This window comes from Coffea arabica, chromosome 5c (genome assembly GCF_036785885.1).
Source record: "Coffea arabica cultivar ET-39 chromosome 5c, Coffea Arabica ET-39 HiFi, whole genome shotgun sequence".
Classification (NCBI taxonomy): domain Eukaryota; kingdom Viridiplantae; phylum Streptophyta; class Magnoliopsida; order Gentianales; family Rubiaceae; genus Coffea; species Coffea arabica.
In genome coordinates this window covers 11,390,924-11,463,012 of record NC_092319.1, presented here as the reverse complement: position 1 = coordinate 11,463,012, position 72,089 = coordinate 11,390,924, and the positions used below count along the sequence as shown (strand labels likewise).

Genomic DNA, 72,089 nt, shown 5'->3' with positions numbered 1-72,089 from the left:
TATGCCTTGGTCACAAAATTTCTAAAATTTGATGATGCAGACAAAGATACAAGAAATGTATCAAGTGAAGAAATATAACCATATCTGATTCAGATCTTTCTTCTATTTCCAGATTGACTGATGAACAAAGATTTGCTTTTAATAGTATATTAGAAGTATAATATGTATGTAGGCCACGGAAGATTTCTTGGAGGCAGTCCGCTATAGTACCATGGTTTTCTAACAAAAGGCGAAAGGCTTCGAGAATAGATGGCAGTTGAACATGCAAGGGATTCGACGCCTGCCTGGCTTTCTGTGCTAATCCGCATTGTTTTCAAGCTTTAGGACAAATTTATAACGGAATGAGACTTAGTTCAGTCCTAGTGCTCAATCTAGTAATAGTACGGGCAGGGCAGGTAAGGGCCAATTAAGAAAGACTTTGTAGCAATTTTTGTTAAAAGGAAAGGGATTTTTTTTGTTGATGGACCTGGAAGAATAGGGAAAATATTTTTATATAGAGCACTTCTAGCTTAGGTTTGATCAAAGGACTATATTGCACTAGCTACTGCATCTTGTGGAGTTGCTGCTTCCATATTACTAGGAGGAAGATGGCGCACTCATATTTCCAATCGACCTTAATCCATCCAACATGTGTAAAGTTAGCAAGCAAAGTTCATTAGCAAAGGAAGCAAAACTCATAATTTGGGACGAAACTCCCATGACAAAGAAAGTAGCAATATACGGGTCGACAAATTATTGAGAGATCTTATGGATTGTGATCAATTGTTTGGGGACAAGGTGATGGTATTTGGTGGCGATTTCAGGCAAGATTTTCTAGTTGTAGCAAAAGGATCAAGCTTAGATTGTATAGAGGCAAGTTTAATAAAATCGTATTTTTGGCTACTACTAAAAAATTTTCAGCTTAAGCAGGGCTGTATTTTATCCAAACTTCAGCCATTACTTCCTATGCATTGGAGATGGAACAAAAAAACAATCAGTGGTCATAATGTTCAAATTCCAGGCTCACTGCTCATTAAGTACACTGATGAAGAATAATCCTTACTTAGAGTCTTTTGCTCCAGTCAAAAGAGCTATATTGACTACAAAAAATGAATTTGTCGATGAAATAAATGATGCACCAATGGAAAGATTTTTAGGAAGTTCATTTGAGTATATCAGCAGAGACAAATGTTTGGATTGCTCTCAACAAGGTGCAATGGAAGATTTTTTGAATAGTTTCACTCCAAATGGCTTACCTCCCCATCGATTACTCTTGAAGCCAAATTCTCCTATCATTTTATTAAGGAATATCAATCCTTCGGAATGCCTCTGCAATGGAACCTGACTCATTTGCAAAACATTATCAAACTGTAAGGATCGAAGATAACCTAAGAGGGGGGGTGAATTAGGCTTTCAAAAAAAAAAACTTGCTAATATATATTCTACCTTTTTGAACAGACAGCCTTTCTTTTCTCAAATACCTCCCAATGAACAAGATAATACAAGAGCACAGGTATTCGTGAGATGGAGAGAAGAATAGTTTATATAGAAAAGCAGTAAATAAGAGTTAAGAACCAAACCAAGCTTCAAACACAACTGAGGTTTGAACACCACTATTATATACCAAGTTACTTCAAGTTGAATAGACTTGCAACCAATCTTATGTGTACACGGAAGGGATCACTTCCTTCTTGCCCCAGATCACACTTGGTCAAGCAAGGAAGTTTTACAAACACTCGCAAACCCTCACTATGCTACACTATTGAAGAAGCTATGTCACACTTGAAAAAACTTCACGAAGATTGCACATGCAAGGAATACAAATGTTCCTTTTGAGTATTCTAGCACTCGAATCACTCACTATCTGATGTAGGCTTCATGTACAAAGTTCCTTTGAGGTGGTTGACTTTGTTCCTTTTATAGGAGACCAGAGAATTCCTCAATTAATGCTGTCAACGGGTAGAAAGCAGCTGAAGAGTCAACTAGCCGTTGGTGCTGTCGAACGTCCGATGTTTGGTTTTTATGCGTCCGAGGGTAGGATGAATACTTGAAAATTTCTTCTTCACTTCCTCCGGACGGCCGATGCGTCCAGAATGTTGCGTCCGAAGAGCAGCAACACTTGTCGGACGTCCGATACACAGGTGTTGAGCGTCCGAATCCTGATCAGTTAATCGAGTAACTCCTGGCTTGTCTTCTTCGGACGTCCGAGTCTGAGTTCTTTACTCGTCCGAAGAAACTCAAAGAATGTCGGACGTCCGATCCTCTCCTTTTGTGCGTCCGACATCATCCTCAGCAGACTTCATTCTTTTTGTTCTTCTTTTTCTGCTTTAAATCCACAGACCTGTTTGGTTCATTTCTGAAAAGGATCTCTACAAAAGGTATTAGAAACATCCAATTATTTTGTAATCATCAAAAGATATGAATTGAGATAAACAATCTCCCCCTTTTTGATGATGACAAAACAATTGGATAGAGCACAGAATTTAACTGCTCCCCCTAACGAAGTGCATGAGTAGTATATCAGAAGAGGCGCAATCCACATCATCAGTGCTGATCCAGCTCAACTCCCCCTGAGATTGTCTCCCCCTAACTAGTTACTTTATACTATCAGTGTTAAACCAAATCCAATTCCAATTCTCCCCCTTTTTGTCATCACAAAATTGAGTATCAGTTTTGGAACTAGCAGTACGTCCCATCAGAAACATTATCAGTGTATTCATTTACAATGTACAGCACAGTTTGAACTCAATCATGTAGCAGATGTTAAACAGAAACATTCATTCATTGAGCAGATTTCAAAAACTAATCATAACATCCATTCAAATCATTCATAACAAGCACTTAGTTAAAACATTCATAGATAGTAGAAAATATCCAGGTGTTCAGCACTTAGTACAAAAGTGCAATGCAAAAGATGAACTATAGTCCTAGGTTTAGGTGCAGTGACCTAGTAATGCCTAGATAGTGATTTTAGATGATCCAGGCCTCCTCCTGGTCAGACGATACTGTTCAGGGTCCTCCTCTTTCTCAGTTTCTTCATCATCATCTTCAACTTCTTCCTCAGTTATTGGAGCCTTGCCTTTATCCTTGGGCTGAGAATTGGAAACTGGAGTAGTCTCATCACCAGTGGTTGGCCTTGTGGGCTCAGATCTTGGTTCTTTCTGATGAGCAGTCTCATTTGTTTCAGGTATAGGGGGCACAAGAAGATTCCTTTTTTCAAGGAAAGAGGATTGTTGGGCAGAGGTCATGATCATCATGAGACCATCTTCAAGAAGCATAACATGCTGTTTGAGATCTTCAAGCAGGGAGATGACCTCAGAATTGGAAGAGAAGGACTTACTGGCAGACTTTTTAGGATGAATGGTGAAAGGAGACATATACCCTGACTGATCATGGGGAGTTCGAGGAGTGACAGGGGTTTCATGCAAATTTTTTCTTCTAGACTCGGCCACAGTCTCCTTGTAGCATCAATGACCCTCAAAAAATTTTAGATTCTTTCTTTCAAAATAAGTTTTGGAGAAAACTGAAGAAGCACTGTGTTTTGGAGATTTGCTAGAAAAGGGTATGACAAAATGAGCAAAAATGGGGGTCAGAAATCTGCCATAGGAAAGCTTCCTACGACTATCAGTGCTGATTTTGAGCAGAAATTTACACATTACAAATCCAAAGTCAATGCGGATTTTTTCAACAAAGCAGTAGAAAAGATAGAGTTCCATTTTATTTGCATTTGTTCTGTGGCCATCAGTTGGCACCAACAGATTCGAGATGATAGTAAAGATGATCAGATTCTGAGGACTGAGATCATCCAATCTTGCCTCAGCAGGGGTGTTGAATTTGATTTGAAAATAAATCATGAGTTTAGCATTGTAAAAGTGATGATAGGCAGAAGGAAATTCCTCATATGAAAAGAAATTTGCAATTTTTTCCTTAAAACCAGGTTCAATATTAATTTTCAGAATAGAATTCACAATGTCAGGAGTTAATATGATGTCTACAGAGTTGACCCTAGAGATGAGTTCAGTGTGTGATGTACCCTTTCTAAGATTAGCAAAAAATTGATACAGCATGTCAGGATAGAAAACATTAGGAATGGTCAAGAGATTAGTCCATTTCTGGAATTCAAAGAGTTTGATGACAGGTTCAAGATCAAGCTTACGAAATTCAAAAGGAATGATGAGCCTTTGGGTGATGAAACCTTTTTGAGAGACTAACTCAAATCTGTCTCTGGTTTCATCATCGATGAACTTGGGTAGAGGAATGGGTTCAAGTGCAGGCTGAGATACTGGATTTTTCCCAGAACGTGTCCCTTTAGAGGTTTGAGTGACAGATGCACCAGCATTTTGAGTCTCAGTCCTTGTCCTTGGAGACTTCCGGATGGAGGGTTCAGGTGTTGGCTGACTCTCAGTGATGTTTTCTTCATTCTGCTGATCAACAGAGGGATCAGCAGATTGTTTTTTCTTGGATTGGGGAGTTCTCTTCCCCTTTGCAGTCCTTTTTCTTTTACTGGAAGACCTTGTGACAGTTTCATCACCTTGGGTGGCCTGCTCTGGTTCCTCATTTCCACCAGCAATGTTCCCTTCAGAGATGTGCCTTTCCATTTGTTCATCAGATGATTCAGGAGATGGAATAACTAATTTTCTTTGGGCAGTCTCCTTCACTATGCCCCTACGAGTCACTTTCTTTCTTTTTGATGCCACAGGAGGTGGATCAACAATTTCAATGTCTTCATCCCTCAGTTTAAAAGACCGTCCAGCACTAGTAGATCCTCCCCTCATCCTAACCATGATGCAATGTGGATGTGATTTTTAATGCAGAGTGTTGTGTATAGAAGGAAAGAACAGTGAGAGTTAACAAGAGTGCACTATGATGCCGCAGGGAGAGGGTTATATGAGGTTAGGGTTTCGTATGTAAATTGGGAATTTTGGGGCAGTTGGGTGTTAGGAGTACCTTTTATGAGTGGTTAATGAGCAATAGAGGTGTAATTGAGTTGGTTGAGTCAATTTCTCGGAACTTGGTTTGAGGAGAGAGGAATTTGAATTTCAAATTTTAGAGAAACTGAAAGGTCGCGTCCGAGACTGATGAAGGAAAATGAATTGAGAAGATTCAGTAACTGCCTTATAGGACACATTTTTTAGTGTCGGACGTCCGAACGAAGTGATGCGTCCGACACAACCGTCCGAGCCAGGGATTTTCTGGACCTTGGATGAAGAACACTGTCGGACGTCCGATAAGGATTGACTAGAAATAAGACTTAGAACATTTTTTCTGTAACACCCAATTTAGTCCTCAAAGACACAAATTGATCTAGCGAAAGAGCTTTTGTGAGTATATCAGCGATCTGTTTTTTAGAACAACTAAACTCAACACGGATTATCCCCTTTGAGACAAGATCGCAAATGAAATGATGCTTAATATCAATGTGCTTAGTCCTAGAGTGTTGAATGGGATTTTTTGTTAGATTAATTGCACTGGTGTTGTCACAGTACATGGGTACACATTCATATACTAAACCGAAATCATTTAATGTGTTTTTCATCCATAACAATTGAGCACAACAAGCACCAGCAGCAACATATTCAGCTTCAGTAGTGGACAGTGAGATGGCATTTTATTTTTTACTAAACCAAGAGACCAAGCAATTTCCAAGAAAGTTGCATATACCAGTAGTACTTTTTCTATCTATTTTACAACCACCAAAATCAGCATCAGAGAATCCACACAAAGGAAGTTCATAACATTTTGGATACCACAAGCCAAAATTTAAGGTTCCTTTAAGATATCTCAAGATTCTTTTTACTGCATTCAAGTGTGATTCCTTTGGACAGAATTGAAATCGAGCACATAAACACACAGCAAACATGATGTCAGGCCTACTAGCAGTTAAATAAAGTAAACTTCCAATCATACTTCTGTACTTCTTCTCCTCAACTTTTATACCTTCCTCATCTTTGTCTAGTTTGGTAGAGGTGCACATAGGTGTCCCAACATGTTTTGAATCCTCCATTCCGAATTTTTTCAGCAACTCCTTGGTGTATTTTGTTTGATTTATAAACGTTCCATCTTGGTTTTGAACCACTTGGAGTCCAAGGAAGAAATTCAGTTGTCCCATCATGCTCATTTCAAATTCTTTTTGCATAATGGTGAAAAAATCCTTGCACAATTTTTCGTTAGTAGCACCAAATATGATATCATCCACATATATTTGCACAATCAAAAGATCTTGTGAGCTTTGTTTTGTAAAAAGTGTAGTGTCTACAACGCCTCTTTTAAAACCATTTTCAATCAAAAATCCACTCAGACGTTCATACCATGCTCTAGGAGCTTGCTTTAATCAATATAAAGTTTTTGAGAGTTTAAACACGTGATCTGATAGGATTCATTTTCAAAACCAGGAGGTTGGTTAACATAGACCTCTTGGTCTATAAATCCATTTAAGAAGGCACTCTTAACATCCATTTGAAATAATTTAAAATTCTTGAAACATGCAAATGCTAAAAACATTCTTATGGATTTCAGCCGGGCTACTGGTGCAAAAGACTCATCAAAGTCTATTCTCTCTTCTTGAGTGTATCCCTTAGCCACCAGTCTAGTCTTATTTCTAACAATCTCCCCTTTATCATTCAATTTGTTTCTAAAAATCCATTTTGTGCCAATGATAGGATGGCCTTGTGGTCTGACAACCAGAGTCCAAACTTTGTTTCTTTCAAATTGGATTAACTCTTCTTCCATAGCTAAAATCCAGTGCTCATCATTTAAAGCATCAACAACATTTTTAGGTTCAATATGTGATACAAAAGCAAGATTATCTATCAAATGTTTAGATGAGCGAGTTCTGACCTTTTCATAAGGATCACCAATTATAAGCTCCCTGGGATGATTATGAGCAAATTTCCAGGCTCTTGGAAGATCATTAGGAGTAGTGGTAACTCCATTATTCACTTCTTCAACTGGACTGACCTGAGCATCATTATCCTTTGAATCAGTTTCTGGTGAGGCAGAGTCATGGTCATTAATTGCTAGCTTCTTTAGTCCTTCTTGAACACCTGTGTCATCATCTTCACCACAACTCATAGAAATGTCACCATTAGATTCATCAAAGGTAATGTGTATAGCCTCCTCTATGATCAATGTTCTACGATTATAAACTCTGAAACCTCTGTTGTTTTCACAATAACCCAAGAAAATTCCTTCATCAGATTTCTTGTCAAACTTTCCAAGATGTTCCTTGATATTCAAAATGAAACATTTACAACCAAATACTTTGAAGTAGCTGACTACGGGCTTTTTATCATACATGAGCTCATAGGAAGTTTTGTTCAAAATTGGTCTTAGAAGAACTCTATTCATGGTATAACAGGCTGTGTTTATGGTTTCAGCCCAAAAATATTTTGGTAAATTGCATTCACTAAGCATGGTTCTAGCAGCCTCTTGGAGAGTTCTATTTTTTCTTTCTACAACTCCATTTTGTTGAGGAACTCTAGCAATAGAAAATTCATGGGTAATACCATTATGATCACAGAATTCTAGAAAACCACAGAACTTAAATTCTGTCCCATTATCACTTCTAATTCTAACAATTTTCAAGCTAAGCAGATTTTGTACTTTAGCAAATAATGAGGTAAAATTCTTAAAGGCATCATCTTTATGAGCAAGGAATATTACCCAAGTATATCGAGAGTAGTCATCAACAATCACAAAACAATATCTCTTACCACCAAGGCTTGCAGTCTGTGTAGGACCAAACAGATCAAGGTGCAGAAGTTCAAGTGGTTTTGAAGTAGAAACACATTTCTTAGGTTTAAAAGAAACCTTGACTTGTTTTCCAAATTGGCAAGCATCACAGATTCTGTCTTTTTCAAATTTAATTTTTGGAAGACCTCTCACAAGTTCCTTTTTAGAAATTTCTTTCAGCAAATCCATATTGAAGTGACACAACCTTCTATGCCACAACCATGGGTCCTCATTTGCTACTTTGAGACATTTGAGATGTGAGGAATCAATTTTTTCAAGAAACACTACATAGACATCATTAACCCTTTTTCCTTTGAAAACAATGTTGAACTTTGAGTCAAATATGAGACATTCAAACTTTTTGAACAATACAAACAAATTCCTATCACACAATTGGCTAACACTTAACAGATTGTAGCTCAAATTGTCAACAAGAAGAACATTGTGGATAAAAGTTTGATCATTCTTACCAACATCGCCAATACCAACAGTCTTGGCTTTGTTATCATCTCCAAATGTTACCTTTCCACTTGGTTTCTGCTTGAGTTTGATGAATTGTGATCCATCACCAGTCATATGTCTTGAACATCCACTATCAATGAACCATTTTGATTCTTTAGCAATGTAATCCTGGTTCACCTACACACAAACCCACAAGATAATACTTGGTACCCTTTACATGTTGGGTCCTTGAGAGTTAGTCTTATGTTTGACTATCCATATGCATCTCATGCCGTTCCTCATGTTTTTCTTAACATGACAGTTGCTATACATGTGACCAGATTGACAACAAAAGCTGCATATTGTCATTGGATCAATCAAATGAACAGGTTTAATGAATCTGACTTGCCTTCGTCTGTGGATAGCAAACTCATTTGTAATTTGGTTCAGTCTTATTTGATGAGTATTAACATAAGATACATTGTCATTCTTTTGAAGCTGATTCTGTTTCACATGATGTAACACTTTACATAAATCATCCATCATTTTTCTTAAGCTGCATTGCTCACTTTTGAGTAGGTCACAGTAATTTTTCTTCTTGTAAAGTTCAGCAAGCACATCAGTTTCAGTCCTTTTCAGGTTATCATTTTCATGCTTTAGACATTTGTTTTGTCGAAAAAGACTTGCATTGTCTTGTATTAGAAAGCTGATTTTTTGCTTCAATTCTTTGTTTTTAACATAGGATTCTTTCAAGCTGTTATGCATTTTTTCTAGAAAAGAATCAACATCATCATCAGATTCACTATCACTATTGGATTGAGAATTGCATTTTGTTACCTTTTCATCTCCAATAGCCATGAAAGCCACTTGAGCAGATTCCTCTTCTTTTTCAATTTCGCCTTCTGAGTTGCAATCATTCCAGGTAATCTGGAAATTGTTGAACTTTGATTTTCGTTCAATCTTGCTTTCCTTCTTTTTCTTCATTGGACACTCATTTGCATAGTGTCCAGGTTGGCCACATTCAAAACATTTATCGTTCTGCTTCTTGTTGAATTCTAGTTTTCCTCTATTCCTGAAGTCATTAGTCTGATTCTGGAAGGAATTGCTGGATCCGCCTTTTCTAAATCTTCTCTTATTGAGAAATCTTTTGAAGCCTCTTGTGATGAGTGCAATATGACTATCATCACCTTCCAAGTCATTTTCATCCAGTGAGGCTGTTTCATCTTCATCTTGTGAAGCTTTCAGAGCAATACTCTTCCTTCCTTTTGTGTCTTCTTCTTCCTGCAACTTAGATTTAAGTTTCAGTTCGTAAGAGGTTAGAGAGTTAATCAGAGATTCAATGGATAAGGAATTTAAATCCTTGGCTTCCTCTATAGCAGTCACTTTGCTTTCCCAATCCTTTGATAGAGCATTCAGAATTTTTCTGTTCTTTCACCTAGAGAGTACTCCTTTTCAAGCACCTCTAAATCCTTGATCAGATCATTGAATCTACAATACATTTTGTCGATGTTCTCATGAGGCTCCATCTTAAAAGATTCATACTTGGTGACCAGAATGGACTTTTTCTGTTCTCTTACGTTGTCACTACCCTCATGAATTTCTCTTAACTTATCCCACATTTCTTTGACAAATTTACACCCTTTTACTCTAATTGACTCATTTGAGTCTAAGGCACTGTAGAGAACATTCATGGTTTTGGCATTCAATGTGAGATTGGTTCTATCTTGAGCATTCATCTCAACTCTCGTTTTTGGCCGCAACAAGCCTGTTTCTGCATCAAGAAAGTTAGCATCATGCGATCCTTCATTCACAATAAACCACAGCTCAATATCAATGGATTGCAAGAAGATAATCATTCTTTCTTTCCAGCTAACATAATTGGAACCAGTAAACATGGGAGGTCTAGTAACAGATTGCCCCTCAACAAACATAGCATGACTGGTTGTCATCTTACTCCAAGCCGCTTGAGCTTAATCTCTAGGAGACCAAGCTCTGATACCAATTGTAAGGATCGAAGACAACCTAAGAGGGGCAGTGAATTAGGCTTTCAAAAAAAAAAACTTGCTAATATATATTCTACCTTTTTGAACAGACAGCCTTTCTTTTCTCAAATACCTCCCAATGAACAAGATAATACAAGAGCACAGGTATTCGTGAGATGGAGAGAAGAATAGTTTATATAGAAAAGCAGTAAATAAGAGTTAAGAACCAAACCAAACTTCAAACACAACTGAGGTTTGAACACCACTATTATATACCAAGTTACTTCAAGTTGAATAGACTTGCAACCAATCTTATGTGTACACGGAAGGGATCACTTCCTTCTTACCCCAGATCACACTTGGTCAAGCAAGGAAGTTTTACAAACACTCGCAAACCCTCACTATGCTACACTATTGAAGAAGCTATGTCACACTTGAAAAAACTTCACGAAAATTGCACATGCAAGGAATACAAATGTTCCTTTTGAGTATTCTATCACTCGAATCACTCACTATCTGATGTAGGCTTCATGTACAAAGTTCCTTTGAGGTGGTTGACTTTGTTCCTTTTATAGGAGACCAGAGAATTCCTCAATTAATGCTGTCAACGGGTAGAAGGCAGCTGAAGAGTCAACTAGCCGTTGGTGCTGTCGGACGTCCGATGTTTGATTTTTATGCGTCCGAGGGTAGGATGAATACTTAGAAATTTCTTCTTCACTTCCTTCGGACGGCCGATGCGTCCAGAATGTTGCGTCCGAAGAGCAGCAACACTTGTCGGACGTCCGATACACAGGTGTTGAGCGTCCGAATCCTGATCAGTTAATCGAGTAACTCCTGGCTTGTCTTCTTCGGATGTCCGAGTCTGAGTTCTTTACTCGTCCGAAGAAACTCAAAGAATGTCAGACGTCCGATCCTCTCCTTTTGTGCGTCCGACATCATCCTCAGCAGACTTCATTCTTTTTGTTCTTCTTTTTCTGCTTTAAATCCACAGACCTGTTTGGTTCATTTCTGAAAAGGATCTCTACAAAAGGTATTAGAAACATCCAATTGTTTTGTAATCATCAAAAGATATGAATTGAGATAAACACAAACAACATAATCCATGCTATTATAAGCTCAGGCAAACATGTGAGCAAGGAAGTCTTTCTACATAGAATCAGTTTTCGAATTGGAATGATTCCAATAGTCCTATTCCCTTTGAACGAATACAATTCCCTATGCCCTTATACTTTGGTATGACTATCAATAAAGCTCAAGGGTAAACACTTGACTTTGTTGGTATTTATTTGTGCGAACTTGTATTCTCTCACGAACAACTATATGCAACTCTATCAAGAGTTAAAAGGAGCAATTCTATGAAAATACTGATTAAACTTCCTTTGTTTACAACTGATTTAGATCATCTAACTGCAAATATTGTGATGCAAAATGAAAAATTAGCAGCACCCTTCATGTACCAATAGACGTTCAAAACAGATTTTGAAGCTTTAAGGTGCTCTAATTCAAGTCCTTGATTCAAGTGAAGCAACTTAGAAAGCAAGCTCGGATCCATGAAGTTTCCAAGTTGTTGAATTAGTATTGTTAAGCAAGGGTTTTATTGTCATTACCCTTGCTGGTTTGAGTCGTTTCTTGTAGCTAAGAATTTAGTCAGATTTGATCAATAAGAAGGTCGAATTCTAGTACTTAGTTTAGTTGGTTGAATAGCTTATTTAGTTGAATTAAGGTCAGTCAGATTTGATCTGTTAGGAGCCGACTTTTAGTAGGGTTTAAGTCATTTAGTTGAATCGAAGTTTAATTAGGTTTTGGAGTCTCTGTAAGGCTATAAATAGCCCAAGTTTTAGTCATTTTTGACTTATTAGATTTTACAACAAAATTGTGAGTTTTAATGAGGTGGATTTAGTACATGTTTACAATCTCTTTTAAAGCATTTTCAATTGGAATTGGTGTCTTAATCTTTTTGTTGAATCTTGAGCATAAATAGGTCAATTGTCAGTCGTTTAGTTACTACTTCAAAAGGGAAGTATCCCTACTAACCTTTTAAACTTCGATTATATGCCTTATTTGCTCCTACGTGCTCCGATGTGTTTATCTATTTTTATGTGTTTTGTTTTGCATATATATAAATATAATAGATAGGTTTATTATCTAATATTTCCTCTTTTAAATTGTAATTAGGGTCCCAATGTTATAATTAGATTTTGTGTGCTTTTGTGTTTTACCTATTTTCTTTAAGATTTTGCATCTAGATATTATACCTATTTGCTATATGCTCTATGTGATCCTATGTGTTTATTTACTTTAACATATATTTTATAAACTTTATTACAAATGATAAATGCATGACGTCACCCCACTAATTCAATGCTAGTTACGGTTTCTCTCTTCGTTTCCCTGCTAGCTCAATGCTAGTAAGAATTTATAGAAATGGGTTAATCCAATGTTAGACCCTTAGGTCATCCATGTGTTAGATACATCCTTTATATGTCATCTATTACATTTTTATGCACTATTCTATTTTAGGTTATTTTTGGCATTTGCATGATATTTTCTCTTATCTTATTCTCATATCCTTATATGCATGAACCATATCATTTAAACTTGCATTTCATTTAGGAATTTAAAAAAATAATAGGTTAGTTCATTTGCTTGCCTAGGTTAGAAAAGTCATCATTCGAATATGGAAAATGAGTAAGTATGATTTTATTAGCCATAATCCACTACTTACCCTTATAAGAAGGAAAATTATGTCACGAGTTTTAGTTTTTCATATATGTTATGTTGCATCTTCTTTTTTAGCCACTTTATATATATATGTATATATATAAAGATTTAATTTCCCTTTCTTTTTTTTCTTAATTTTTATTTTTAGTTACCCTTTCTTTGACTCTCATTTTCTCATACTCGTAACCCCTTCAAAAAATTATCTAAAGTCTCGCAATTAATATGACTGGTACCAACTAAATCTTGAAGGGACATTTTGTCCCTCTTAATTAGAGGTGTCAAATAAAACCATTTAACTAATTTTACCCATATCCGCCCATTAATAATTGAATATGGGTACATTAAATTTTTATATATGGGTATAAATGAGTTACCCAATTATACCCATTTAATAAATGGGTATAATTGGGTAACCCATCTAACCCATTTAACCCATTTAACTTACATTCCCAAACCTTTTGTATTTCCCCGGGTGAAAAAGAGCTGGCTGGAGTTTTTTCAGGTGGAAAAGACTCAAATTCTTGAAAATTGCAATCTACATCTGTAAAAGTATCCCAATTATTTTCTTGAGTAGTGATGGGTCTGGTGAAGAATTTCAGGGAGAAAAAGAGGGGGTCTCTGGAGGATGAGCAGAGAACTGGAATGGATATAGCATTTATTTAGCAATTATTTACGCGATTTACTTTCTATAAAATGGTGCAAGTTTTGAAATATTTGATAATGGCTAACCTTTTGTATTTCCCAAACTATTTTTTATGTTAAGTATTTTTGTTTTATTTATTATATTTATTTGTTGGTTTTATCTTATCGCTTTATTTCCTTGTAATTTATTAATTTGATCATTTTTTAGCATCATCAATTTATGACAAATTTTAGCTTCCTTTCTTACCCTTTCAAATGAAATTTTAAATTTATAAATGAAAAAATACTAGGGGTTCAAAGTTTTGGATTAAATTTTTTTGTTAACTTTCATATTATTTAGTCCAAATTTTTAGATTCTCATTGTTCAATTATTAAATAATATGTAATTTTGCGACATGGCATGCGGATGGAAAAAAAATTGATAATTAGACTTATTTGGCATAATAAGTAAATATTTAAAATTAATGATGGGTGTAAAATGGTATAAATTGATAATTTAGTTTACAAAATGAATTTATATGAGCTTGTAAAAAATTAGAATAAATGGGTTATAAATGGATAATTGGGTTACCCAACTCATTTTTTGACTTACCCATTTATACCCATCTAATTAAATGGATATAAATGGGTTGACTCACTTATACCCATTACCCATTTTACCCAACCCAAACCCGCCCAAATCACCCATCTTGCCACCTCTACTCTTGATATCCCTTTTAGGTTTAAATTTGTATCCACATAAAAACATTCAAATATGATAAGTTTGAGAGTTATATTAAAAAAAATTGACTAAATCTCACAGCTTATATAAGATAGGTTGAAAGGGTGCATTTGTTTTGTTGAAATTACTAATTTGGGATGATATAAAGCATGGATGTAACTAGTTTGAAGTTTTTTTTTTATGTTTTTAGGCCAAATGGCAATAAATATATTTTTCCAAATAGTGACTGTTTGACTTATAAATTCGTACATTCATGTTATCTTTTTGCTAAATTACAATATGGTTGTATTGAGGGACTCCAGAGGGTTGTTTGCTATAATTTTTTGTGAATTTTGATGTTGATTTAGGTAATTTTTGAAAAATAAAGGTTTGACTATAAATAAAAAATTTGGACAATTTTTGTTCATTCTTTGTAAAAAAAAAAATAAGGTCTGAAATAGATTCTATGTGAAAATCGGAGATTGGGATGGTATTTTTGTGCATTTTGACAAAAGGAGAGGTTGCTTGCGGCCGACAGCTGTCGAGCAATGGCACTTCCACTAGCATTGCCATGGTCCTCAGCAAGGAGTTGCAGGTGTGGCCGTAGGTTAGGAAGAAGAGGCGAGGAGGAAGTAGGAGAAAAAAAAAAGAGAAAAGGGAAAAAAAAAGAAAGGAGAAGGAAAAAAGAGGAGTGAGTTTGTATTTATTTTTTGGGGTTAAACCCAATGTTTTTATTATATTTAAGTTTATGTAGGTTTCAATTGGGCTTGCTTTTTTTTTTTTTTTAATGAAGTGGTTTGCATATTTTATTTAGGCTGAAATAGTGTTGCCCAAACACTAAGATAGCCCAAAAAATTTTTTTTTATCTTCTTGTAATCAAAAAATAGATTTAGGCAATTTGGCCTCTAAACTTTTGTGTAATTTTACTATAACCCAAAAAATTTAGAATATTTGCATTTAGATCCTTATTTGAATTGCATTTTGGCACCTAAACTTTATCTTTATTTAGTTTTGACCTCTAATCTTTTCAAAAATTATGTTTTGACCTCAAAACACGTTCTAATTTTTGCATTTAGTGGTTAAGAGTCGCAATTATTTTTGTTTTCTTCCTTTATTTGTTAATTATGTTTCACTTAAATGCATTTAATTTGTAAATTTTAGGTGTTTTAAAGTTATTCACATTTTTTGCCGTATTGAGATGGATTTAGTACATGTTTACATTCTTTTTTATTGTATTTTCAATTTAAATTGGTGCCTTGTGTTAATCTTAGTCCCTAACTTTTGATATTTACAAAATAAATGGATATTACTAATATCTCCTCAAAGATCTGTTCAGAAATGAAGCAAATGAGGTTCAAAGATTAAGTTCAAGTAAAAGAGGCAAAAAGTGATGAAAGCTGTCAGATGCTCATGAAAACTGGATCGGACGTCTGATAATCGTTGTGCAACTTCAGATGCATAAAGAACCCCACCACCGGACGTTCGAAGAAATTAAGTCATCCTTCTAAGCTCACTGACTTCGATCGGATGCACAACACTAGAGCACCGGACATCCGACAAACATTGCAACACTTCGGACTCAAAGCATTGGAGACACCGGAGTCTGAAAGGATTGAAGAATTCTCAGCTTCACTATCCACTGTCGGACGCAAACATTGAAGGGACGCAAACATTGAAGGTACCGGACGTCCGAAAGGATTGAAGTAAATTTCTTGAGCTCACTGCCTGCTGTCGGACGCAAGAAACAGGTCTACCGGATGTCCGATACTATCAACGGCTAGTTGACTCTTTAGTTGCCTTCTATCCGTTGGAAGCATTAATAGAAGAGCTTTTTGGTCTCATATAAATAGAGCATGGTCAACCATTTCCCTCTAACTTTTGCACATTAAGACTACAAAAGATCTAGAGTGATTTTAGTAAGAAAATACTTTTCAAAGAATATTTGCACTCTTGTTTGTGTGAATTTCGTGTTAGCTCTTCTTGTGCGTGAAAAATACTTCAATAGTGTAGTTTTGTGAGGGTTATCCAAGTGATAGTAAAACTTCCCAACTTGATCAAGTGTAGATTGGGGTAAGGAGGAAGTGATCATTCCTTTGTACACATAGATTGGTTGTATTTAATCAACTTGAAGAGACTTGTTCTATAAAGTGATACTTAAACTCAAGAGGAGCTTGGAAATACTTGGTTTGCCATTCTTTCTCTTTTACTTACTGTCTTGCAAACATAAATTGATTATCTCTTCTACTTCTCAGCAATCTTGCTTTCTTAATCAATTGTTCATTGTGTGGTCATCTAGAAAAGAAGGTAAATTTCATATCAAGTTAAAAAGTGTCTCATAACTTGATTAGTTTGGTATCAGAGTTTGGTATCAGAGTTTGGTCTCCTAGAGATTAAGCTCAATCGACTTTACAGTAAAAATGATAACCAACAATACCATATTTTTGAAGGTTAATCTGTCACTAGACCCCCAATGTTTAATGGATCCAATTATGTGAGTTGGAAAGAGAGAATGATTATTTCTTGCAATCTATTGATATTAAACTATGGTTTGTTATAAATGAAGGTCCATATGATACCTCTATAATAGATGATGTCACTCATAAACCAAGATCAAAAACCAAAAATGAGTTGACCAGTGATGATAGAACCCACTTTATTTTGAATGCCAAGACTATGAATGTGTTGTATAGTGCTTTAGATTCAAGTGAATCCATTAGAGTCAAAAGATACAAGTCTGCTAAAGAGATTTGGGATAAATTTAGAGAAATCCATGAAGGGAGTGAGAATGTGAGAGAACAAAAGAAGTCTATCCTAATTACCAAGTGTGAATCGTTCAAGATGGAATCTCATGAAAATATTGACAAGATGTATTGTAGATTCAATGACCTCATTAAGGATCTAAAAGTTCTGAAAAAGGAATATTCTCTAAGTGAGAAAAACAGAATAATCTTAAATGTTTTGACCAAGAATTGGAAAAGTAAAGTGACTGTCATTGAAGAGGCTAAAGATCTAAATTCTATACCTATTGAATCTCTTATTAATTCTCTAACTTCTTATGAGTTGAAACTTAAATCCAAGGTACAAGAGAAAGAGGATGCAAAGGTGAAAAGGAGCATTGCTTTAAAAGCATCTCAAGATGAAGATGACTCAACCTCCTTGGATGGCGATGATGCTGAAGTTGATGACAATGATCTTGCTCTTATCACAAGAAGTTTCAAAAGAATCCTCAACAAGTGAAGATTCAGAAAAGGAGGACCCAACAATTCATCTTCAAATCAGTTCAACAATGCAAGAAATAAAGGAAAGCAAGAGGCTAATAAAAAGTAAGATGACAAGTGCTTTGAGTGCAGCCAATTGACACATTACATGAATGAGTGCCAAATGAAGAAGAAGAGAGAAGGAAATGTTGAACGAAAACCTAGATTCAACAACTTTCAAATCACTTGGAATGATTGTAACTCGGACGGTGATGTTGAAGAGGAAGAAGAATCTGCTCAAATGGCTTTCATGGCCATTGGTGATGATGAGGTAACTACTTGCAACTCTCAACTTAATAGTGATAATGAATCTGATGAAGATGTTAATTCCTTCATTGAGAGACTGCATGATAGTTTGAAAGAATCCTGTGCTAGAAACAAGCAACTAAAACAAAAGATCAATTTTCTTATTCAAGACAATACAAATCTTTTTCGACAAAACAAGAATCTGAAAGATGAAAATGATCACTTGAAAAAGAATGAAACTGTGAGGACCCGAATTTTTCTCACTTATAATTCTATTTTTATGACTTATTTAAATATTTACTCACCTGTTTTATCTAAATATTTTATTTCAATCTTTTTAGACCCAATTATATGGAACTATGCCTTACACGTATTTTTAAAATGACTTGTTATAAAAATTAATTTTTGGTAAGCCCGTTTAGTGGGAATAGTGAATACGCGTTTGAAGATAATAATCGATTCGAGGGGACAATAAGCTTGAAAAATTGGAGACTTGTACATTAGTTTTGAAATAGGTATTTTTATGTTTAAGTGCCCAAGTATTAGATAGTTAAACTATCGTTATAAGGATTTCTTGAAAATTTCATTTTATCGCGCATAAATCGAAAGTACGCATTTTTGCGCGTGCTATTTAATTGAGGGACTTTAGACCTTTATTTTTAGACTATTAAGAGTGAATAATAATAGTATGAATACAAGTACATTAGAGGTTTAGTGCATTAGTGAAACAAACTCGAGAGAAATCGAGCACAAAACACGCGCGCGGGCGAGAGAGAGAGTTGACTTTTGCTCAATTTCGGACCACACATTAAAGCTTCTCTTGGAAGCTTCATTTTGATCAAAACTCTCTCTCTCTTCACTCCATTCCAGCCAGCCAAAGGAGAAGAAAAACAACCCCAAAGCTTTTCCAATTTCTTCTTCATTTCTTCATCAAATCTCCACCAAATCACACCAAAATTTAACCACACTTTGCTAAGTACTTGGTGATCAAGCTAAGCTAGGAAAAGAGCTTCATTTACACAGTTTTCTTGAGCTTCATTTACACAGTTTTCTTGAGCTCTATTGGACCAAAAATTCTGTCTTGAAACATCTAGCAAAGTAAGTGACGATCAAACCTTTAAATCTTGATTTATGGAAGTAATATAGCACTTATAAGTTCATATCTTCTTGTTGATAGCTTTATTGACTTGGAAAGTTATTGTGTGGGCTCTATGAACTCCCACTATGGCTTGATGGACTGATTTGTGGTGTTGTGATGTTATTAATGTTAGTTTAGTACTTAAATTAGTAGAAATGAGTGATATTATGGATGAAAGCTCAAAGGGAGTGAAGATGGAAAACTTTTCGTTTCTGCCCCTATGAATGTACGTGACCCTTAGAGCAAAATTTGGTGGTTCTATTGGCTTTTTTATGATGTATACATGTTGTGTAGGTGGTGTAGAAAGTTTCATCAAAAAATTTCATGATTTGGTTGGCCAAATGATGTGTTTTCGGAAGTAAGCAAAAACTGGAAATTTTCCCATAACTGCTCTGGCAGTGTTTTTGTTTTAGTTATAACTTTTTGCTCCGATGTCAAAATCGAGTGCTGTTTGCGGCACTGGAAACTAGACATTCCCAGATTTCAAACGGTATAAAATAAACATTCTAATTCCACATGGGTAGTCCATACCAATCGTTTGAACATGACTGTCCTGTTTTGTATCTACACTAGGAGCTCTGTTTTGAACAGCGAATTCATGCTCAAATAAGAGTTAGCTGTGGATAGATTTTGAGAATGATTTCTACTAAGAAATTGTAGCTTTATGAATCTATTTTCAATGCCACCAACCATGCTCAATTCCAAGTTGAATTGAGTGAGTTGTGGCTGAACTTCGAAACTGACTCAATGATGAAAAACCCTCTTTTTGGCTAGTTGAATGACTCTTTTTGAATTGAGACTTGTGATCTTGAAATTCTTGGTGTTAATCACCTACCAAATGTATCTTAGATATTTCTTAGACCTTTGTTTCATAAATGGGCTAGATTTGAATCGTTTTCACTAGGCATAATGTTTGAAAATGAAGAAGGAAGCAAAAGACAGATTGGTCTTGGGATTTTCTTGAACTTTGGTAGTTTAGTTCACTACCTTCCCGTGTGAATTTTCAAATGAAATTTGATAGAGGAATAGCCTTATATGGTAGAATAATACTACCAAATTTTGTGTCATTCTGAGTCTATTTCAATGTCCAACTGAAGTCCCAAAGTTCATGTTTCAAATCTGAAAATTCTTGATCAATGAGGAATTTTTGGTCAATTTTGAGCTGCTATATCTTGGCGCTCAAAACTTCGATTCTTGTTCCATTTATTTTGTTTTAAATTTTGATTGCAACTCTAATTGAGTTCCAAATTTTGGAGCTAGTTCGCATTGTGTGAATTTTGTCGAATTTCTAAAGTTTGCCAAAAATCAACCCGAATCTGTCTTGGGAGTCCAAGTCAGCCACTTTAAACCAAAATTTGAGTATCTTCCATTTTGAATATTAGAAAAGTGTTTTCTAGTAATTTTTAGTACTTTGGAAGTAGTTTCCAACAGTACCAAGTTTTCTAATTTTGAACCTACAGAGTGCAAGATATGATTTTTTCTAAATTTGACACACAAAGCTGAATTTTGCCAATTTATTAGAAAATGAAATTTTAGAAACTTGACTTCTTTTCTCGATATCAATTGAATGTTTTGAACTCAATTTCATGGACGATGTTAGACTCTCTTCGGACTTTAAAACTTCACTCTTGAATCTCAAGTTAAGGGAATTGAAACTCTATTTTAGGACTTTGATTTAGTCTAAATGAGTGTACATCCTTTCTTGGTAAATGTATGATTGTGAGTGAAGTTAATTATTACTTGCTCAGACGCTCAAGGAAACCTTCAAGAGGAACTCGAAGCGGACGCCTAAACACTTGTTTGAGCACTTACTCATTTGTTTTGAATAGGTGAGTGTTCCATATAGAAGTACATGATTTGAATAGTTTTATGACATGTTTACTCCATGGTTATTATGTGTTTAATTGTTAAGTACTATTGATAATTGCTCCTATGGACTTTTCCATCATTTTGAATCAAGTGTGTGTATTACCGCACTCGTTCTCACTTAAGTAAAATGTATTTGAATTATTCGATATGAAATACTTGAAATGCATATTTACATGAAGTGTTTCAATGATTGATTATGTTATGGCTGCATAAGTCGATTGGAGTAAATCTCCTCGACTTTTAAATGGTAAAAATAGGGGATGGTCAATGGGCGACCTACGAAAATGATGAATTCTTACCATTAACCGAGATTATTTATTGTCTATCATTTACCGTTTACCGTTCACTATTTACCAATTTACTTGATTACTTGCTTACTTGATTACTTGACCACTTAGTTATCTGATTACCGTAAATTACGTGCTTACATGAACTTTTCCATAGTTTTACGGCGGGTGTGTACTTCATCTCACTCGACCTACAAAATTGATAAATTTTTACCGTTTACCGATTTACTTGATTATCTGCTTACTTGATTACTTGACTATTTGATTACTTGATTATCATAAATTACATGTTCATATGAAATTGGCCACCATTTTAAGGCGAGTGTGTACTTTATCTCACTCGATCTACAAAAAGGATAAATTTTTACCGTTCATCAATTTACTTAATTACTTGTGCATGTTGTAAGTTCTAAACTGAATTAGGCCCTGCCCTTGGTTACTGACCTACTCGAGCCAAGACTGGATTCGGTCGGGTAGGTTGGAACCCTGGAACACCGTTTCAGTATACTTGAGTATTACCATTGGAGGGATAAGGTGATGGCCAGACAACCGAGGGGATCACTGGAACTATAAGGTGAAGTTGATCGAAATGGTTCTACTGAAACACCGTATCTTTCAATGTGTGTTTATTTTTGCACAATGATAACTATATCATACTAATGTGCCAAGGTGCAACCTTGAACTATGCTTATGTTATGCTCAAAATACTCGTACAATGATAACTATCTCATGTTAAGGTGCCCAACATGTAACTTTGAACTATACATGTGATATGCTCAAATTAATTGATTTATTAAAATTGCTAGAGTGTCTTGGAATCTCACTGGGTTGTGTAACTCATTCTACGTTTTTGTTTTCCTTAACAGGATTCGAGACCAAGGGTACTCGTGAATAGTACTAGATTGTTCTCTTTTGAAAATTTTAAATTGTATTACAGCAGATGGCTGTAGCAAATATTCTTTTGGGTTGTTTTAAGCTTAAGAGCTGACTATTGTAAGTATGAAGTGTTTTGGAGTACTTTAAATATATATATTGAAGTTATTTGAAGTATTTTTATTTTTGAATTATGGATTGTACCGAGTTCTGACGAGAATTGGGCAAGTGTCCCGCTGATACCCTTGGGTTCGCCCTTGGGAGAAGTCGGGGACGTCACAGAAACTGATTTACTTTTTGAACTTGATAGAAAACCAAAATTTTTTGATTTGTTTAAAAAGGAACAAAGTAACTTAAAAAAAAGAATGGATTGTCTAAATGATTTGCTTCAATACAAAAAATAAAACTATTTTCAAAGGAATGAATCAATATCTCATTTTGACATTCATGAGAAAAGGCTGAATTCTAGTGCAAACGAGTTACCATTTATAGGAGAAAACAAGTCAGATTTGTTAAACCTGTCCATACAAGTAATTCGCTGACTATGTGTAGTTTTTGTTGTCAAATTGGTCACATAAAGAATAATTGTTGTGTAAGAAAAAAATATGAGAAATGACATAAAATGCATGTGAATAGTTAGACATAATACTAACTCTTAAGGATCCAAAAAGTAAAGGGTACCAAATATTATCTTATGAATTTTTGTATAGGTGAATTTGGTGAACATCATTAAGGAATCAAAATGGTTCATTGATAGTGGATGTTCAAGGCATATGACCGGTGATCCATCACAATTCATCAAATTCAAGTCAAAATCAAGTGAAAAAATAACGTCTGGGGATGATAACAAAGCCAAAATAGTTGGAATAGGAGATGTTTGTAAGAATGGTCAAACATTTGTTCATAATGTCATTCTTGTTGATAATCTGAGCTATAACTTATTAAGTGTTAGTCAATTGTGTGATAAAAATCTGTTTGTGTTATTCAAAAAGTATGAATGTCTTGTTCTTGACTCTAAATTCAATATTATTTTCAAGAAAAAAAGGATAAATGACATCTATGCAGTTATTCTTGAAAATGTTAATTCAACTAGTTTTAAATGTCTTAAAGTTGAGAATGAAGATCCTTGATTGTCGCATAGAAGGTTTTGTCATTTCAACATGGATTTGTTAAAAGAAATTTTCAAAAAGGAACTTATTAGAGGTTTGCCAAAATTTAATTTTGAAAATGACAAAATCTGTGATGCTTATCAATTTGAAAAACAAGTAAAAGTTTCTTTTAAACCCAAAAAATGTATTTCTACTTCAAAACCTTTGAAACTTTTACATTTTGATTTGTTTGGTCGTACCCAAATTGCTAGTTTGGGTGGTAAAAGATATTGTTTGGTGATTGTTGATGATTATTCTAGATACACTTGGGTGATGTTTGTTACCCACAAAGATGATACTTTCAAAAGTTTTGTTTTCTTATTTGCAAAAGTTCAAAATCTGATTGAGTTGAAAATTATTAAGATTAGAGCTGACAATGGTTCGGAATTTAAATTTTATGAATTTTCAGAATTTTGTGATCATAATGGAATCACTCATGAATTTTCTATTGCAAGAACTTCACAACAAAATTGTGTTGTTAAAAGAAAAAATGGAACTCTTCAAGAAGCCGTGAAAACCATGTTAAGTGAATGTAATTTGCCAAAATATTTTTGCGTCGAAACCGTAAATACGACTTGTTATGTTATGAATAGAGTTCTTTTGAAATCAATTTTGAACAAAATCTCTTATGAGTTAATGTTTGATAAAAAGCCAATTGCTGGATATTTCAAAATTTTTGATTACAAATGTTTTATTTTAAATATCAAGAATCATCTTGAAAAATTTGATAAAAAATCTGATGAAGGGATCTTCTTGGATTATTGTAAAAACAAAAGAGATTTTAGAGTTTATAATAGAAGGACTCTTGTTATAGAGAAAATCATACATGTCACATTTGGTGAATATAATGATGATATTTTCAAGAGTTGTTGTGAGGATGCTGATATAGGTGTTCAAAAGGAACTCAAGAATCTCATAATTCATGATCAAGACGATGCTCCACTAGAAGACAATTCAAAAGATGATCAAACTTTGGAAGAAAATGACAAGAATAATGATGCACCTAGGGATCTTCTAAGAGTTTGAAAGTTTGCTCAAAATCATCCCAAGAACCTTATCATTGGTGATCCATCCAAGAAGGTTAGAACTCGCTCATCCATTAAGCAATTGATGGATAATTTTGCCTTAGTCTTATATTTTGAACCCAAAAATGTTGTTGATGCTTTGAAAGATGAAAATTGGATTTTGGCCATTGAAGAGGAACTAAATCAATTTGAGAGGAGTAAGGTGTGGACACTAGTTGAAACACCTCAAAATTACCCTATTATTGGTACAAAATGGGTTTTTAGAAATAAAATGAATGACAAAGGTGAAATTGTGAGAAATAAGGCTAGACTTGTAGTTAAGGGGTATACTCAAGAAGAAAAAATAAATTTTGATGAAACATTTGCTCCCGTAACTAGACTAGAGTGAATTAAAATGTTTTTGGCATTTACATATTTCAAGAATTTTAAATTATTTCAAATGGATGTTAAAACTGCTTTCTCGAATAATTTTATTGATCAAGAGATTTATATTGACCAACCTCCCGATTTTGAGAATGAAATATTTCCAAATCATGTGTTTAAGTTTTCAAAAGGTTTTTATGGATTAAAACAAGTTCTAAGAGTTTGGTATGACGGTTAAGTGATTTTTTGATTGAGACTAGTTTTAAAAGGGGCATTGTGGACACCACTCTTTTCACTAAATAAAGTTCTAATGATCTCCTAATTGTGCGAATATATGTTGATGATATTATCTTTGGTGCCATTAATGAGTGTTTGTGCAAGGATTTTTTCACTATTATGTAAAAAGAATTTGAGATGAGTATGATGGGAGAATTGAATTTCTTCCTTAGGTTACAAGTGGTTCAAACTCAAGAAGGCACGTTTATTAATCAAGCTAAATACACCAAGGAACTGCTCAAAAGATTTGGAATGGAGGATTCAAAATAAGTTGGAACACTAATGTGCACAGCTACCAAGCTTGATAAGGATGAAGAAGGTGTAAATATTGATGAAAAGAAATATAGAGGTATTATAGGCAGTTTACTTTATTTAACAGCAAGTAAACCTAATATTGTGTTTGCTATTTGCTTAGGTGCCTGTTTCCAATCCTGTCCAAAAGAATTTCACTTGATTGCTGTGAAAAGAATCTTTAGATACTTGAAAGAAACTTTGAACTATGGTTTTTGGTATTCAAAATGTCGTGAATTTCTTCTATGTGGTTTCTCGAATACTGATTTTGGTGGATGTAGGATAGATAGAAAAAGTACAAATGGTATATATCACTTTCTTGGTAATTGTCTAGTGTCTTGGTTTAGTAAGAAACAAAATGCTATCTCCTTGTCTACGGCCGAAACGGAATATATTGCCGCTGGTGTATGTTGTGCTCAATTAATATGGATGAAAAGTACCTTAAATGACTTTGGATTAGAATATGACTGTGTGCCTGTGTTTTGTGATAATACAAGTGCCATAAATTTGATAAAAATTTCATTTAACATTCTAGGACAAAACATATAGACATAAAATATCATTTCATTCGTGATCTTGTCCAAAATGGTGAAATTTGTGTTCAATATGTTTGTTCGAAAGATCAAATTGCTGATATTCTTACAAAGGCCTGACCACTGGACTAATTTGTATTCTTGAGAACAAAATTGGGCGTCTTAGAAAAGATTCTCTAAAAAAATTCTCTAGTCACACTTCATCAGATGTCCGATGCTTTAGAATGGACATCAGACAGTGTTCTTAGTCACTTTTTCAGAAAAATTCTGGTTCAGACGGGAGTGTCGGACGCTTCTCTTTGTTCGGCCTTCCGATACTCAAAAACTATGTATTATAATGCAGTTCTCTTGTTCATTCAGTTCATTTTTAATCGTTGTCTCAGACGCAATCCTTCCTCTTCTCTCACTTTCAAATTTCAAAAATTCATCTCTCTTCCGAATAGGTTCAGGAAATTGATCTGTCCAACACCATTAAATTCCTTTTACGCATCCATTAGCACTCATAACTTCCTCTAACTACCAACCATCCCACAAATTCCAATTCTCACCCGAAACCCTAGCAACTCAAATTCATTCTTTTTTGAAAGATTCTAACATATATTATAGACCATATTGCAATCTTAGTCCATATCATACACTTTTTCATCACTCTCTGCAACAAAAGCATCCTGCATTTCATAATGGTCAGAGTAAGAGGAGGATCTGCTAGTGTCGGATGCACTACCAGACTAAGGGATGAAAACATTGAGATTGCCGAACCTTCCACCACGAAATCACCCACAAAAAGAAACTAAGGCACATGGTGGAAAAAGGACACAGTCTGCCAAAAAGAAACTGACTGCTCAAACTGAGGAACTGCAAACCACTGAGCCTTATGTTGAGCAAACTACTGAGGAGCAGCAAACTCCTGAGCCTTCTGTTGAGCAAACTACTAAGGAACAACAAACCACTAAGGACAAAGATTGATGTACAGACTGGTGTACCATCTGCTCAACGCGGTGGAAAGAGGAAACGCCCTGCTAGAAAGCAACTAGAGGCTCAAACTGAAAAAGAACCTACTCCATTACCCAAATTCATTGATGATGATGCCAGAGAGAGGTTTGAATGGATTTCACAGAAAGGTTTTATCATTTAGAGGACCATTATCCCCAATAAATTTTGTAAGTTTGAATTTGAACCAGTTATTAACTTTTTTGAATTCTAAAAATGGACTCACATTCTGACCATTCCCAACACTTATTATCCTGATATGCTCTACTAATTCTTTGCCAATCTTAAAAAAGGAAACTCACACACTGATCTTGTTTCTCGAGTCAATTCAGTCGATATTATTTTTAATAATTTCAAATCTGTTGGTTCTTATTGATGGTCATAGGACTGATGCCAACAAAATGGAGCTCTACTTGTTTTATTATTTTCTTGAAAAAATCAGAATTGATTTCGATTTTGTTATGTGCAAGTTTTTACTCAAAATCAGCACTGATAACAGTAGGAAACTTTCCTATGAAAAATTTTTAACTCCAATCTTTGCTCACTTTAAGATTCCTTTCACTGGAGTCTCACCAAAAGCTAGTGCATCCACTGTCTTTTCAAAAGCCTATTTTGAAAGAAAAAATCTGAGATTCTTTGATGGAAAGTGGTGCTACAAGGAGTCTGTTTTAGAGTTTAGGACAAAGAGTCACCACGAAACCCCTATCACCCCTAGAACTCCTCAAGATTAGTCTAAATTTGTTTCACCTTTCACTATCCATCCTAGAAAATCATCAGTTCAGCCTTCTTCATCTAATTTTGAGGTCATCTCCTTGCTTGAGGACCTCAAATAACCTATTCTTCTTCTCAAAAATGGTCTGATGATGACCATGTCCCCTGAGTAACAAGCTACCTTCATTGACAAAAAGAACCTGCTTATGCCTCCTATCCCTCAAGAAGATGAGAATGTGCATCAAAAGGAGCCGAGGACTGAGCCATCTGAACACACTCCGCATACTGAACCCACTCCAGAAGTTCATGCTTCCAGTTCTCAATCACAAGATAAGGGAAAGGCTCCTACAACTGAAGACAGTGATGATGATGAGGAAACCGAAAAAGAAGAAGTGGATCCTACTCAGTTTCGCTTAGCAAGAAGGAGACCTGGGTCATTCAAGATCACTATTTAGGCACCTTTAGGCAGTTACACTTCATTTAAGGATGGCATCTCATAGTAGACATTTGCATCTTTTGTATTTTGACATTTCAAGTACTCTGTACTTAGTATTCTGGTTATTTGGTTAAACTTTGGTTTATAGTTTATTTGGTTCACTTTTTTATCTTGATGGTTTCTGGTTACTTTTGTTGGTCAATGTTCACTTGATTAATTCTGTCTGTTTTTGGGCTAATGAATGCTGAATGATTGGTATATCTGTGAGATTGCTGATTTCTGATTTCATCTGAGATTGCTAGTATATATGAATGATTGTTAATTTTCTATGTCTGATTTTTGATGGGTTAACTTTCTGATTTTGGTGTATTGGTTGCTATATTGATAATGTTAGTGCTGGTTCATCAATATGTTATTGATGACATTAATATTGATCTTCTGGTATGATGTGGTATATTGAATTGGATACTGGATTTAACTTCTGATGTTAGTTGTTCAAGAAGTGTAATCTGGTAAATGTGTGAGGGGGAGTTATCTTGAGGAGGAGTGGGTACTTACAAATTTTTTGGATGTATTATGTGAGGGGGAGTTTTGATTCAACTATTTTTTTCCCTCCATCCATTGTTTTGTCATCATCAAAAAGGGGAATATTGTTAATTTTTGTCCCTAACTTTTAATGTTTACAAAACAAATGGATATTACTAATATCTCCTCAAAGATCTGTTCAGAAATGAAGCAAATCAAGTTCAAAGATTAAGTTCAAGTAAAAGAGGAAAAAAGTGATGAAAGCTGTCAGACGCTCGTGAAAATTAGATCGGACGTCCGATAATCATTGCGCAACTTCGAACGCATAAAGAACCCACCACTGGATGTCTAAAGAAATTAAGTCATCCTTCTACGATCACTGACTTCAATCGGACGCACAATATTAGAGCACCGGACGTTCGATAAATATTGCAACACTTCGGATGCAAAGTATTGGAGGCACCAGATGTCCGAAAGGATTGAAGAATAATTCTCAACTTCACTATCCACTGTCGGACCCAAACATTAAAGGTACAGGACGTTCGAAAGGATTGAAGTAAATTTCTTGAGCTCACTGCCTGCTGTCGGACGCAAGAAACAGGTCTACCGGACGTCCAACACTACTAACGATTAGTTGATTCTTCAGCTGCCTTCTATCCGTTGGAAACAGTAATAGAGGAACTTTTTGGTCTCATATAAATAGAGTATGGTCAACCACTTCCCTCCAACTTTTGCACATCAAGACTACAAAAGATCTAAAGTGATTTTAGTAAGAAAATACTCTTCAAATAAGATTTGTACTCTTGTTTGTGTGAATTTCGTGTAAGCTCTTCTTGTGTGTGAAAAATACTTCAATAGTGTAGTTTTTCGAGGGTTATTCGAGTGATAGTAAAACTTTTCAACTTGATCAAGTGCAGATTGGGGTAAAGAGAAAGTGATACTTCATTTGTACACATATATTGGTTGTATTTAACCAACTTGAAGAGGCTTGTTCTATAAAGTGATACTCAAGCTCAAGAGGAGCTTGGAAATACTTGGTTTGCCATTTTTTCTCTTTTACTTACTGTTTTGCAAACATAAATTGATTATCTCTTCTACTCCTAAGCAATCTTGCTTTCTTAATCAATTGTTCATTGTGTGATCATCTAGAAAAGAGGGTAAATTTCATATCAAGTTAAAAAGTGTCTCATAACTTGATTAGTTTTTAAATAACCTAATTCACCCCCCTCTTAAGTTATCTTTGATCCTGACACCTTGATCTTTTTATTGAATCTTAAGTATTAATAGGTCAATTGTCCCTCATTTAGTGGTTTTTGAAAAATGAATGCCCAACTGTAAATCAGCAATTTGGGCAATTTTTGTTCATTCTTTGTAAAAAAAACTAAAGCCAAAAATGGATTTTAAGTGAAAAATAGAGTCTGAAATGATATTTAGGTGCATTTTGGTGACCAACGGCTGGCAACAGTTCGGCAACGACACCACCACCGGCATTGCCATGGTCATTGGCAAGGAGTTGTAGATGTGGCTAGAGGTAGGGAAGAAGAAGGAGGAAAAAGAACAGAGAAAAAGGAAAAAAAGGAAAAGAAAAGAACAGAAGTAGGCTTGTGTTTATTTTTTAGAGTCCTACCCAATGTTTTTATTGTATTTAAGTTTATATATGTTTCAATTGAGTTTGCTTGTTCTTTTAATAAAGTGGTTTGCATATTTTTTTCTTTGCGGTAGAAATAGTGTGGCCGAAACACTAAGAATAGCCCAAAAATTGTTTCTTTGTATCTTCCTAGAATTAGAAAATTGATTCTACAATTTGACCCCTAAACTTTGGTGTAATTTTTCTATGATCCAAAATTATTAGAATTCTTTCATTTTTGTCCTTATTTGAATTGCATTTTGGCACCTAAACTTTATGTTTATTTACTTTTGACCTGTAATCTTTCCAAAAATTATGTTTTAACCTAAAAAACTTTCTAATTTTTGTAATTTAGCGTCTAAGAGATTTTGGATTTCACAGTTATATTTGTTTCCTTTCTTTATTTGTTAATTATGCTTCACTTAAATGCATTGAATTTGTAAATTTTAAGTGTTTTAAGATTATTTACATTTTTTGGCATAAGCAGGTGGATTTAGTACATGTCAACATTTTTTAATGTATTTTCAATTTAAATTGGTACCTTGATCTTTTTGTTAAATTTTGAGTATAAATAGGTCAATTGTCCCTCATTTAGTGTGTCCCTCATTAAGTGGTTTTTTAAAAATGAAGGCCCGACTATAAATCAGTAATTTGGGCAATTTTGTTCATTTTTAGTAAAAACTAAGGCCAAAAATGGATTCTACATGAAAAACAGTATCCGAAATGATATTTTGGTGCATTTTGGCAATCGGCGGCATTCCAGCAACAACGCCACTACCAGTGTTGCCATGGTCACCTGTGAGGAGTTGCAGGTGTGGCCGGAGGCGAAGAAAAAAAAGGAGGAAAAAACAGAGATAAAGGAAAAGAAAAGAAGAAGAAAAAGGAAAGGAAAGAAAAGAAGTCGGCTAGTGTTTATTTTTTGGGGCTATACCCAATGTTTTAAGTATATTAAGTTTATCTATGTTTCAAGTGGGCTTGCTTGCTCTTTTAATGAAGTGCTTCGCATATTTTTTTGGGGCAGAAACAGTGTGGCCGAAACATTGAGAATGTCCCAAAAATTGTTTATTTGTGTCTTCCTATAATCAGAAAATAAAGTTTGTAATTTGATCAATAAACTTCGGTGTAATTTTACTATGATCCAAAAATTATTGAAATTCTTTCATTTATGTCCTTAATTAAATTGTATTTTGGCCCCTAAACTTTATATTTTTTAATTTTAACCTCTAATCTTTTCCAAAATTATGTTTTGACCTAAAAACTTTCTAATTTGCAATTAAGTCCCAAAAAGCCTTTTGATTTTGCAATTATGATTGTTTTCTTTCTTTAATTGTTAATTATGCTTCATTTAAATGCATTTAATTTGTAAATTTTAGGTGTTTTAAGATTATTTACATTTTTTTTGGCATAATGAGGTGGATTTAGTACATGTTTACAATATCTTTTAAAGTATTATTAATTTAAATTGGTGCGCTTTAATCTTTTTGTTGAATTCTAAGCATAAATAGGTCAGTTGTCCCTCATTTAGTCACTATTTTAGAAGGAAAGTATCCCTATTAACCTTTTAAATTTTGATTATGTGCTTCTACGTGCTTCTATGTGTTTATATATTTTTATATGTCTTCTTTTATTTATTTACTTTAAATTTTATTCATTTCTATGTTTATTTAATTTAAAATTTATAATTATTTGGGGATTTTTAAATATCCAATCTATAACAGATAGGCAATATTTCTTCTTTTTCACAAAAATTGTAATTAGATAGACAAATGTAATAGATAGATTTATTATCCAATATTTTCCCTTTTAGATTATAGTTAGGGTTCCAATGTTATAGTTAGATATTGTGTGCTTATGTTTTTATCCGCTTTCCTTAAGATTTTTCATTTAGATATTATACCTATTTGCTATGTGCTCTATGTGATCCTATGTGTTTATTTACTTTAACCTATGTTTTATATGCTTTATTATAAATGATGAATGCGTGAAATTGTGACTAGTCCAAAACTAGTTATGGTTTCTCTTTTTGTTCTCTTGTTAGCTCAATGCTAGTGAGGATTTATAGAAATGAATTTGTCTAATATTATACCCTTAGGTCGCCCACGTGTTCGATCCATCCTTTGTATGTTATCCACTGCATTTTTATGCATTCTTCTATTTTAGGTTATTTTTCGCATTTGCATGATATTTTCTCTTATATTATTCCATATCCCTATATGCATAAACCATATCATTTAAATTTATATTTATATTTCACTTAGGAATTTAGAAAAATAATAGGTTAGTTCATCTACTTGCTTAGGTTAGAAAAGTCATCATTTGAATATGAAAAATGGGTGAATATGATTTTCTTCGCCTTAATCCGCTACTACCCCTCTATAAAAAGGGAAATTATGTCACAAGTTTTAGTTTTCTGTACCCGTTATATTGCGTCCCCTTTCTTTGGCCACTTATATCTACATATATAAGATTTAATTTCCCTTTTTTTTGACTCTTCTATTCGCATATTTGTGACCTCTTCAAGGATTTATCTAGAGTCTTGCAATTAATATGACTTGTATCAACTAGACCTTAAAAGTATATTTTGTCCCTCCTGATATCCATTTTAGGTTTAAATTTACATCCATATAAAAACGTCCAAATGTGTTGAGTTTGAGAGTTATATTGAAAAAGTTTTGACAAAATGTTGGAACTAATTTAAGTTAGGTTGAAAGGGTGCATTTGTTTTCAAGCAGAAATAGTGTGGCTAAAATCATAAAATTGATTTATAATTTTACTACGACCCAAAATTAGTAGAATTCTTCATTTATGTCCTTATTTGAATTACATTTTGGCCCCTGAACTTTATATTTATTTAATTTTGACCTCTAATCTTTCCAAAAAATTATGTTTTGACATCAAAAACTTTCTAATTTGCAATTTAGTCCCTAAGAGCTTTTTGATTTTGCAATTATCATTGTTTCCTTTCTTTAATTGTTTATTATGCTTCACTTAAATATATTTAATTTGTAAATTTTAGGTGTTTTAAGATTATTTACATTTTTGGTATAATGAGGTGGATTTAATACATGTTTACACTTTATTTTAAAGTATTTTAAATTTAAATTGGTGTCTTGATCTTTTTGTTAAATCTTGAGTGTAAATAGGCCAATTGGCCCTCATTTAGTTACTATTTCAAAAGGGAAGTACCCCTATTACCCTTTTAAATTTTTGATTATGCGCTTTTATGTGATCCTACATACACCTATGCATTTATATATTTTTTTGTGTTTTCTTTTGTTTATTTACTTTAAGTGCATATTCATTTTTATGTTATTTTTTTAAGTTTTGTAATTATTTTGGGGTATTTAAATATCCAAACTGTGATATATAGGTAACATTAATTTTTTTCCAAAAATTGTAATTACAAATGTAATAAATAGGTTAGATCGATTTATTATCTTATATTTCCTCTTTAAAATTGTATTTAGGGTCCCAATATAATAGTTAGATCTTTTGTTCTTATGTCTTATGTGCTTATGTGTTTACCCATTTTGATTAGAATTTTGTATTTAGATATTATAATTATGTGCTATGTGCCTGACGTAATCTTATGTGTTTATTTGATTTAATCTATATTTTATATGCTTTATTAAAAATGATGAATGCATGTCGTCACCATACTAGTCTAAAGTTAGTTGTGATTTTTTCCTTCATTTCCTTATTAGTCAAATGCTAGTAAGGATTTATAGAAACGGGAGTCCAATATTAGATCCTTGTGTCGTCCATGCATTAGATACTTCCTTTGTATGTCATCCATTGCATTTTTATACATTTGTCTATTTTAGGTTATTTTTCTCATTTGCATGATATTTTTCTTATGTTATTCCTTATCCTTAAATACATGAACCATATCATTTAGACTTATATTTTACTTTGGAATATAGAAAAATAATAGGTTAGTTCATTTACTTGCTTAAGTTAGAAGAAGGGTAAAATACACGGAACCCCCCTATCGTTTCGCGAAAAGACACATTACCCCCCTATCGTTTAGAAACATACACATAAACACCCTAAATTTCATAACTAAAGTGAAAATTGACTTCTTAACCGGCTGAGTTACCAGTTGCAGGTCGAATACCCAAAATACCCTCATTTATAATAGAGAGGGAGAGAGAATCAAGAACTGACTCTCTCTCGTTCACTCTCTCTCGTTCATCCTGTGTAAGAAAAAAACACCCTAAAACAAGGGATTTGTATACTAAATTGTTGCTGAAATATTATGAATCTGAGTTGAAAATAGCGTGGCTGCCTTTCGGACATGAATTGGTTATCCTAAAGGGTTCCTAAGAAGCTGGAACGACAGTGGTATTGGAGCTTGTTCGGGTGGCTGGACCGGGATTAAATGTGCTCGGCGACTAGTAATTGTAATCCAGCTTCCCTGGAAAGGTCTAGGTGGTCAAGTAACTGAAAAAATTGGGCAGCTTCAAGCTCTCAGAAAGCTTAGCCTCCACGATAATGCAATTGGTGGTGCAATTCCTTCCTCGTTGGGGCTTCTGCCTAACCTCAAAGGTGTTCAATTATTCAATAATCGGTTTTCTGGTTCAATCCCACCTACACTTGGTTTGAGTCCCCTTCTTCAATCACTAGATTTCTGTAACAACTCCCTCTCTGGAACTATTCCAGCTACTCTTGCCAATTCAACTAGGCTCTTTAGGCTTAATTTTAGCTACAACTCTGTCTAGTTCAATTCCCACCAGCCTTACTCAATCGCAATCGATGATTTTTCTTGCTCAAGAGCACAACAATCTCTCTAGTTCCATTCCTAACTCTTGGGGTGGAAATGTGAAGGCCCTCTATCAACTTCAGTCCCTGACACTTGGTCACAATTCATTTTATGGGACAATTCCAGCTTCTCTTGGCAACTTAAGTGAGCTCCAAGAGATTTCACTCAGTCATAACAACATGGCTGGATTGATACCCAATGAAATTGGAAGACTATCTAGGCTTAGAACACTTGATTTCTCATATAATGCACTCAATGGGAGCTTACCTGCCGCTCTTTCCAATTTATCAAACCTTGTAGTTTTGAACTTGGAAAGCAACCATCTTGACCACCAAATTCCTGCAGCTGTAAACAAACTACAGAAACTATCTGTTCTCAACTTGAGAAATAACCAATTTGCTGGTCCTATTCCAGCAACAGTTGGGAACATTTCTTTCCTGACACAAGTTGATTTATCTCAAAACAAGTTTAGTGGAGAGATTCCAGCATCTATAGGTGATTTACCTAATCTTAGTTCCTTTAATGTGTCTTACAACAATCTATCCGGACCTGTTCCAACTAAGCTTGCTCAAAAGTTCAATGCAAGCGCCTTCGTGGGCAATCTTGAGCTATGCAGATATAGTGCATTAACCCAATGTCCAATACCACCCTCTCCGGGCCCATCAACTCCACCAGAATCTCCAGCAAAGAAACATCATAGACTGAGCACCAAAGACATTATTCTCATCGCAGCTGGGGCTCTCTCATCTCCGGAGAAAAAGGCACTCCTCCAACTGTAGGTGAAGTTGAAGCAGCTGGAGAAGCAGGAGGAAAGATTGTCCACTTTGATGGACCCATGGTTTTTACAACAGACGATCTGTTGTGTGCCACAACAGAGATCATGGGTAAGAGCACTTAAGGAACAGTATGTAAGGCAACATTGGAGGATGGCAGTGTTGCTGCAGTGAAGAGATTGATAGAGAAGATTACAAAAGGACAAAGGGAATTTGAAACTGAGGTTAATATACTGGGGAAGATCAGGCATCCAAACCTTTTAGCGATGAGGGCTTATTATTTAGGTCCGAAAGGTGAAAGCTTCTCCTTAGATCTTCTCCCTTTTTCCTTTCACTCTTTGATAGCTTCAAATCTCTTCTCCCCTGATATGTCACTTCAATATAGCAACTGAAGGGTAGCTTGGGAATGAAACTCAAGATCTTTTCAAAAGAATCTCGCATACCCATCATCAGTAGGTCGTTCAGCCGGTTATAGGTCTATTTCCACTTTAGTTATGAAGTTTAGGATGTTTATGTGTATGTTTCTAAACGATAGGGGGTAATTTGTCTTTTCGCAAAACCATAGGGGGGTTCCGTGTATTTTACCCGTCAGAAGAATCATCAATTGAATATGGGAAGTGATAGAGTACAGCTTTTTTGGCCTTAATCCATTCCTATCCCACTATAAGTGTGACAGCCCCACTTTCCCCTTAGGCGAACCAGAGGGTTCAGCGGACCGCCTGCCCAACTCTCGCCGGGACTCAGTCGTTCACTCACACAAATCGGAAATAGAACCACAAGAAAGAGCAAAACGATGATCCAAAACTTAAAACAAAACTTATATACATTGCTATCTCAGAAAGAAGTACAACCGTCGAGAATACAAAAGTTCTCAAGTCACCATACAACCAGCCCGTGCCAAGCACTAGGGCGAGAACCAAAACAAAACCAAAACTAGACCCAGCCAGTCGATACAGAGCTCTCGCCCTTGCTCGCCTTCCCCTGTTAAGGAAAACAAAACTAAAGGGATGAGCTAAAAGCTCAGTGAGGTTCCAAACATAGAATCAAACCATAAATCAAACAATAAGTCAAGAAACATTTACAACATTTACAATAAGTCACATATGAAAAAGATACGTTCGTTCATTCGTTCGTTCATTCGTTCGTTCTCCTGTCATTCCCTTATTCATTCATTCGTTTGAAAATGCATTTTTCATTTATCAATAAAACCCTCGTTCGTTCGTTCGTTCATTTCATTCAACCCTTCCTGGACATTGGCCAGGCTCCACCAACCTACAAGGTAATACTCGAGTATACCAAATGTTCACCCAGGTCACCAAATCGCCCGATCGAGTCCGCTTCTATCTCGAGTCGATCGATAACAAGGGGCAGGGCCCAGTTCAGCCAAAAGGCTTACATTCATGCACAAGTAACGTTCCAATCATTCAATCTTTGAAAATTTCACATTTATTTAGGTCGAGTGCGATAAAGTATACACTCGCCTAGAAAACTCGTTTTGGAAATCATTGAAAGCACTTAACACGTTATCAAACAATAATACAAGTCATGAAGTCAAGAAAATACAACAAACAAGGAACACTCACCGAATTATGCAAAATAACATCCAAAATGTCCTATCGGATCTTACCCTCGGTAACTGAGAAAACCTATGATTCAACGAGAAAGAATATTACAATTCATCTAGCAAAACAAGTAAGAGGAATCAAGGAACTCGACTAGTTACGAGTAAAACGGATAAATGTGACTTTAAAGTGAAAAAAAAAAATCATTTGGATCTGTGGACGGAAATAACTAGGGTGTCATAAACCAAACTCAAAGGGTTATAACAGTTCCAATGGAAAACACTTGAATCAAAGTCAAGTCGGAATCCAACTAGATAGGCTCAGAAATATTATTTTTCGGAATCGTTTATGTGGTTCAAAATCAATATACATTCAAGTAGGTATTATGGCCTACATGTCTTGACTGAGAAAACCTTAGGTCATACCTCTATATTTTGGATATTTTGGTATGAAGTAGTAAATAAACATTTGAAGGTTCAAATGGAAAAGGTATCATGTTTTAAGATGGAAAACGGTCATAGTATTTGCCAAACGAAAAATATACAAGTTCAAATAGAATCTTAGCCCTCGAGCGAAAATTTGGGCAGCACGCCCTTTGTATTTTCCTATTTCCAGCCATTTATGGCTTCATTGTTTTCCTCAATCAATCCCAACATTACACATAACATAAACAGCCACTCAATATGCTCAAGACAATACAAGGACAAAATTTAGGCTAACAACAAGTGCGGAAACGAAGTTTACAAAAGACAGTTTTGACGGATTTTTACGGAATGGGTACATCCGAGGCTACGCTTATCGGATTGAGGTGAAACTTATACCATTTCGAAGCTAATACAAGGGGCTACAAGGTTGAAGAAGGCCACTCAGTCTAGTTTGCAATATATCTAGGTCAAAATTGAAATATACGAAACCAGAATCTCACAAACAGGTTGGCTAACCGCACAATTGTTAAACAGCAATAACTCAGGCTACCGAAGTCCAATTGAAGTGTATCTTATGGTGTTTCGAAACTAAAACACAACCCTAAATTTCTTATGAAGACCTCAAAGGCCAAATCATGCATTTTCATGATCAAAAATGGAAAACTACATGAAAACAGAATTCCAGGCGCGAAACAGGTTTCATGGACAGTCAAGGGTATTTCGGTCATTTCATATGCTACAGTGGTCTGATCAAGCTGAAATTTTGTAGACAACTAGTTTATACTATTGGCTACAACTTTCATGTTTTGGCCAAAATCTAATTCGGTAATTATCATGGTGAAAAGTCACTATCAGATTAGGTGAAATGTCAACCCTGTTCGCTGAACTCCTACCTAGACCAGTCTCAGGCTACCGAGCTCGGATTGGGCTGAAATTTACAGAAAACTAGAAAACATCATTCTATACAACTTTCATGTTTTGTACTAAGGCCAATTCGGCCTCTAACCTGGTCAAACAGAAACGAGCAGAACAGGGGTTAGTGAAACCCTAATCTGGAATCTTTGCCCCAAACCAGAATTTTTGTACAATCTATCACATCCAACATATATCAACTTCATTTTACACTATAACTAACCAACAATCCATGACTAACCAACACCAAACATATGAAATCAGAAAAATCAAGCATAAAATAAAAATTCATCAATCTCCACCAAAAATCATAAAATCTTCCACTAAAACATCTCTTTAGCCATCACAAGTCATGAATTTACCATTATTGAAAACAAACAATGGATATTTACACACCATACCTTGATAACTCACAAAAGGTAGTAGCTTAGGTCTCTTGCTTCCAAAACAACTCCACCAACTTCCTCAATCCTACCTAGCTAGAGGTTTTTATGGAATAATCTCAAGATTAATCGGTTGGATTGCAAGATTTAGGCAAGATTAGAAGCAAAAGGTTGAGAGTTTTCTTTTCTTGTCTTCTTGAGAGAGAGAGAGTCGGCCAAAGGCTTGCAAAATTGGGTGATTTTTGGATCAAAATTGAGTATTAGTAAAGGTAAGAAATAATGGTTAAAGTCCAAGCTCGAATGAAAAAGTGACACGTGGCACCTTGTAAGTTTAACACTTATCCTTTTGTCTCTCCATCATTAACCATGTAAGCAACCTCTAATTATCTCTTAACATCTAGCAAATTAATCCCAGTACACAAAACTTAACCTAATTGGCCGAATTGTACCGAACTTTCCGCACTAGCGGGTCCCACGTCCGACATACGCTCTTAATTTCTCGAAAACTAACCGATACTAGAAAATCATCTAAAAAAGAATATTTACTCATAAAAATTATCTAGAAATTTTCCTAATAAAGAAAATGCAGAAAAATATGCCATTAAATAGAATAAAACCCAGAAAATGAGAAAATTACGAGGTCTCACAATAAGAAAGAAAATTATGTCATGAGTTTTAGTTCTCCGTACCCGTTATGTTCCATTCCCTTTCTTTGGCCACTTATTTCTACATATATAAGATTTAATTTCCCTTTCTTTGAGTTTCATCTTGGTATACCCGTGACCCTCTTAAGGGATTATTTTGGATTTCAAAATTAATGCGACTGGTATCAACTAAATCTTGAAGGGACATTTTGTGTCTCCCGATATCCTCTTTAGATTTACATTTATATCCATATAGAAGCATCTAAATGTAATAAGTGTGAGAATTATATTAGAAAAATTTTGATTAGTTCTGACAACTACTTTGGGTTAAGTTGAAAGGGTGCATTTATTTTGTGGAAATGACTGATATGGGACGATATAAAGCATGGACGCAATTTTTAGTTTGAAGTGTATTTTTTCTTGAACTTTAGATCAAAGACTATTTGATTTATAAATTTGTATACTCATGTTTTTTTGTTAAATTATAACTATGGTTGTATTGAGGGATTTTGAGGGTTGCTTGCCGTAATTTTTTGTGAATTTTAGGTTGATTTAAGTGATTTTTGAAAAATAAAGGCTTGGATTTAAATCAGAAATTTGACCAATTTTCGTTCATTCTTTGTAAAAATTAAAGTCAAAAATGAATTTTTCGTGAAAAACATAGTTAGAAATGGTATTTGGTTCATTTTGGAGATTGATGGCCGGTGGCAATTCGACAACAGTTCTACCACCGTCAAGGAGTTGTATGTGTGGCCGGAGGTGAGGAAGAAGTAGCACAAAAAAAAAGAGAGAAAAGGGAAAAGAAAAGAAAAGGGAAAGGAAAGAAGAGGAGTGGGCTTCTGTTTATTTTTTGGTATTAAACCCAAAGTTTTCATTAGTTTATGTATGTTTCAGTTGGGCTCTGCTTGTTCTTTCGATCAAATAATTTGCATATTATATTCAGGTCGAAGCAATGTAGCTCAAACACTAAGAATGTGCCCAAAAATTGTTTCTTTGTATCTTCCTATAATCAGAAAATGAATTTTACAATTTGACCCCTAAACTTTCATGTAATTTTACTATGACCCAAAAATTATTAGAATTCTTTCATTTACATGGTCAATTGAATTGCATTTTGGCCCCTAAACTTTATCTTTATTTATGTTTTGACCTTCATTTTCAAAAATTATGTTTTGACATTAAAAAATTTTAATTTGTAATTCAGCCCCTAAGAGCTTTTTGATTTTGGATATATAATTGTTTTCTTTCTTTAATTATTAATTATGCTTCATTTAAATGCATTTAATTTTTAAATTTAGGTATTTTAAGACTATTTATGTTTGTTGGCATAATGAGGTGGATTTAGTACATGTTTACAATCTCTTTTAAAGTATTTTCAATATAAATTAGTGGTTTCATCTTTTTGTTGAATCTTAGCATAAATAGGTCAATTGTCTCTCATTTAGTCACTACTTCAAAAGGAAAGTACCCCATTACTCTTTTAAACTTTGATTATGTGCTCTCATGTGCTCCTACATATATAAGATTTAATTTTCCTTTCTTTGAGTCTCATTTTCACATACTCGTGACCCTTTCAAGGAATTATTTTGGACCTCACAATTAATGTGACTGGTACTAACTAGATCTTGAAGGGATATTTTGTCCCTCCCGATATCTCCATTAGATTTAGATTTGCATCCATATAGAAACATCTAAATGTAATAAGTTTGAGAGTTATATTAGAAAATTTTTGACTAAATTTGGCAATTAGTTTAGGCTAGTTGTAAAGGTGCATTTGTTTTGTTGAAATGACTGATTTGGGACGATGTAAAGCATGGATGCACTTTTGAGTTTGAAGTTTTTAGACCAAAAAGCGGTGAATGTATTTTTCTAAATAGTGACTGTTTGATTTATAAATATGTATACTCATGTTTTCTTTTTGCTAAATTGTAACTATGGCTATATTGTGAGATTCAAGAGGGTTCTTTGTTGTAATTTTTTGTGAAATTTGGTGTTGATTTAAGTGGTTTTTGGAAAATAAAGGCTCAATTGTAAACTAGCAATTTGAGCAATTTTTGTTCATTTGTTGTAAAAACTAAGGTCAAAAATGCATTCTACGTAAAAAACAGAGTCTGGAATGATATTTTGCTGCATTTTGACAACCGAGAGTTAGCAGCGATCTGACAATGGCGCGATCACCGGCGTTGCCATAGTCGCTAGAGAGGAATTGCAACTGTGGCTAGAGTTGAGGAAGAAAAAAGAGAAAAAAAAAAAAGAAAAAAGGGAAAACAAAAGAAGAAAGGTGGTTAAACCCAATGTTGTTATTATATTTCTTTTTATCTCCCTATGATCGAAAAATGGATTTTGCAAATTGACTTCTAAACTTTTAAATAATTTTGCAATGATCCAAAAATTATTAGAATTCTTTCATTTACATCCTTATTTAAAATTACATTTTGGCCCCTTAATTTTATCTTTATTTAATATTGACCCCTAATCTTTTTAAAAATTATGTTTTGGCCTATAAACCTTTCTAATTTTAGCAATTTCAACCATAAGAGCTCTTTCATTTCGTAATTATAATTGTTTTCTTTCTTTAATTATTAATTATGCTTCAGTTAAATGCATGTAATTTGTAAATTTTAGGTGTTTTAAGATTATTTACATTTTTTTGGCATAATAAGGTAGATTTACTATAGCTTACAATCTCTTTTAAAGTATCTTCAATTTAAATTAGTGCCTTGATCTTTTTTGTTGAATCTTGAGTATAAATAGGTCAATTGTGTCTCACTTAGTCACTAGTTCAAAAGGGAAGTACACTTATTACCCTTTTAAAATTTGATTATGTGCTCTTATATGTTCTTACATGCTCCTATGTATTTATATGTTTTCATGTGTTTTCTTTTATTTATTTATTTTAAGTTTTTATTCATTTCTATGTTTATTTAATTCAAATTTTGTAATTCTTTATGGGTATTTAAATATCCAAAGCATAATAGATATGTAATATTTCTTCTTTTTTATAAAAATTGTAATTAGATAGACAAATGTAATGGATAGATTAGATAGGTTTATTATCTTATATTTCCCCTTTTATACTGTATTTAGGGTTCCGATGTAATAGTTGGGTTTTGTGTGCTTATATATCTTATGAGCTTATGTATTTTACCCGCTTTTCTTAGAATTTTGCATCTAAATAATATACCTATATGCTATGTGCTCTATACGATCCTATATGTTTATTTATTTTAACCTATGTTTTATATGCTTTATTATAAATGATGAATGCATGAGTCATCACACTAGTCCAACGTTAGTTGTAGTTTCTCCCTCTATTTCCTTATTAATTCAACGCTTGTGAGATTTATAGAAATAAGCTAGTTCAATACTAAACCTTTAGTTCATCCATGCATTAGATACATCCTTCGTACATCATCCATTGCATTTTCACACTTTTTTTTATTTTAGGTTATTTTTTTCATTTCCATGATATTTTCTTTTATATTATTCCCTTATCTTGATATGCATGAACCATTTCTTTTAGACTTGCATTTCACTTAGTAATATTGAAAATAATAGGTTAGTTTATTTTCTTGCTTAAATTAGAAGAGTCACCATTCAGCTAAGGAAAATAAGTGATTGTGGCTTTCTTAACCTTAATCCGCTACTATCCTTCTATAAGAAGGATAACTTATGTCACAAGTTTTAGTTTCTTGTACCCGTTATGTTGCATCCCCTTTGTTTGGTCACTTATACCTAGATATATAAGATTTAATTCCTTTTCTTTGAGCCTAATTTTTGCATACTCGTCACCCCTTCAAGAGATTATTTTGAATCTCGCAATTAATGTAACTGGTACCAATTAGACATTGAAAGAATATTTTGTCCCTACAGTATCCCATTTAGGTTTAGATTTACATCTGTAGACACAAAAAATTGTCATTTATTTTATTTCTATTTCATTTTTTATTATTCTATTCATTTTATTTTATGTTATTTTTATTACTTACTTTGTCTAAAGAAAATCATTTCAAATTCATTTTTTTAGAAAAATTAAAAAAAAAGAGAGAGAAAGAAAGAAAGAAATAAAGAAAAAAGAAAGAAAAGGAAAAGAAAACAACAAAAAACTAGAAATTTTTGTAGAAAAAAGAGAAAAAGAAAGAAACCAGAAATTTTTGCACGCACGCATTTTTCTTCCTCCTTCGTATGAAGCAGGAAACCAGTACAAGGAGGAAATGGCAGCAGCAAATTTGATCCCATTTTCCACTCGACTTTTTTTGCCTTTTCTTTCCATTCAAGCCCCTCAGTACTAGAGGACACCTCACCCATTGATTTCTATCAAGAAAGTTCCAGAATTAAAGCCATCCAATGGCTCAAAAGATTGCAGCAATACCTGGGTTTCATCCTTTCCTTTGAGGTGAGGGTTTGGGAGCCTTAGTTTCGTATAAATGGAACCAAAACAGAGTCATTAGGGTAAGAGAAAGGTAGGAAGAGGACGAAAAGGCAAAAAGGGAGAGACAAGAGAAAAAATGAAAAAACAAAAGAAGATTAAGAAAATTTCTGCAAAAAAAATATGCGACCAGGCTAAGCCATCAGCCTACTTTCTCATCAAATACTGATCAGATTTCGAGTTGTTAGGAGGATTTTTTTACTTCTGCACTTTCTTGGGGTGCAGTAAAACAACTTTCATTCAGAAATTATTCAGAAAAAACAGCTCCAACTTCATCAAATTTGGGCCCAAAGTCACGAAGTCATCAACCCTTTGAAGAAATTTTGCAACAAAAGAAAAAAAAAATTGAGCTCCCACTGCGATTTTCACACGTTTGGGTTTGTTTCTTTTACAGTGTAACCCGTTATTTTGTTAAAGGTAATCTTTTTTCATATTGTTATATTCGTATATCATCAGATTTACATAAAAAATGTTAAAATCTTGCCGCTGTACTTGTTGGATTTTTTCTTCTTCCCTCGTGGTTTTCCTTTTCTTTTACATGTTCTTAGCCCAGATTTTGTCCCATAATGTCGTGTTCAGATGTTTAGATTTGGTGTTAATGAAGCATGATATGCTTAGAAATCATCTTGTGCAATGTCTTGATGAATGACGATCCCAGAAAGTTGCAGCAATGCTCTCGAACCAGATGCATGGAAATTTTAGAAATTTGCATTTCGACCCCTTAATTTCCACCTAATTGTACTGTGACCCAAATTCTGGAAAAACTAAATCAATTTTGCCCTTTTAAAGCTTTAGTTCTCTTTTGCCTATTTTAAGTGGGTTTTAGGCAGATTAATTCTAGATTTTAACACAAAATTAAGGCTTAACAATTTTTGGTAGATTTATTACCTTGTTGGGTTTTAGTAAAATAGGTTAAGTTGTATTAAGGGTTATTTTTGTTTGGGTTCTGATAGTGGGTTTTGGTTTATTTTGGTTGGGTTTGGCATGGGTTTGCAGGGATAGAGCCCTTGCACTTCGGTTGGGTTGGAGTGGTGAAAAATGGCAGGCTGGCCTGTTCTCCTGCCTTGGGTTTTTGTTGGGCCAAGATGGTCTCCTACTAATTATTTTATATTTTATTTTATATTTCTCCTACTAATCATTTGGACTTGGGTCTCATCTCACTTAATGATCTAGATTTAGGAATTATATTTTAATTTATTATTGGCAAATTTTAGCATCTGCTGCGCACCTTTCTATTTCCCTTTTTGACAATTATATTTTAATTTACTCTCGGGGAGTCTTAGCATCTGTGGCATACCCTTCTATCTTACTTCTTAACAATTATATTTTAATTTACTGTTGAAGAGTTTCAGCGTCCACTGTGCATCCTTTTATCTCCCTTGTTGACAATTATATTTTAATTTACTATTGAAAAGTCTTAGCGTTTGTCACACACCATTCTATCTCTCTTCTTGACAATTACCTTTAATTTATTGTTGGCAAATCTCAGCATCCACCATGCATCCTTCTATCTCTTTTTTTGGAGTGTAATCGCGTCCCTTCGTATAACCTTTAATTTACTATTGGTGAGTCTCAACTTCCACCACACATCCTTCTATCCCCTCTTCTTAGAGCGTCATTGTGTCTCTCCATGGAGCTTTTTATTTTCTATTGAAGTGTAATCAGTTCCCTCTATGCGACCTTTAATTTACTATTGACAAGTCTCAACGTTCGTCGCGGACCCTTTTATCTTTTTTCTTGGCAATTACCTTTAATTTACTGGTAGTGAGTTGCAATGTCTACCACGCGCCCTTCTATCCTCCTTCTTAGAGCGTAATTGCGTCCCTCCGTGCAACCTTTAATTTACTATTGGCGAGTTTCAGCATCCACTGTACATCATTCTATCCCCTATTCTTGGAGCGTAATTATGTCTCTTCACGCACCCTTTTATCTTCTATCAGAGCATAACTGTGTCCATCTACACACTTTTTTCTTATTATGAGAACTCATTTTCTTGATTGGTTTATTTAGTAATTGTGTTTTATCACATATTCTGTGTTTCATGTTTAGAAGTTCTGATGGCTCAAACTTCTTTATATCTCTAGAGATCCCTGATGGGATACACATCTGTTTCATCATGATTCATTAGCATTTAAACTGTATTTGGCCAAATTCTCATGGTGGGATATATAGACAATTCTACACGAGTTCGTTTAAGTCTTTTGCAATTTTATTGCATCATTTTTGTTCAATAATTTTTTAACTCGGTGTTTACTTGCTTATTTTAACTCAGGTGCCGGCAGAAGAGATAAATAAGCAATTTAGTGTCTACGTCTTTATCTTAAATTTCTTCAAAACTCTAGACAAAAGGGAGTAAGTTGTAGTTACTAAATTTTTAATGTTTATTTTTTAATATTTTGTTGAAATATTTGTAGACACCAAATTTTGGTTAATTTTAATATTTTCTTAAGTTTTTATCTATTTAATGGTCATTTACTTTTATGCATTTTAATGTGAATTTTCTTGTTTTTAAGGTTTATTAGAAAAGAAATATCACTCTCTAATTGTCGCGCCCCATTTTTTGATAAATAAATAAATGGTTTAAAAAATGTATTTTTTGTGATTGGAAAATGAATTGTGATTCAAAAGAAAAAATGGGTCTAAATGGGGGGTTGAGAATGCGACGATTTGACCCAAAATTATAGTTTAAAAAGGGTTTTTGAAATAAAAATTGGAGTCGCCACTTGGTAATGAGTTAAGGTGTACCAAATCACCAAAAAATGAATTTTTTAAAGAAAAAATAGGAAAAAGTAGTAAGAAATCCCTTTTAAACGACTCCTCGTCCACGTAAACCAAAGAAAAAGGTTCGGGAGTCACATTTGACAAAGGGGAAGGCAAGGATAAAATCCAAGGCACCCCTTTGACCTAGCCAAGGCTAGTTGCATGATTTAATCAAAGATTTTCTTGTTTTAACCAAAGAATTTATTACATTTGGATGCACTACATGAATGCAAACCCTAGACCTAGGGGTATTGGGGGAAATTTCTCTTCAAAGGTTGAGTGGTGCCGATCACATTAATTGTGAAGCCCAATAACGATCCTTTGAAGAAGTCACGAATAATGCGAGTGGGATGCAAATGAATGGAATGCATGTATACAATGTGAGGACATGAGTTTGAAAAAGTAATAAAAAACAATAAATATGTAAATGAAAATGTGCACGTGAGTGGGCAAGGTACGGTATGTGAAATGATAATATGAAGTGCATGTGTGCAAGTGATGATAAAAGTGTTCGTGTGCAAGTGAAGAAACATAAAGGTGCACGTGTGTAAAATGGGAGGAAAAATGAAAGTGTGGTGAGGGTATAAAATGGTAGAGTGGATTTAAAAATGCATGAGCCTAGGGAATTCATGCATATTGGGTACGGGGAGACCTAAATCGTGACTCAATTTGCCCTTTTATAGAGGGAATACAAGCGTGCTAAGGCTTAGAAAAAGCCACACTCGTCTATATCCCATATTTAAGGGGACTCTCAAGCAAATGAACCCTATAACTAGCATGAAATGCAAAAATCCTAAAATGGAGGGAAAAGGGGTTCAAGGGGCATGCAAAATGATAAAACTAAAAAGAATGCATGACATGTAATGAACATGCAAACATGTACTAACGAGGGGAGATCCCTAAGGGTCTAGCGTTGGACTAGCCCATTCTATGAATTCCGACTAGCATTGGACTAGTGGAAACGTACATTCATCCATCACATTCATTCATGCTATGGAAAGCGAGTAGACATGCCAAGCACTTATAAACACATAGCACATAACATTTAGCATGCTCGACTAGATGCAAGGTCCTAACAAAGCACATTAACACGTAGCAACTAAGCATGCAAGACACATAAAACAATTAAAGCCCTAACTATTACATTTGCTAGCTAGGCACATGACTTCGATAGGTCTTCATTGAATGCTCCTCCAAGCCCTATCTATTACATTAGGGAGACCCTACTACAATCTAAAAGGGGGAAAAGGAATAAAATAATTAAATCCCTAACTATTACAAGCCAAGAGGTGTACACATACCCAATAAAGAATAACTTAAATAAAAAGCAAAAAGTAAATGACATAAATAAAAGAAATTAAAGAAAGGCTAGGAAAGCAAAGTAGACATGTATATTCACATAACACGTAGGAGCACGTAGGAAAAATAACTCAAGAATATAGAAGTTACCTCCCTTGCAATGGAAATCGAGTAAATGAGATATTAGTTTCAAAACAATAAAAAGGGTTAAGGCACCAATTTATTTGACAAATAATCACAAAGGATAAAAATAAACATGAATTTGAATCAATTAAATCATGTCAACAACCCACATTTAAGAAGTCAAGAGAAGAAAGGACTTGATTGCAAAGATTGACAAAATTTTGGGGCCAAAATTAAAGAAAAATAAAGTTCAGGGACCTATTTGCAATTAAATTAAGGACCGAATTGAAAGAAGTTGAAAATATCCAGGGCCACAGTACAGTCAAGGGGAAATTCAGGGACTGATTTACAAAATCGTTTTCTGGTTTCTTCATGGACCAAACCCTTGGGCCATTTGCTTTATTTGTTTGGGCCAAAGCTTCCCAGCCCAATGGAAATTCAGAACAAAAAGGGAATGGGCCATTTTATTTGTTCGTTTGGGCCAAACTCTTCCTAGCCCAACCGAAAACCCAAGCAAAAACAGATGGGCTAGCTTAACTATTTTGACCCAAAATTAACCAACCAAACAGATGGGTCATGATCCTCTGGCCCAAACCAAAACCCAAGATAAAATAAACTAAGTCCACAATTACCAACCCAATTAAATATAATTACCTAAAACCTAAACCATAACACCAAACCCAACAACATAGACAAATCGACAAGAATATTAAGTCACAATTATGCACTAGAATCCAGAATTGATTCATCCAAAAAGCCACATAAAATATGCAAACAGAGGATTAAGCTTAAAAGGGTGAAATTAGTCTGATTTTCGCAGATTTTGGGCCATATCAGAATAAGGGGGGAACTTGGGGTTCAAACACTACAAAATAGGGACTTAATTGAACAAGATCTGGAAGTTATGTGGGCTTTAATGTGATTTCATCACATGGCAGGGGCCAAACTGAAATTAATTCAGGACCTACTTGCAAGGGAAAACAAATCATTCGGGCCGTGATGAAATACTTAAAAAACCAGGGGACTGGAACTACAAGATCAGATGAATAATCATCTTCTCCAAAACAATCTAAATGTCGGCTTCTATTTCAGCTTCCTTTCACGGACAAAAGCAACAAAAACTCAACTCTGATCATTTTAAAAAGAAAAATACAACTAGCATAAATCCATACAACGAAACTTGACCATTCCCCAAATCCAAATGGAACTCAAACTCCTACGAGGGAAAGGATAATAAGTAGAACAGAAATGAAAGCAACAGAGAAACATCCGAACATAAACATCTCTCAAAACTCTTCTTTCTTGCTGCAAAATCAACAATCTTAGGCCAGCTTTGGATTGGCCAAAAACCGCTTCTCACACAACAGACCCACACAAAATTCATCAATTTTTTGCAGCTTTGATTCAACGTTTTCTATCAGGCATTTCTTCAAACACCAAATGGGCATCAAAGACTTCATCGATTCTTAGCTCAATTGGGGTTATAATCAACCCCAAAATTGCCAGAAATCCGAGGGAAATCAGCCCCATCAACATATAAGCATAGATATTAAGAAATTTAAATTAATTAACAGGAAAATTGCACTAAATAAACCCCCGGCAGACCCATTTCTGAAGCTTGAGAAGAACTGAAATTTAAAGAGAAAAACTTACAGGGCTCTTGCTCGGGATATTCTGCAGGCAATGACGGTGGAGGCGAGAGACGCGACGATCTCTTCGACGGCAGATTTGGCAAGAAAAATGTCACAGTCAGCAGCGGATTGCTGGAGAGCTTGGAGGAGAGCTCCGGGCTGGCGAAAAGCATCGTTGGAGCAGAGGTCCGCTTGGGATCTCCGTGAATAATCTGATAATGAACCTTGCACGATGCTGAAGCAACAATAAAGAGCGGATGATGATTCATATGTATAAAAATCAGTTCTGCCCATGCTGCAAAAACGCGCTGGTACCAGTTGCATCTTCGCTCTGTTCCTCCTTCTCAGACGCAAACCTCTTCATCCACCGCCATCCTTTCTTTCTCTGTTTCTTGTTGTTTTTCTTTACAGCCTTGCTCTTCCGGTTTCTTCCTCAATTTTTCCCCCTTAGCTCTATCTGTCCGCCGACCTTCCACTTCTTCCCCTATTTTTCACTCAGCCGAACCCCCCCTTTCTGGCTTCTGTCTCCCTCTCTGTTTCTTTTCCTCTTTTTTTCCGTCCCTCTTCCTCTGTTTGTCGTTGTTTTCTCAAACCTCACCCTCCGCTGTTTTTTCCTTGCTTGGCCGAAGCCATCCACACTCTCTTTTCCTCCTTCATTGCTGCCTGCCGAAGCTCTTCCCTCTGCTTTCCTTCTGCTCTGTTTTGCTTTTTGTTTTTTTTTCTTTTTTTTTTTTTGTTTCTGGCTCTCCCCAGACGAAAACCTCCCTCCGTTCTTTCTTGCGGCTGTCCTCATTTTCCAAAACTCTCTCCCCCTTTGCGGCTGCTAACCTCTCCTATTTATACCAAGCTAACCACCCTAAAACCCTCAGCTATCCTCTGCTATATTTGCAACCAAGGACTGCCCAAGCTTTCTTTTTTGCAAGCTGCAACAATACGCAGCTTTATGCCGCGTATCCCTTTTTTTTTTTTTAAATGAACCAAACGAAAATAAAATAAAAGATAAATAAAGTAGAAATGACTAAAAATAGATAAATAAAGTCAAATAAAACAAAATTACTATTTTTCTTTTTCCTTTTTTTTCTTTTTTATGATTTTTCTTTTTTTCTCTTTTTTCAAGAAATTCTATGCTAAAACTTAAAAATAAAAATAAAAATAAAACTAGAAACTAAAAACTAACAATCGAATAAAACTAACACGATAAATAAAAAACTAAAAATAAACAGTAAATGAAATTACACCAAAAATTTGGTGTCTACAGTTTGCCCCTCTTTGTCTGAGTTTTGGAAAAACTTGAGACAAAAAAGTAGACACCAAATACTTACCTGCGTTATTCGGCTGCGAATTACTCAAACGATGGGGACTGACCCCTGACAGGAAATTTTAAAAATCGGGACTGACCGAGACAGAAATTTAAACGGGACTAACCCGAAAAGGAATTTAGACGGGACTGACCCGAACAGAAATTTAAACGGGACTGACCCGAACAGAAATTTAAACGGGACTGACCCGAACAGAATTTGAAAACGGGACTGACCCGAACAGAAATTTAAAACGGGACTGACCCGAACAGAATTTAAACGGGACTGACCCGTACAAGAATTCAAACGGGACTGACCCAAACAGAAATTTAAACGGGACTGACCCGAACAGAAATTAAAATCAGATGAATTGAAGTGAGATGGAGTGTTGGTGAGATTGACCCATGTTTATTGGTGATGCAAATGAAAGAAGTGAAATGAAGTGTTAATGGAACTGACCCATGTTTGTTAGTGATGCAAATGAAATGCTCACTAGTGGGACTGACCCACGGCTAGTGACGATACCAAAGGAAGTGCTCACTAGTGGGACTGACCCACGGCTAGTGGCTAACGAAAAGAAATGCTCACTGGCGGGACTAATCTCACGCTCCAGTGGCAATGAAAATAAAATGCTTACTGGCGGGACAAACCCAACTCCAATAGCAATGAGAATGAAATGCTCACTGGCGGGACAAACCCAGCTCCAGTAGCAATGAAAATGAAATGCTTACTGGCGGGACAAACCTCAGCTCCAGTAGCAATGATCATGAAATGCTCACTGGCGGGACAAACCTCGGCTCCAGTGGCTACGAAAATGAAAAGCTCACTGGCGGGACAAACCACACGCTCCAGTGGCTATGAAAATGAAATGCTCACTGGCGGGACTAACCTCAACTCCAATGGCTATGAAAATGAAAAACTCACTGACGGGACAAACCTCAGCTCCAATGGCTATGAACATGAAATGCTCACTGGCAGGACTAACCTCAGCTCCAGTGGCTATGAAAATGAAAAAGCTCACTGGCGGGACAAAGCTCAGCTCCAGTGGCTATGAAAATGAAAAGCTCACTGGCGGGACAAACCTCAGCTCCAGTGGCTATGAACATGAAATGCTCACTGGCGGGACTAACCTCAACTCCAGTGGCTATGAAAATGAAAAGCTCACTGGCGGGACAAGCCTCAGCTCCAGTGGCTATGAACATGAAATGCTCACTGGCGGGACAAACCTCAGCTCCAGTGGCTATGAACATGAAATGCTCACTGGCGGGACTAACCTCTGCTCCAGTGGCTATGAAAATGAAAAAGTTCACTGGCGGGACAAACCTCAGCTCCAGTGGCTATGAACATGAAATGCTCACTGGCGGGACAAACCTCAGCTCCAGTGGCTATGAAAATGAAAAGCTCACTGGCGGAACAAACCTCTGCTCCAGTGGCTATGAAAATGAAAAGCTCACTGGCGGGACAAACCTCAGCTCCAGTGGCTATGAAAATGAAAAAACTCACTGGCGGGACAAACCTCTGCTCCAGTGGCTATGAAAATGAAAAGCTCACTGGCGGGACTAACCTCAGCTCCAGTGGCTATGAAAATGAAAAAACTCACTGGCGGGACAAACCTCAGCTCCAGTGGCTATGAAAATGAAAAAGTTCACTGGCGGGACAAACCTCAGCTCCAGTGGCAATGAAAATGAAGTGTTGGTATGCATGCAGAAACTGTATAGAGTTTACTTGGAGAATTATCCAAAAATTTGCCCCAGTGTGATGAATTGGTCAGTGGGATTAAACCCGAGCCTGTCCAATGAAATGTTGGCGGCACGAAATCCAGGCCCAACGTGATATTGTGAATGTTGGCGGCACAAAATCCAGGCCCAACGTGATGTGATGTTGGCGGCACAAAATTCAGACCCAACTTGATCTTTGGAATGTTGGCGGCACCAAGTCCAGGCCCAACGTGAACTTTGTGAAGTTGGCGGCACCAAGTCCAGGCCCAACGTGAACTTGTGAATGGTCAGTGGGATAAAACCCAGTCCTGCCATCCAATTGATCAAGAAATTGAATTTGATTTGCCAAGAAACAATCAATTAAATTTGATTTTCCAAGAAACAAGAATTTGAACTTGATTTTTGACTTTTGAAATTTTCTGATTTTTTTTTTGAGAGAATCTTTTCAAAAATAATTTGCCCCAAGTGTAGGGCCCTTTTCTCTTCTTTCTTCTCTTTTTTCGGCATCGGCCTTTCACATCACCAGATGCTCTTTCGTTGATTTCAACTATGAATACCTGCACAGGGGGCTTGCCAAAGTATGACATGCATTCAAATTTCTTATTTGAAAAGAGCAACGTGATTGGTTTTGACATCCTCAAATGTATTACAAAAAATTTTGCCCCAGTGTGGGCTATTTTGCAAAATCTCTCACATGAAAATTTGCCCCAATGTGGGCCTATTTAATTGCAAAAAATTTGTTTTGAATGACTCTCCATTTATTTGAACAAAGTAAGCAATTGCTTTTCCTAACATAGCATGTGAAGGAAATTGAAATGTCTTGCTTAAACTCATATAGCAAATTTCATGATGAATTTCTCAAAATAATGCCAAATTACGAAAGATTTCTTCCCCACTTTAGCATCAATGCTTTGGGTGATGGGTCACCAATCCTTATTGGCTCATTTTTCAGGAGCAAATCAGTGATCTTATTTCTGATTTTTGAGGGGGTTAAGGGAAATGAGAAGTCAAGATTTGTTTTATTTTGGTGCTCAAAACTATAATTCTTTCAATACCACATCTTAGTGAAAGCAAAGAGTTTGTCACCCTTACTTCCTAAGAAAACTTAGTCAACAGATAAGCTTTAAACTTGCAACAAATGGGTAGGAACGATAGCTAAACATGCGAAAATTGGTTATACCCTTATGATCACAAATGATTGATGGATTTTCTTATGAGCATAATCCTCACTTTGGGTTGCCATGAAGGAATAAGTCAACGATGGACTTTATGAGCTTGTAATGTGGCTTGAAAATGACAGCTAAAGAATAAGACTTTCAAAAACGTTGCACCACAGATCGCATTTTTCCAAAATTGCCCCTATTTTGAACTCAAAAGATTTCAGACTTTGTTTGGATTTTCTCATCATTCCCCAGGGACTTCAGCGTCGAATTTTTCTGCATCTTCTTGCATTTACTTTTCTTGCTTTGCTTTTTGCCTCTTTTCCTCTTTTTCTTCGACCTAGTGGGTTTTCACATGGTGAGCAGCGTCAACCCCATACCCAGGCAATTCAGAAATACAGCTAAAATTTTCCGGCATCAGAAATTTTCTTGACAGGGCCATTGCAAAGAACAGAAGTCAGGACTTTCGGCTTTTGTAATGGAGTCTGGTGGGGTGTTTAGAAAAGTTAAGGCTTGAAGGCAGATTTTAAAAATGATTTGAAGAATCTGAGATCGCATTGTTGTGCCAAACCTATTTTAGGGTTAAATCAGAATTTGCCCCAATTTATGCTCAATTGAGGCTTTTTCTCTTTCATTTTCTTTCTTCTTTTGACTTTTCGGCTTTCTGCCATTTTTGAACTTTCTCAAAATTTGCCCCAGTTTATTTTTTGAACTGAGATTCTCTTTTCTTCTTTTGTCTTTTAATTTTGTGGCTTTTCACTTTTTCACTTCTTGAAATTTTCCTTTTCAACTCAAACTTGCCCCCAATGTGGGGTTTGCGATTCTCAGGGGTTGCCAAACGAAATAATTTATTCTGATGGCTCAAAAGGGATAACTAAGGATAGAATGTTTGATTGGAAAAGAAGAGGGCCTGACCTTTGTTCCGTCCCTTACAATAACTCTGAAAGGAAACTTTCGTTAATGCGAAATTTTTTGCATGTATTTGAATTACTGACTGAGGAAGACCCTTGTTCATCCATATTTGTGAAACATAGGCGGTCCGTGCGGACAAATCTCTTCCTTTTCTTTTTTTCAAAATTGGAACCCAAGTGGAATCAAATTTTCCCAATCTGCGGTTCCCTTTCCCCTTTTTCTTTTTTTCTTTTTCAAAATTCCCCAATCTCCTTCCCCAATGTGGGGTGCGATCATATGTGCACTCGAAAAGAACCACCAATTTTTTTTTGCTCAAATGAGGATGCAAGGGATAAATGGTGTTTAGGTTGTAGAAACGATGGCCAAAGTATCATTCTTACACCTCATGACAACCAAAGTAATGAAATGGTCATTGAAAATCCATTCCCCTTTTTGATATTTGAAAATTTTCCAATGAAGGGTAGTGATCATTAGGGCTCTTATCTGAAACGAAATTACTCTTTCAAAGGCTCAAATGGGAGAGCAAATGATGAAATGTGTATAGGTAGAGAAAAGAATGTTCGAAGTTTCATCCCAAATTTCCAAAGCAAACAAGAGTAATGCACATTTTTGCTTTCACTTAAATGTGAATTGAATCCAATTAGACACCATGGACATTTTTTCAAGCAAAAGTTGCCCCAATTTGCAATTTTATCAATCAATGTGACTGATTTTATTTTGGGGTCAATAGAAGTGACAAAAATATGAATTGTTCAGTGAAAGAGAAAAGGTATCTCATTGGGTCTTTTGAGTGACCTCTCTTATTTTTGAGCACTTTTATTGTACAGCTCGGATCACCAATCGGGAGTAAGGATTTTAGAAAGCATACACTTGTGAATTTTCGGGCTGGAGGTTGAGGAAATCTCAATTTGGTCATATTTTCTTAAAATTCATCATGAAATCTCCAATGAGCAAAAGAATGAAATGTACATGAATATACACAAAACGATAATTGTCTAAAAACTTTATTGTGAAAAAAAATTTTAAACAAAATTTCTCGTTCAATTATAATATAAATGAAAAGAGAAAACTTTTAAATAGCTTCCATATATACATTTTTTCTTTTCTTTTGAAAAATGTATTAACAAATCAAAATGTTCCTTTGAAAAACAATTGCAAAATCTCTCAGAAACTTTAGCCTAGATCTTTCAGATGGATCTTTCATGTTTTGATTGTAGGATCTGCCCAAGAATCAAATAATACTTGTAACTTCCACACTTTATTACATCAAAAATTGTTATCAGATGTAGAAAAACATTTTCGCCTTATTGAAACATTTTCATGAATGCAGGGGAGGGGGAAAACAAAAGAAAAATACCCTGAGTTAGTAAGCAAGATTATAAAATCGGTATGCATGTCCTATGGGGGAACCCTTTTATGCCAAGGGTAGGCCTAGCATGAAAATGCAATCCTCTAGGGTAGGCACCATACAATACCTGATGAATCCGATCAACCGCTAGAGTGAAAAATGATTTGGAAAAATTTGGCCAATTGAAGTGAAAAGAGACATTTGTCCTAAAATGAAGGAAAAGTCCGAATGGATTGCTGCTTTGATCGACGCATGAAATAATGTGTAAAAGAGATTGCAATGTCTCAATTAATTTATTCGGTGACCCTTAGACTTAAACCCTAAAAAGGGAAAAAACGGGTCAAATAGATTGGATAAAATTGATGATTTATTAAAAAATGACCGAATTGCCCTAAAAATAGGTAAACTGGTCAAATGAATTAAATGAAATTTGATTTATTCAAAAATTGATCGAATCACCCTAAAAAGGGTAGATTGGTCAAATGAATGAAACTTGATTTATTCAAAATCGATTCGATTGCCCTAAAAATGGGTGAATTGGCCAAATGAATGAAAGAGAGATTGATGATTTATGCAAAAATCGACCAAATCACCCTAAAAGGGTAAATTGGTCAAATGAATTGAATGAAATTCAAAAATCGACCGGATGACCCTAAAAAGGGTAAATTGGTCAAATGAATGATGACTTTTAAAAAATCGACCGGATGACCCTAAAAAGGGTAAATTGGTCAAATGAATGGATGATTTTTCAAAAATCGACCGGATGACCCTAAAAAGGGTAAATTGGTCAAATGAATGGTTTATTCAAAATTGATTATGAATTGACAAAATGGATCGATTGAATCGTCCGGCCATTGGTGGCTTCAAAAAAATTAGTCTATGAGCCTTCTAAAATCACGATTTGGCCTCAATTTATCGTCTCAACAATGAGGAATCATTTGTGAATTTTCTTCAAATTAATGTCCTTTTACGCAAGGAAATTTTACCAATTAGGTTTAAAAATGGCCAAAAAGTGATTATCAGACGCTCATATTCTAACGTGCAAAAGTTGCTTTATTCTCTTCAAAAAGATCGAATCCTTACCTTACCTTGTGCACTACCCCTTCGGATGGTACGAGAAAGGTAAACGTGCAAGTCTCATTGGATTAAGTATCCGAGACACAAGGTGGCTTATTCCTAACACGGGATCCCCTAAAGGGCATTCCCTTTCTAGGGTTATGCATGATGCCATTTATTAAAGCGATGTAAATATGCAATTCAAAATGAAATGTGACCTAAGGAACCCTTTATTTGCCAGGGTAGGCCTAAAATGGTATGGCATTATTAATTTATGAACAAAATATACCACAATTTTCAAACGTGCAATAGCCTATCTACAAGGGTAGGTCCTAAAAGGAGGTCATGCTAGACCTCTTATTTCCTAACGTTTGTGAATGCAAAAGATAAGAAACAAGGAAACGTTAGCTCAACACATAATCACATAACACGTTGGACAATTAGATGATACAAAAGCAACAAAGAAATAAGGAAAGAGGGTGGGATCCCTCCCCTTGTGCATGGTGTCCCTAATAGGGTAAGGTCGACTCTACCCTAGGCAATTCTAAAATGGATGCATGAGATTGGGGTTCACTAATGCATCTAGACTCGACAAGTTCAGGTCCCCGAGCCTTCAGACTTGGAAACCAAGGGTCATCACTCCCAAGGTTCCTTGTCGGTGGCTCGAGCGATTCCCCAAACGTTGCTACGCACACGTCGTGTTACGGCTACCCGTCTGGGCGAATCTAAAAAAAATCCTCAACCTTCGACTAAAAACTAATAGATCATCAACCGAAAGTTTAAAGCGGAAGATCGAGTGACCCCTCGGATAATGCTACGCACACGTCGTGATACGATCACAAGTCCAAGTGGGTCGCCTAAAATCCTAATAGGGTGGAGTGGCGTGACAAGCCACTAAAAGAAAAATAAATGAGGGGTAAAAATAATTAAAGCGTATGCGCGTATGCTAGTACTCGTTTGGAGGGGAGGGATCAAGAACCAACGCGAGACTCTAAGGTGACACACCCCCCCAAATGCAATGCGAGCGCGAGGTAAGCAAGTAAACGTACATCCAATCAACCAATCATACATTCGTGAGCGAGGGAGTAGTTGGATACGCGTGAAATGCAAAAATCCTAATAAAAGGAAAAATGCAATCCTAAACACCCAAATGTGATATATGAAAAGATTAAAAGAAGAAAAAAATTGATTAAATCAAATTTGCTCGGACTCTCGAACTTCCCCAGTGGAGTCGCCAACTGTCACGCCCCATTTTTTGATAAATAAATAAATGGTTTAAAAAATGTATTTTTTGTGATTGGAAAATGAATTGTGATTCAAAAGAAAAAATGGGTCTAAATGGGGGGTTGAGAATGCAACGATTTGACCCAAAATTATAATTTAAAAAGGGTTTTTGAAATAAAAATTGGAGTCGCCACTTGGTAATGAGTTAAGGTGTACCAAGTCACCAAAAAATGAATTTTTTAAAGAAAAAATAGGAAAAAGTAGTAAGAAACCCCTTTTAAACGACTCCTAGTCCACGTAAACCAAAGAAAAAGGTTCGGGAGTCACATTTGACAAAGGGGAAGGCAAGGATAAAATCCAAGGCACCCCTTTGACCTAGCCAAGGCTAGTTGCATGATTTAATCAAAGATTTTCTTGTTTTAACCAAAGAATTTATTACATTTGGATGCACTACATGAATGCAAACCCTAGACCTAGGGGTATTGGGGGAAATTTCTCTTCAAAGGTTGAGTGGTGCCGATCACATTAATTGTGAAACCCAATAACGATCCTTTGAAGAAGTCACGAATAATGCAAGTGGGATGCAAATGAATGGAATGCATGTATACAATGTGAGGACATGAGTTTGAAAAAGTAATAAAAAACAATAAATATGTAAATGAAAATGTGCACGTGAGTGGGCAAGGTACGGTATGTGAAATGATAATATGAAGTGCATGTGTGCAAGTGATGATAAAAGTGTTCGTGTGCAAGTGAAGAAACATAAAGGTGCACGTGTGTAAAATGGGAGGAAAAATGAAAGTGTGGTGAGGGTATAAAATGGTAGAGTGGATTTAAAAATGCATGAGCCTAGGGAATTCATGCATATTGGGTACGGGGAGACCTAAATCGTGACTCAATTTGCCCTTTTATAGAGGGAATACAAGCGTGCTAAGGCTTAGAAAAAGCCACACTCGTCTATATCCCATATTTAAGGGGACTCTCAAGCAAATGAACCCTATAACTAGCATGAAATGCAAAAATCCTAAAATGGAGGGAAAAGGGGTTCAAGGGACATGCAAAATGATAAAACTAAAAAGAATGCATGACATGTAATGAACATGCAAACATGTACTAACGAGGGGAGATCCCTAAGGGTCTAGCGTTGGACTAGCCCATTCTATGAATTCCGACTAGCATTGGACTAGTGGAAACGTACATTCATCCATCACATTCATTCATGCTATGAAAAGCGAGTAGACATGCCAAGCACTTATAAACACATAGCACATAACATTTAGCATGCTCGACTAGATGCAAGGTCCTAACAAAGCACATTAACACGTAGCAACTAAGCATGCAAGACACATAAAACAATTAAAGCCCTAACTATTACATTTGCTAGCTAGGCACATGACTTCGATAGGTCTTCATTGAATGCTCCTCCAAGCCCTATCTATTACATTAGGGAGACCCTACTACAATCTAAAAGGGGGAAAAGGAATAAAATAATTAAATCCCTAACTATTACAAGCCAAGAGGTGTACACATACCCAATAAAGAATAACTTAAATAAAAAGCAAAAAGTAAATGACATAAATAAAAGAAATTAAAGAAAGGCTAGGAAAGCAAAGTAGACATGTATATTCACATAACACGTAGGAGCACGTAGGAAAAATAACTCAAGAATATAGAAGTTACCTCCCTTGCAATGGAAATCGAGTAAATGAGATATTAGTTTCAAAACAATAAAAAGGGTTAAGGCACCAATTTATTTGACAAATAATCACAAAGGATAAAAATAAACATGAATTTGAATCAATTAAATCATGTCAACAACCCACATTTAAGAAGTCAAGAGAAGAAAGGACTTGATTGCAAAGATTGACAAAATTTTGGGGCCAAAATTAAAGAAAAATAAAGTTCAGGGACCTATTTGCAATTAAATTAAGGACCGAATTGAAAGAAGTTGAAAATATCCAGGGCCACAGTACAGTCAAGGGGAAATTCAGGGACTGATTTGCAAAATCATTTTCTGGTTTCTTCATGGACCAAACCCTTGGGCCATTTGCTTTATTTGTTTGGGCCAAAGCTTCCCAGCCCAATGGAAATTCAGAACAAAAAGGGAATGGGCCATTTTATTTGTTCGTTTGGGCCAAACTCTTCCTAGCCCAACCGAAAACCCAAGCAAAAACAGATGGGCTAGCTTAACTATTTTGACCCAAAATTAACCAACCAAACAGATGGGTCATGATCCTCTGGCCCAAACCAAAACCCAAGATAAAATAAACTAAGTCCACAATTACCAACCCAATTAAATATAATTACCTAAAACCTAAACCAAAACACCAAACCCAACAACATAGACAAATCGACAAGAATATTAAGTCACAATTATGCACTAGAATCCAGAATTGATTCATCCAAAAAGCCACATAAAATATGCAAACAGAGGATTAAGCTTAAAAGGGTGAAATTAGTCTGATTTTCGCAGATTTTGGGCCATATCAGAATAAGGGGGGAACTTGGGGTTCAAACACTACAAAATAGGGACTTAATTGAACAAGATCTGGAAGTTATGTGGGCTTTAATGTGATTTCATCACATGGCAGGGGCCAAACTGAAATTAATTCAGGACCTACTTGCAAGGGAAAACAAATCATTCGGGCCGTGATGAAATACTTAAAAAGCCAGGGGACTGGAACTACAAGATCAGATGAATAATCATCTTCTCCAAAACAATCTAAATGTCGGCTTCCATTTCAGCTTCCTTTCACGGACAAAAGCAACAAAAACTCAACTCTGATCATTTTAAAAAGAAAAATACAACTAGCATAAATCCATACAACGAAACTTGACCATTCCCCAAATCCAAATGGAACTCAAACTCCTACGAGGGAAAGGATAATAAGTAGAACAGAAATGAAAGCAACAGAGAAACATCCGAACATAAACATCTCTCAAAACTCTTCTTTCTTGCTGCAAAATCAACAATCTTCGGCCAGCTTTGGATTGGCCAAAAACCGCTTCTCACACAACAGACCCACACAAAATTCATCAATTTTTTGCAGCTTTGATTCAACGTTTTCTATCAGGCATTTCTTCAAACACCAAATGGGCATCAAAGACTTCATCGATTCTTAGCTCAATTGGGGTTATAATCAACCCCAAAATTGCCAGAAATCCGAGGGAAATCAGCCCCATCAACATATAAGCATAGATATTAAGAAATTTAAATTAATTAACAGGAAAATTGCACTAAATAAACCCCCGGCAGACCCATTTCTGAAGCTTGAGAAGAACTGAAATTTAAAGAGAAAAACTTACAGGGCTCTTGCTCGGGATATTCTGCAGGCAATGACGGTGGAGGCGAGAGACGCGACGATCTCTTCGACGGCAGATTTGGCAAGAAAAATGTCACAGTCAGCAGCGGATTGCTGGAGAGCTTGGAGGAGAGCTCCGGGCTGGCGGAAAGCATCGTTGGAGCAGAGGTCCGCTTGGGATCTCCGTGAATAATCTGATAATGAACCTTGCACGATGCTGAAGCAACAATAAAGAGCGGATGATGATTAATATGTATAAAAATCAGTTCTGCCCATGCTGCAAAAACGCGCTGGTACCAGTTGCATCTTCGCTCTATTCCTCCTTCTCAGCCGCAAACCTCTTCATCCACCGCCATCCTTTCTTTCTCTGTTTCTTGTTGTTTTTCTTTACAGCCTTGCTCTTCCGATTTCTTCCTCAATTTTTCCCCCTTAGCTCTATCTGTCCGCCGACCTTCCACTTCTTCCCCTATTTTTCACTCAGCCGAACCCCCCCTTTCTGGCTTCTGTCTCCCTCTCGGTTTCTTTTCCTCTTTTTTTCCGTCCCTCTTCCTCTGTTTGTCGTTGTTTTCTCAAACCTCACCCTCCGCTGTTTTTTCCTTGCTTGGCCGAAGCCATCCACACTCTCTTTTCCTCCTTCATTGCTGCCTGCCGAAGCTCTTCCCTCTGCTTTCCTTCTGCTCTGTTTTGCTTTTTGTTTTTTTTTTCTTTTTTTTTTGTTTCTGGCTCCCCCCAGACGAAAACCTCCCCTCCGTTCTTTCTTGCGGCTGTCCTCATTTTCCAAAACTCTCTCCCCCTTTGCGGCTGCTAACCTCTCCTATTTATACCAAGCTAACCACCCTAAAACCCTCAGCTATCCTCTGCTATATTTGCAACCAAGGACTGCCCAAGCTTTCTTTTTTGCAAGCTGCAACAATACGCAGCTTTATGCCGCGTATCTCTCTTTTTTTTTTTTTAAATGAACCAAACGAAAATAAAATAAAAGATAAATAAAGTAGAAATGACTAAAAATAGATAAATAAAGTCAAATAAAACAAAATTGCTATTTTTCTTTTTCCTTTTTTTTTCTTTTTTATGATTTTTCTTTTTTTCTCTTTTTTCAAGAAATTCTATGCTAAAACTTAAAAATAAAAATAAAAATAAAACTAGAAACTAAAAACTAACAATCGAATAAAACTAACACGATAAATAAAAAACTAAAAATAAACAGTAAATGAAATTACACCAAAAATTTGGTGTCTACACTAATCATTTTTTTCTGTAAGAATCGAAAACAACCTAAGAGGTGGTGAATTAGGTTGATTAAAAACGTAATTAAATTATAGGCACTTTTTGCTCAATATGAAATTAACCCTCTTTTCTAAGTGATCACACAATGAATCAATTAATGAATGAACAAAATCACTTGAGAGAAGTAGAAGAGATAAGCAATGTAAATATCACAAACGTAACAATAAATAAATAAAAAGGAAAGAATTGCAAACCAATTAACTATCCAACTCCTCTTGAGTTTGTAGATTAATTCAAACAAATTTTTTCAAGTTGATGAATTACAACCACTCTTGTGTACAAAGGAATGTTCACTTCCTCCTTACCCCGAACTCCACTCAGTCAAATTAGGAAATTTTACTATCCCTCAAGACAACTTTCACAGAGTTACACTCATGAAGTATTCACTCACAAATGAAAAGCTTACAATGAATCTCACACCACTAAGACTGCAAATCTTCCTTGAAAAGTGTTTTCTCACCAAAACTACTCTAAATCTTTTGTATCTTCAGTATGCAAAAGTTGTTTAAAGTATCTGACCGATCACTATTTATATAGGACCAAGAAAGTACCTCATTAATGCTTCCAACGGATAGAAAATAGCTGAAAAGTCAACTAACCATTGGAGTATCGGACGTCTGGTACATCTGAAGCATACGTCCGATAGCAGGCTGTGAGTTTGAAAAATCTTCTTCAATTCTATCAGACGTCCGGTGCTTGCGTCCAAAAGCAGACAATGAGTTAGAAGGAATATCTCAATTCTATCGAACGTCCGGTATTGTCTTTGCGAGCGTCTGACAGCTTTCGTCGAGTTTGAACGTACCTATCGGACGTCCAGTGGTGGAGTTCTTCATGCGTTCGAAGTTGCGCAATGATTATCGGACATCCGATCCAAGCGTCCGACAACTTTCAGCAGCCTTTGTCTCATTCAATGCACTTGATCTTTGAATCTGGTTTGCTTCATAATTGAAAGTTTTTCTTGAAAAAGATATTAGTATTATTCATTAATTTTGTAAACATCAAAATTTAGGGACCAAGGTCAACATTCTCTCCCTTTTTGATGATGATAAAACAATGGATGGAAGAAACAAAAAAAATTTTGCATATGAGCATAAACTCCCCCTCACTCGTTGCATCAAAAAATTTTATAAGCTCAGAATAACTCCCCCTTTCACATAGCATTCATTTCTCCCCCTTTTTGTCATCATAAGATGAGAGTAAAATTCAACAACCATAATTCAGTAGCAATAATAAAGAATCCAGTATTCCAAACGAAAACAGGGAGATGATATCAGAATTCAGCAATCACAAACATACCAATATTTACCAACATATCACAGAGAATTGATACCAAAAGAAGTATCAAACAGAGAAATGAAAGAAATATCGAACAGAGAAATAACAATTAAAATAATTTTTAAAACAAATCATCACTAGATCAGCATTATTCGATCAGCATTATTCATTTCTCCCCCTTTTTGTCATCATAAAACTTTAGTAATATTCAAAAATATCAAGGAAAACTCAGTTCAAAATATCAGAAACATCAAAAGAAAATTGCAAAAGAATATTATAAACCAGAATCCTACCGATCTTACCATTATTTCCTACTCCAATTATTTTAATTCTCATGTCATCTCCAAATGTCAATATGCTACAAGACTTTGGTTTGAATTTGAAGAATTGTGATGGATCATCGGTCATGTATCTTGAGCACTCACTTTGAATCCTTAGTAATGTTTACCAGATTCACCTATTCAAGAGTTCAAGAACTAATATATGGTACCCTTTAATATTTGGTTTCTTGAGAGTTAGCATCATGTCTAACTATTCATAAGCATTTCATGCCTTTTTTTGTGTTCTTTCTCACATAGCAATTACTTTTCATGTTACCTTTTTGACAACAGAAATTACACATAATCAAGGGGTTATATACATGAAAAGCTTTAATAAATCTTACTTGTTTGCTCTTATAAACAGTAAAATCATTTGCAGCAGAATTTATCTTCTTCTCATAAGTGCCAAAATAAGATTCTGTTCCATTTTCTTGAAAGCAGTTTTATTTCTTATATTAGAGTAACTTAAGTTATCCATTCTTCTTTTCAGAACACTTTGTTCCTCTTTGAACATTTCACAAAATCTTATTTTTCTATCAAGTTTATTTTGTAAATCAATCTCATTTTTTTTTTAAGAAATCATTTTCAATTTTCAGTTTCTTGTTTTCTTGAAAATGCGTGTATTGTCTTGAAGAAGAAAACTAATTTTGTGTTTCAATTCCTTGTTTCTAACATAAGATTCTTTCAAACTATCATACAATTTTTTAATGAAAGATTCAAGATCATCATCAGTTTCATCATCACTATCAATTGAGAATTACAAGTTGTTACCTCATCATCTGCAATGGCCATGAAAGCCAATTGAGCATATTCTTCTTCCTTTTCAATTTCACCATCGGAGTTACACTCATTCCATGTGGATTGAAAGTTGTTGAATTTTGGTTTTCTTTCAACTTTGCTCTTCTTCATTGGACACTCACTCACGTAGTGTCCAGGTTAGCTGCATTCAAAGTATTTATCAGTGTGCATTTTATTGAACTCTTGCTTCTCTTTATTTCTTGCATTGCTGAACTGATTTGGGAATGAGTTACTGTTTCCTCCTTTTCTGAACCTTCGTTTGTTGAGAATTCTCATGAAACTTTTGGTGATGAGAGTTAGATCACTATCATTAGTTTTCGCATCTTCTTTATCTAGGGAGACAAAATCATCTTTATCTTGAGATGCCTTTAGAGCAATGCTCCTTCTTACTTTCGTATCCTCTTCTTCTTGCACTTTGGATTTGAGATTCAACTCATAAGAGGTTAGAGAATTAATAAGAGATTCAATAAGCAAAGAATTTAGATCTCTAGTTTCTTCAATGGCATTCACTTTACTCTTCCAATCCTTTGATAAAGCATTCAGAATTTTTCTATTTTTTTCACCTAGAGAGTATTCCTTTTCCAGCATCTCTATGTCCTTAATGAGGTCATTGAATCTACAATACATCTTATCAATGTTTTCATGAAGTCCCATCTTGAACAATTCATACTTGGTAACCAGAATAGACTTGTTTTGTTCTCTCATATTCTCACTTCTTTCAAAAACTTCCCTAAATTTGTCCCAAATTTCTTTAGTGGACTTATACCTTTTGACCATGATGGATTCATTTGAATCCAAAACACAATATAACACATTCATGACTTTCGCATTTAAGGTGAAATGAGTTCTATCCACAGCAGTTAGTTCATTTCTAGTTTTTGGTCTAGATCTATGAGTATTTTCATTTATAAGAGAAGTATCATATGGACCTTCATTAATAATAAACCACAATTCAATATCAATTGATTGCAAAAATATAATCATTCTTTCTTTCCAATTCACATAATTTGACCCATTAAACATAGGTGGTCTAATCACAGAATGTCCTTCAAAAAATATGGCATAATTGGTTGTCATTGTTACTCCTAAGTCGATTGAGCTTAATTTCAAGGAGACCAAACTCTGATACCAATTGTAAGGATCGAAAATAACCTAAAAGGGGGTAAATTAGATTGATTAAAAACCTAATTAAATTATGAACTCTTTTTGATCAATATGAAATTTACCCTCTTTTCTAAATGATCATACAATGATCAATTAATGAATGAACAAAATCACTTGAGAGAAGTAGAAGAGATAAGCAATGTAAAGATCACAAACGTAATAATAAATAAATAAAAAGGAAAGAATTGTAAACCAATTAACTACCCAACTCCTCTTGAGCTTGTGGATTAATTCAAACAAGTTTCTTCAAATTGATGAATTAAAATCACTCTTGTGTACAAAGGAAGGTTCACCTCCTTCTTGCCCCGAACTCCACTCGGTCAAGTTAGGAAGTTTACTATCCCTCAAAACAACCCTCACAGAGTTACACTCATGAAGTATTCACTCACAAATGAAAAGTTTACAATGAACCTCACATCACTAAGACTACAAATCTTCTTTGGAGAGTGTTTCTCACTAAAACTACTCTAGATCTTTTGTATCTTCAGTGTGTAAAAGTTGTTTGAAGTATCTAACCAACCACTATTTATATAGGATCAAGAAAGTGTCTCATTAATACTTCCAACGGATAGAAAGTAGTTGAAGAGTCAATTAGCCGTTGGAGTATCGGACGTCCGATATATCCGAAGCATGCATCCGATAGCAGGCAGTGAGTTTGAAAAATCTTCTTCAATTCTATCGGATGTCCGGTGCTTGTGTCCGAAAGTAAACAATGAATTAGAAGGAATATCTCAATTCTATCGGACGTCCGGTATTGTCTTTGTGAGCGTTTGACAACTTTCGTCGAGTTTGAACGAACCTATCAGACGTCCAGTGGTGGAGTTCTTCATGCATCCGAAGTTGCGCAATGATTATCGGACGTCCGATCCAAGCGTCCGACAGCTTTCAGCAGCCTTTGTCCTTTTCAATACACTTGATCTTTGAATCTGATTTGTTTCATAACTGAAAGTATTTCTTGAAAAGATATTAGTATTATCCATTGTTTTGTAAACATCAAAAGGTAGGGATCAAGGTCAACATTTTCCAACTACTATACTATTAACCCAACCCAATACTCAATCCCATCTTTTTTTGGACCACAAAAAAAACATCACAACTTACTCACCAACTCCTCTCTCTCTCTCTCTCTCTCTCTGCTGCTTTTCTTTCTCCCTTCCCCTCTCAATTTCTTATGATACAACACACTTGCACACACAAAAGAAAAACTCCCTCAGTCTCTCAACTCTTAGCCAACTCTCTCCTCCTTAAAAATTTTCTCACAACAGACTCACCAATTTTTCCTCTCCTTTTCTCGGCTCCTTCTCATTTTTCACTCAACACCTGATACGATCCCAACTATGATTGGAGGAAATCGTATACCAACAAACAGGATCTAGACAATCGATCTCCAAGGCTTGGATTTGTAGAACCCTAAATCCCTTTAGAACCCCTTGGATGAGAACTAAGAATAATTTCTTAACCTTCAGAAAGTGATTAAAGGAGCTTTTGGTGTTTGGTAGAACGGCGCTATAAACAAGTGTGATTCTTGCTTGATAAGCCAAGATGAATACTTAGAACCAATCTAAGATATTCAAAGGTTGTTTCAAAGCCAATAAACTCTCTCTATGATTTTTGAAATAATAAACTTGTGTTTTATTGAAATTCGGCCAAGCCTACTTATAGGCATTACAATTTCGAATCCTAACTTGACGAGAATAACCTTACTTACTCAAACTAAACCCTAGGTTACTAATTCAACCCTAATGAACTAAACTGGTCGGTTAAGTGCTTAACATGAGCTTGTTCGACCTTATTGATCTAACTACTAATTAACTAACTAACTCCCTAAGACCCAATTCGAACAATTAACTAGTAGCAAGCCATCTACGCTTCACTTATGGGTCCATGGCCTCCTCGTTGACTTGGATTAGATTCACTTACGTGTGATGAGCTTCTTGAATCAGCCCTACGCGAGAATGAACTATTTTTAGGAGTGCTTGAAGCGACTCTCACAACTTCCTTGCCCTTGCTCGAGTCATTGGTCCAAGGTTCACCATTGGTGCATTTAAGACTTCACTCGAGCCATTTGAATCAACAACTTGAACCCTTGGTGGCCCCTTATCAACACCATCACACAGTCTCACAAAACTCTCTCTCTCTCTCGGACTCAACACTTGCACTCACTAACACACATTGAAAGAAAAACAACAAACCCAATTTTCAACTCTCTCTCGTTTTCTTTCTCACAAGTCACACACCAAAAGAGGAAGAAAGAAGCAAGAAAAATTGTTGCTAGCCTACAGAAATCATCATCGTTGACATCATTGTTCAGCTTTTCCTCTGCAAAATGAGGTGAAGTTCTCCCATTCCTTTTTTCTTGCAACGCCCGAATTCAATTTGGGCATTGGTACTGGAACTTTCTTTTTATTTTTCTCTACTTGTTTGTGGTTTTAAGTGGATGATTTTACCTAAGCTTTTTCTAGTTGTTATGGTGATTGTTGGTTAAAAAAAAATTGAGCATGAATCCACTCCAATTCCAAGAGATGTGTAAGCCAAATTTCTGCATATAATGTGTTTGAGAAAATGTCTAAGTGAAAAAATGAATTAAATTAGTGAAATTTTTGTGTATATTTTCGTTAAAATAGACTGTTACACCTAGCGCAGGGCCTGAAAAATGTTTCTTTATCCAAAATTTGAGTTTTTTAACCTAAAAAGAAAGAAATGGTTTTTTGTAATTAGGGGCTGTTTTGCTTTAATTTATCCTTTTGTTGTTTTTTTTTTTTGTTAAACTAAGATCATAGTTGTATCATAGAAGTCACAAGGAGTGTTTTAGTATAAATTTTATGAGTTTTGGGAAAGATTTGAGTGATTTTAGAAAAATGAAACCTGGCTGTAAATTGCTCTTTTGAACATCTTTCGTGTGTTTTTGGGAAAAACTAAGGCTGGAAATGAATTCTACGCGAAAATCGAGTGAAGAGGTGCATTTTGGTGAATTTTTGTGACCGAAAATATCGCCAGTGGCCGACGGTCGGCCGCGCAGCGCAGCGTCTACCATGGCCACAGGTTGCTGAAGCTTGAAATCCACCAAAGAAAAAGAAGAATGAGAGGGAAGAAGGAAAAGAGGGAAAGAAAGAAAAGAAAGAAAAAGGAAGGAAAAATAAAAAACACAAGGCTGGTTTTATTATTTCTAGTGGGATTGTGCTGATTTTTTGTTGGGTTTGTGGTTTGACTTTTATAACTAAACCCAAAGTTTCCATTCTATTTAAATTTGCCTAAATTTTCTTTGGGATTGCTTTTTTCTTTTTCTTTTTTTTTTCTGAATTAACCCGCTTTTTCTTTTGGATTAGGGTAGTCCGGTCCAAGTAATAAAAGAAATTGATCTTGCAATTTAGCCCCTAATTTTTAATAATTTAACTATGGCCCAAAAATTTTAGATTTCTTACATTTTGGTCCTTAATTTAATTACACTTTGGCCCATAAAATTTTTTTATTTAATTTTGACTCCTAATTTTTGTAAAAATTATATTTTGGCCCCAATTTTTTTTTATTTTTACACTTTAGTGCCTAATAGTTTTTGATCCTCAATTATAATTGTTCTCTTCCTTTAGTGTTAATTGTGCTTATCTTGCTGCATTTAAATTGTAAATTTTGAGTGTCTTGAATTTATTTACATTTTAACATAATAATGTGAATCTAGTATATTTTTTCTATATTATTGTTATATTCCCAATTAAATTGGTGTCGTGATCATTTTATTAATTTTCAATATAGATAGGGCAACTTTACCTCATTTTGTCACCGTTTCAAAAGGGAAGTACCCTTATTATTATTTAAATTTCAATTATATGTTCTTATATGCTCCTACGTGCTCATGTATGTTTATATATTTTTGTCATTTATTTATTTTAAATTTTTATTCAAAATTTTTTATATTTGTTTAGTTAATTTTATAATTATTCAAGAGGTACTTAAATACTTCAATATGTAATAGTTAGGTAATATTTTTGAAAAAATTATAATTAAATAGACCAATGTAATAGATAAGATAGATAGATTGATTTTATTACATTTCCCCATTTTAGATTATATTTAGATCCCTAAATGTATTAGATAGGATACATAGATTTATTTTATTATATTTTTTCAATTTTAGATTATAGTTAGACTCCCCGCTGTAATAGATAGATTATGTGTGTATGTGGTTGTGCTTATATGTTTTATCATCTTTTCTTTGAGTTTTTGCATCTAGATATTATGCTCATGTGTTATGTGCTATGTGCTCTTACATGTTTATTTGTTTTAATTCATGCCTTATCTGTTTCATTATATGTTATGAATGTATAACGTCACTATACTAGTTCAACGCTAGTTTTGATTTTTCCTTTCGCTTCCTCACTAATCCAATGCTAATGAGGATTTTTAGAAATGGACTAATTCAACGCTGGACCCTTAAGTCGTCCATGCGTTATATTCATCTCTTGTATGTTATTCATTTCATTTCACGCATATTTTTCTATTTTAGGATCTTTTCTCATTTGCATAATACTTTCTCTTAAATTATTCCTTTACCCTCTATATGTGTTAATCATATTATTTAGAATTGCACCTCATTTAGAAAATTAGAAAATAAATTAGTTTATTGTCTGCATATGTTAGAAGAGTCACTTTTCAAATATGAAAAATGGGTGATTATAGTTCTTTAACTTAAATATCCCATCAATTCCTTTATAAGAAAGAAAATTGTGTCACGAGTTTTGTTCCCCGTACCCATTGTGTTACATTCCCTTTTTTTTCACATATGTATAATTTAATCTTCTTTTCTTTGACTCTCATTTTTGCCTACTCGTGACCTTTTCAAGAGTGTTTTAGGTTTCGCAATTAATGTGATTGGTACTAACTAAATCTTGAATGGACATTTTACCCCTTTCAATATCTTCTTTAAATTTAGCTTTGCATCCATATAGAAAACATCCAAACATGAAAAATTTAAGGGTTAGATTAGAAAATTTTTTACTAAACCCGCAACTAACTTAGACTAGATTGAAAGGGTGCCTTAAGTTTGAATCGATCGAACCTTTACATTCCATATTTTTAACTGTGACTCCTGAACTCATTTTCTCTCATTTTTGAAGATCTGGAATTATTAAAAAATGTTTTATTTTATTTTTATTTTTTATTAAAAATATTTTGGGTGACTTGGTACACCTAAATTCAATACCAAGTGGCGACTCCTATTTCCTTAAAAACTCTTTTTAAACCTAATTTTTGGTCCATTTTCACTTATTTTTTAAAATAAAAAACACATTTTTTGTAAATACTTTTTGTTGTAAAAATGAGGGGCGACAGCTACCCAAAATATTTTTAACAAAAAATAAAAATAAAATAAAATTCTTTTTGACAATTCGATATTTTCAAAAATGAGATAAAATGAGTTCGGGAATCACGATTGAAGAAAGAAAAGTCAAAGGTTCAATCGATTCAAATCTAAGGTACTCTTTCAATTTAGTCTAAGTTAGTTGCGGGGTTTAATCAAAAATTTTTCTAATCTAACCCTTAAATTTATCACGTTTGGATATTTCTTATATGGATGCAAACCTAAATTTAAAGAAGATATCGAAAGGGACAAAATGTCCGTTCAAGATCTAATTGGTGCCAATCGCATGAATTGCGAAATCCAAAATAATCCTTTAAAAGGGTCAAGAGCATGCGAAGATGAAACTTGAGGAAAATGAAATTAATTTATATATACAGGTA

At 35.1% G+C, this 72,089-nt stretch overlaps 1 pseudogene; it reads left to right on the top strand.

Moving 5' to 3' along the window:
• The first annotated feature begins 28,026 nt into the window (after positions 1-28,026).
• On the top strand, positions 28,027-61,701 carry LOC113689172 (uncharacterized; annotated as a pseudogene).
• Positions 61,702-72,089: the final 10,388 nt, after the last annotated feature.